Raw genomic sequence first — 71,536 nt, forward strand, 5'->3', positions numbered from 1 at the left:
CACGATACACTCACACTAAGATCTACAGGCAAGAATTTAGAGTCATGAATCAATCAAACGGCAAATGAGCATGCAGAGACAAGAACATGATCCACACAGATAGTTCCTGTTCCTGGCTGGGGATTCAAACCAGGAACCTTTTGCTGGAAGGTGCCAGTGCTGAACACTGCAGCAGCAACGTGCAGCTCCTATTGCTTTCTGTTTCTTTGAGCTAAAAGGAGAATGAGGAAATTTAAGAAAGTGAAATACACAGCTGAGTATCTAAGGGTAGATTATGATTTAAATTTGACTCCCTAAAATAAGTTGTATGTTTTTCTTTCCTCTGAGTCTTAAATGTGACATGTTTGTTTCTCTCCCTGCCCCTGATACGTCCCCTCTATGACTTTATTATGTCTGCCTGGATTTCTCTCAAATGTTACACAGTCCCCTCCTGAGTAGACGAGAGCAGCCCCGCACCGCAGAGCTCCCCTTCTACAGTTACACTATAGCGCCAGCTGGACCAAAAATATTTGCAGGAGTAAACCATTACATGGCTAAATATGAGTAAGGGAAAACATGAAACCATGTAATTATGGTCTAATACAGCCTGAGGGGGCTGGGAGTTAATTCAGCTGACTTTAAACGTTAACAGTCGCACGAGTGCAGGTCTCCTCTCCATTCACACTACACACTTCCTCGGCGCCTGTGAATGGGATCAGCTTTTTTCAGTTTTAACACTCAGACGTATCATTATTTCTAGTAACAGTAGCAGCGTGAGTCAGGAAAAGAAACCCCTGCAGTGAGATTTTCCAGTGTTCAATGTGAGATATTACATGATATGCATGATTCTGCTCACAGATTAAACTCCCAGTCAGAGTGTAACTCTGCACCTTTGCCTCCCACAGGAGGTCAGGAGTTCATATCTCACTTCTTCCTCTTCTTCTTAAAGACGCCTCTGTTTCCATATTCACATATGCACAAACTGAGGAGACAATAATAACTTCTGGTCTGGAGTGGTGTTCACTCGAACTACAGAGGGACATGTGTGAACACATTCAGGCTGCTGAGCAGTGATGAACTCAAACCACAGAGATAAACAGAAACACAGATCAAACAGATCCTCTGATATAAGAAACACACAGCATTTTACTGAAATGTGCTGAAGAAGGCATCAAGTGTTTCCTTAAGCAGCCTCTGACTTTTAACACGTAGTTTGGAGACATTTAATAGGGTTTCAAGAAAAACTTCAACATTGTAAAACTCATTTTCGCCTCCTTAGTGAAGGTTAAACGAGGTTATCAAAACTCCTCTTGTATGCATTTAAAACTAAAACCAGGAACCAGTTAGCTTAGGTCAGCAAAACGACTCGACACGGTGTAAACAGCTTGCCTCACTTTTATGCTTTTTGGGCCTTTTTTGTCACTAATGGCCCTTTTCCACAGTTTGTGCTGCGTTATCATGGGCGCAGGACCTCGTGTCAGATACCAGTTTTTCGTACTTGCTCTGCTCTGGTTCCAAGCGAGCTGAGCAGATGTAACCAAGCTAGGGCTGGAAAGGAATTTCTGGGTTTAGAAGATAAAATACCAACAACGCCACCTTGGGACTTTCACCCAAAGAGTTTTAACAATATACTTATTTTTTAGTTACCGACCCTTTAACAGAGGGTTTCCCCTTTAACGATAAACAGGTGAGTTCACAAATGAATACAAAGGCATGGTTTAGAAAAATATATACACCATCTTTATTTAATTGGCAGATAAATAGTTTTAAAACACAATAATAGTTATTACTTCAACCTTCAACAGACATACTAGAAATCAGTGTTAGGACACCGCTAACTGCAGCCAGGTTATCTGAATCAGGCCTATAAACACGGCACACTCACGCCAATAACACACATCTAGTTAATAAATTAGAAGAATGCAAAGAACATGAAAAAGCCTGACAGTAAACTGTAGCTACAGCCACGGCTGCTTACACAGCCTGGACGGGGATACTTCAACACTGTTACTGAGCAGAGTCTTGAACTCACACTGTTACTGAGCAGAGTCTTTAACTCACACTGTTACTGAGCAGAGTCTTTAACTCACACTGTTACTGAACAGAATCTGTAACTCAAGACAAAACAAAGACAAGCTTAATAGAAAGTCAAAAAGAGACAAAAAGACAAGGCAAAAGTGGCAATCTGTAACAAAATACATGAACGTTAACCACTTACATACAACAATAAACACACGGCACATTAAGATAAACAAAAAAAAAACAGTTGAGGTTTACCTCGGCCGTCCGCGACCCTATCACGTCACTACCCCGCGCTCGTACCGCGCACTATATGCGTTGCCGGCACACAACGATCCGCCAACCCGAAAGGAACACCGTCCTGCTCTCAACTCGGAGCTCTGCAGAGACTGAAGGGAGCTCCGTCACTCAATGCTTTCCCCGCCAGCAACCAGGTAACTGCAGGTGATTGGTTCCCACCCAGCTGTGGGGCATGAGCGCTAATCAGCCGGTTACACAGATACTAAAAGGTGACGTCGATGGACTGCCGGCCACTGATTGGTCAGAGAATGTCGTCATCAAAGAGTCAAGGCCAAATTCCACCAGATCCGTGTCCGGTCTGTCTCCGATCCGTCACGGCACCGCATCTGATAGGTTTCTATTCTAGTCAATGTGTTAACTTCCACTGGATCCGCTCCGTTGCGTTCCAGCTGTGTATCTGATCCGGCAGGTCGGAACGCAACGGGTCAGATACACAAGACTTCTGTTTTTGCTGGATGCCGGAGCACGACGCATCAATCTCAACAGAGCAGATGGAGCGGGACAGGAAGTCAGGTTTCACCAAAACAAAATAAAAACATGGTTAATTTTCAGAATAAAACACTGTGTTATCGTTAGATCGTTTTTAACTTAACTATGACGACAAAATGTAATTTAGAGTGGAGGCAGGCCTGGAGTCAACAGGTCAGAGGTTTTCAGAGGACCAGAAAGACAACATGGATGAGGAGAGGAGGAGGAGGAGAATCATTGATTCAGAGATTGCCGTGGGAAAACCTTGGTCACCGCTGTCCGGCAGTCCTGCTCCGGAGCACAGTGCCAGACCGCAGCGGATCGGAGACGGACCGGACACAGATCTGGTGGAAGTCCCTTGTCATGAGTGTGATGCCCAACACAGGAATCAACCCTGCCATTTTTAAAAAAACAGCATCAGTACTCTTTTTCTCTTCTTTTGCTTTCCTCTCTCGCTCGGCCTGAGACAAAAAAGCCACAGACCGAGCAGCAAGCAACACCATTGCCTCCATGTCCTCCATTGTTTGTGATTGTCGTGTTTGTGTCACGTTCAAAATGATGCAAACGCAGTTTCGCGCAGCTGTGTTATCACGACCCGGCCCACCGTGAGACGGTACTCGGGCTGGTGGAAAAGAAACCCAAACTGAGTAGAGCCGAGTCGAGTCAAGTAGGGCTGGAACTGTGTAGTGGAAAAGGGCCATAAAAGGAAGCCAACAGGTCAATTCGTCTATATGATTCCTGTCACTTTTAAAGTGTTTCAGTTTGCACAGCAAAAGGTGTGATAATCATGACTCAAACACATATCTATTTCATCTTTATACTTGCACATATATTGTTCTTTTGTGGCTGAAGAGTGAAGTTGAATCCTTGTGTCAAACTATCTTGGACATAATAGAGTAGTTAATGATAAAGGTAAAAGTATCTCTCTCCTCAACCCCAGCTCTTGTTCTGCTCTAAGTTTCTGTTAAAGGAAGTTTTCCCTCACCACTGTAACTTGCTAAAAGCTGCAAAGTGCTCTGCTCAAGGTGGATTAAGATGAGATAAGATAAATCTTAAAATAAGATGGGATTGGATCTTTTCTTAACTTGATGTTGGGTTTTTGTAAATAATATAAACAGAGTTGGGTCTAGACCTGCTCTTTCTGTATGGCGTCTTGAGATAACAGTGTTGTGGAAAAACTGACGCGACATAAATAAAGATTGATTGAAATATTAATGAACAAATAAAAGATGCAGAGGAGTTCTGTGGTTTCCACAGTCTCCCATCATATTTTTTTAATTATAATCCTCCATCTTATTATCTGTAATGACTCTCTCCCAGAACAATAGAGAGACACACACAGTCAGCAGAAACAACTCAGCGTCTTATGAAACACGGATCTGTTTGTCTGTTGTTTTTTTAGCCTCCGTCGACATCTCCTCCTCCTACCTCTGATCAACAGCAATAAGTTTTGTGACCTGCATCCCCAGGTGTGGAGGTCAGGGGTCAGAGCTTTACGGCGGAGCGGGTGGGGGTCGGGACCTGCACTCACATGGAATTTGGGTGTCACCATGGCAATCACAATGGAGCGGTGAGAATGACAGGTAGCCCCTGGGGGCTGTAAATAACAGATATGCTCTCATACTTATGGGAAGGGGGCAAAGGGGGGGCTAAAAGCCTGGTGTAGCTCAAAACAGGAAATGAGTGTAAGAGGGACGGATGGGGAAAACAAAAACAGACAAATGGGAAAAGATAATTGCATTTTAGGAGCGAAGGAATGCCACCAGCTGAAGGGCAGGATCTCATATCCCGCTCATAAAACCTCACAAAACCCAAGAATAAATACATCAGTTTATAGGGACTCTAAAGCAGCACTGTCTGAAACATTCAGATTAGTCTGCTCGACTCATCTGCATCACATAAATAATAAATAAGCACAGGTGACTTTTACAGCAGGTGTGTTCTTTTTATCCTCGGCTATAAAACATGAAAGTAAAGATGGCAAAAACATGTCATGAGAAGAAATAATGACAATTACAGAGAGGACAGAAGATTTAACACTGTTGCAATTTTAACAGAAAAGAGGAAAGGAAAGGGAAAAAACGAACGTAGAGTCAAGCCAAGTCAAGTCAACTTTATTTATATAGCACATTTAAAACAACCAGTGTTGGCCAAAGTGCTTTACAAGGTAAAAAGTAAAAATTACATGAAGACAACAATAAACAACATAACAGGATATTAATGTCCTCTTCACGAGTAGAAGGCCAAAGAGAAGAGATGGGTCTTCAACAAAGATTTAAAACATTCAACAGTTGGGGCCGATCTTAATTGGAGTGGCAAGCCATTCCAGAGCTTGGGGGCCGCTGCTGCAAAGGCTCGGTCTCCCCGGGTTTTAAGGCGACTTTTAGGCACATCCAGGAGCAGCTGGTTTGTTGACCTCAGTGCTCGGGTTGGGTTGTGAGCATGGAGAAGATCAGCCAAGTAGGATGGTGCCAATCCATTTAGGGCCTTGTACGTTAAAAGTGCAACTTTAAAATCAATCCTGTGACAGACTGGGAGCCAGTGGAGAGCACGCAGCACAGGTGTGATGTGCTCCCTCTTTTTCCTGCCAGTCAGGAGGCGAGCTGCCACATTCTGTACAAGCTGCAGGCGCTGAATAGACGCCATGTCTAAGCCGACATACAAAGAATTACAATAATCAAGCCTAGCCGTAATAAAGGCATGTACAACTCTCTCTAGATCCTTAGGAGGGAGATATGCCTTCACCTTTGCTATGAGTCTCAGCTGGAAGAAGCTGGACTGAACCACAGAAGAGATTTGTTTCCTAAATTTGAAGGTAGAGGAAATACAGATGAAAATATCGAGCTGACGTACTTGAAATTTGGACGTAAAAACAAGCTGCAGGCACATTTTACTTCTTGGGAACGTAGCAGGAGTTTATTTATTAAATTGTCCAGATAACTGGAGGCACTTTGAGGGAGACACAAGCTTGAGACGAGGCCAGCGTCATCTCAAACACTTTGCTTGTCTGGCTTGTCAAAATGTGGAATGAAGCAGCAAGCTGTTTTAACGTGTTCGAGAGGCACAAGCAGAGACAAGGCCAGCAACACTTTGCTACGGCCCGAGAGAGCCGGAGACTCTGGTGTGTAATGCAACTCGTTTCTCCTGCAGGCTCCAGAAAATTCCTCTAAGCCAACACACATGCAGGACCGATGCCAAGGACAGGCAGGGGGTAAGGGAGGAGGGTGGAGGGAGGAGGGAGGGAGGGTGGTCAACATTAAAACACATGGACGTATGAGTCATGGGGCAGCAGTCACACACTGTCTGTTGTTACTTCTTAGACATAACTTCATCTGAAATTATTTCCCCTCCACCAGGTAATGACAGAAAGACCTTTCGGAAGAAATTCACATCGTCAGGATGATGGAAAGCTAAAAAGATTACTACTGGGGGGATGTAATTTTGGAAAACATAACCACATGAATAGGCATTACTGAGTCTTACACAGACTGCCATTGTATCTCTTACATTTGTTGCTGTACTTCAGGATTTGTAAACTGATTTAAGATGCAGAATCAGAACTTTAAGTTAAGCCTCAAGTTTTTTCTGTCTCCTTCTGCACTCACAATGACTCCTTACAACCTGCTGTGGAGCACGTATCGATCAGAACAGTCCTAAAAGAGAGGTGGAAACTGGATCCAGCAGCTCTCTCCGCGCCCTGTCAGATGATCCAAGAGAGAATAAGGGACTCAGGTGTATACAAAATAAAGAGATGGGAAGAAACAGCTCATCTCTCAGGGAGGGGAGGGGAAAGGGAAGGGAAGGGAGGGGGAGAGACCTTCACCCACCCCAAGGGTAGGTCACAGTCCCTGGCCTCTGACCTCTCTCTGAAAGAAGGGAATTTAGGGGAGGGAGAGAGAAACATGTCTGAGCAGAGCGAGTCGCAGAGGAGCAGAGGGAACAAAGGGCTCGACACAAGCAGCACGCCACATAACATATCTACGTTTAAAGAAAGACTGTACAGTTCACAATCCTCTGCAGAAAGAATGAAGTTAAGCAACCTGAGTCAGAGTGAAGCTCCATGTTTTCAGTTTGATTAAATATTCATATAGTTTAATAAAAGTCCTTCCAAGTCTTACATTCTCTGCAGCCTCTGTGCCGTCTTTTTCGTGCAATCAGCCGGCTCGTCGCCTCATGCATGTCTGAGTGATGCCGGTCAGATCTCACTCTGCGCTTGTCCGGCCTTGGAGCCACTTCAGAGGTTTGTTCATCTCTGTTGTTCTTCACTTTTCTTCTTTAATCTGCATTAAAGGGCCCCGGGTGACCCCTGACCCCCTCGTACATCTGTCTCAGAAGGCATGTGCCTTCCAGATGTGGACATACCTGACCTCAGACTGTCAGTTCAGAGAGGCATCAGTAGAGGGCAGCACACAGAAATAACCTGCAGAGAGCAAAACAGAGTTAGGAAAGTTGCAATGATAGCAAGTCAGTGTTAGGAAACAAATGTGTCTGAAGCTTCCTTTTGAGAGTTTGAGTGTCTTTTCTTCATTAATGAGAGAGAGAGCTTTAGGAAGTGTGTGTCAGCATGATGTACTTTGTACTTTGCACTTTGCAGGTACACAGGGGACTCCTTTAATAACCATGAAGATACTGATAAAGGTTATCATACACACGAGCTAAACAGTGACCTCATTCCCCTGAAAAAATAAAAGTCAGAGAGAATAAGTGACTTGTAACTTCTCCTCTTTACAGTTCTTCCTCCATACATCACAGCCTTTCCTGCTCCAGATGTTCAGTGTCTATAAAAAACGTGTTGAGAAAGCGTGGGGTGAAGTTGTTTTTGTGTGTGTGTGTGTTTGAGTGTATGTTTGAGTGTGTGTCCCTCTCCAAAACCTGGCAGACACCCAGCGAGCAGCTGTTCAAGAAAATATTACATTCATTATGTTTTTCTTTTAACGTGCTAAAATAAATCTGCTCCACATGGGAAATGAGGGACGGTATTTAATGATTACCCCAGCGGACGTTAGGAAAGTAGTGACGAAAGGGTTGATGGAAAAGGAGACTCAGACTGGAGCGTGTGTGTGTGTTGGGGGGGGGGGGGGGGGGGGGGGGGGGGGGGATGGGGACTAGAGGAAAGATTTACCTACAAAACTAAGGCCGGCTTTTTGTACATGTTTAAAGAGTGAAAAGTGAATCTAAGAGGATTTTCAAGCTTGATGCAAGTGTGCACAAAGATGAAAATTTCTTCAGTGTGGTGGGGAGGAATAGTTGAAAATATTTACCACATGCAAGTAATGTAATGTTTAACAGGGATCACAGGGAAGCAAAGAGACTGGATGATAATACAGAAACCACAGACAGGCCCCTTAAACACTGTTAACGTACAGCTCATGATCCAGTAGTCACATTTAATGTGCTTTAAAGCCGCTATAAGGAGTTTTTACTGGCTAAGAAACATTGATTTTAACACTGATGCCTCTTTATGACTCAAAAAAGCAACCTGGACCGTCTGCAGAGAGTCTGATGATTCCTATATTGTTGTTTTAAAGACCTGTTTCTGCTGCTGTGACAGGTTAGGTGTTAGAGATGGAGACTGACAGCAGGCTTAAGGAACAGGTTTGTCTTTCTCTGCAGCAAATATTCAAAGTGTTCACTGCCTTTATGTCAAATACAACTTCATACAAGTCTGTGAAGGTTCTCAGTTATCCAGGTCATGGTAATTCAAAGCTTGATCCGTAAGGCAACTGGACTGGTAGAACTGAAGAAGCCTTTTGGAGGAGAGGTGACACGTCTTCAAGAACTTCTACAAGTCCTTACGGTTTAAGCTTTGAACTTCATGCAACCTTGGAGGAAGATCTTCAAATAAAACATCTTCATGCTAGTGATCTTTGCTCATGAAGCTTCACTGGAGTTGAATTCTGTTTGCAGAGATCTGTGGCTTGAACTTTCTCTAAACCCGAGATGGACCTGCCTCAAAGAATGTAAAAAGCAGTCCTGGTCTCTGCTGACCACATCAACAGGACCCCAGTTAACCTCCTAAAAATGCGAGGCCTGAATAAAGCATCCAACTGTCTCCCATGCTTTCTTTTCTCAGTAACCCTGCTCGCCCTTCAGCTCCGTGTCAGTCCATCCTGTCAGTCTGAGCGCTGTTCTCTCTCACAGTTGAGGAATTTCAACCCATCCTGATCTGTAAATTCTCCATATATGTTAGACTTTTCTCTCCCTCTAACTCCTCCTCACAACATCTCCTCTCGTCACTCTTCATTAGAGAAGCGGGTGCACATTTTCTCAGTCTCCAAAGCTTTCAGCGCTACAACACACTCTTCCCCTGTCCGATTAAGCACACTAACAAGCTTAGCTGGTCTGTGAAAGCCAGATTTACCACCGTTCCTCTATGCTGGTAATTATTGGCAGAGCACACTGTAACAATTCTGGTTATAAAACCGCTTACTGCTCTGTCACGGTCCACCTCTCGACTGACCTCCCAACCTCCATCCCTCCTTCACACCCTCTCTCTCTCTCCACTCGTCTGTCTCGAACGCCTGCTCCCTCTCTTCCAGTTTAACTCTGGCTCCAGGATTCTCAGCCGAGCCAAAGAGCTAAGAGAGCCGCAGAGAGAGCCCTCTCTTCATGGAGGGGGGAAAATGCTGAGAACAAGTCAGAGTGAGAAAGGAGGCCATTGTAGGGGGCTGGCCTGGGGACAAGTCACCCATTCAGATGCGGCCAGCCGTGTACAATGGCTAAACTAACATCATTGACATTTGGAGTTGCCCAAGCTTTAGAGTGAGAGGAAAGGGGAGGAGTGGGGGGGGGGGGGGGGGGGGGGAGGGGTTGCCGTCAGGGGCAGAGAGGCTGGTGAGAGGAGCCGTGTTGGAAAAGGTCCTTCAGAGGCACCAGCCATTGATCAAAAATTCATGTCAGCGGCTGGGATCAGACCAGCGTGCCCTCTGTTCGCTTTCATGTGCTGGAGAAACAAGGGTGATGGGGAGGGGGCTCAAAGGATGGTGTGGAGGAGGGGAGGACATCTGAGATAGCCACCTACTCTAAACCTTGTCCCCATGGACCAGAAGGGCCTGCAACACAAGGCCACCCAGAGCCACCTGAGGCCATCAGGGTGATGGAGAACAGGCTGATGCTCCATCAAAGCACTCAGATAGCTCTCCTTGTTACACCCTGTTGGTTGCTTTTAAGCGACACAGTGCTTTGATTAATGATAAAGTGAGCAGTCAAGTGGCCTTCATGGCAGCTACTAATGAGTCATCCAAGTGCCTTTGACTGATATGGATGTGGCCTGGTATCAGTGACACTGGTGCACCATAAGGAGAGTTTCTGTGGTTAAAATTCCTCACTGCAACAGAGCTGATAGCAGAGTCCTGTTTTCTGGAGATTAAGTCCATGTCATGTGGTTTTTGCTGATAAGACTGCTCATACCAGTGCATTTAAGCACTTTGAAAGAAGGGTGAGAGCATTGGTTTGCATGTTTTATTCAATTTTATTAGAAATTAATGTTAAATCAAGGCTCACTTATGTTTTCTCAAGGGATGAAATATTCTAAAACATCCCCGGATCATCTAACAAAGACATTTCACTCCAGGCCCGACCACCTCCCATAACACCTTCACAGGTTTCTACATATATTCTGCTCCATAAGACGTCTTCTCATGATCATGAGCTTTTGATTTTTTAGATTATAAAGCCCAGTCCTCATCCTGGGGGAGGAAGTGGAGAGGGTGGACCCTCCACCAACACTGAAGCCATCTACAGGAAAGGACAGAGCAGACTGTTCTTCCCGAGGAGACTCAGGTCCTTCAGTGTCTGCAGCAGGCTTCTGAAGACATTCTATCAGTCTGTGGTGGCCAGTGCTCTCTTCTTTGCTGTGGCGTGCTGGGGTGGAGGTGTCAAGACGGGTGAGGCCAGCAAGCTCAACAAGCTGGTAAAGAAGGCCCGCTCTGTGGTTGGCCTAGAACTGGACAGTCTGGAGTCAGTGGTTGAGAGGAGGTTGATGGACAAACTTCAAGCCATCCTGGAAAACCCCTCTCACCCTCTCCATGATGACATATTATATTTTGATATATTACATTATTATTGTTTCCTACTTCTTCTTGATTGCACTTATGTCTGGGTTGCTGTAACAACTGAATATCTTATCTTATCTTATTTTATGTTACAGCTCTCTCAAATTGTCAATAATTACCTAAACTGAATGGTATTTGAATCTGTTGTTTATTTTCCAGTATTAAAGCTTTCCAAAAATCAGCATCATCATGCTCGACATCCTCCCGTGAGTCGTTCTTATGCTCGCTGTATCTCAAGCACATTCAGTGAGGATCACCTGTAGGAAGCAGGCGACAGGTGATGGCATGAGCACTGATCACAGAAAGATCTGGCAGTACTCTGGAGGGGAAGAATGTTGAATCGTTGGCTGCATGGTCGGACTTTAAGAGCCAAATGTTAATCAGGCCTTCCAGAGAGCCAAGAATCCGATGCCGTTCCTTCTTGGCTCGCAGTTATCTGGTCAAACAACTGGGATGGAGGGTGCTGTGGTTTCGAGTCCTGCAGCTGGCAGTATCTCACTCTCTGGAGCACACAGCCCAGGGTGCTCCTGGGAAAGGCCACATCAACACTTGCCTGCCCCGATGACGTCCATGGGCTGAGGCGAAGCTTATGAAGGCACTCACTTTGTTTGAACAAGACTGCGTGTGCGGCTGATGGGGTAAACAAGGCCAGACCACCTAGCGTGTGCCTGCCAGCCTGGAGTCAGCGTGGCATAAAGTGGTGTTACCATATCGATGCATGGAGCAGGGCTACCATGCCATCGTACTTTAACGTCATCATGAAGTACTGCCTCCAACCCCTACTCTCTCAGGCCTGTGATTCAGCAGGAGGAGCTCAGTCACTTGAATGCAATAACAGCTGCTAAAAGCAACAAACTGAGAACCTGATATATACTCTGAAGCACTGACCCCGGCTCATGAATCAGCCCCTGGACAGGAGGTACTTCAGCGTGGGTCATGAGCAGAGTTCTCTGCAGTGCCCCACAGACTTCCTCGCCCAACAACACAGTTATTCCTGGGTCTCCCTCCACGCATCAAAAGGCCTCCACACGTCTTTCTGCGAGGGGAGAATGTTTCGGGGGTTGATTTAAAGCAGATGATGCTTTGTGGTTTTCTTTGGTTCTGAAATTAAACTGTTTCATGTTGCTGTGTTTATTTTTGAATCCAGACACTTAATGTGATTATGCATTTGTTCGAAAGATTTATCACCGCAACACTCAGAGCGTCTTGACGCACAGACAGAGGCTTTAAGATCCTTAAACTGAACAGCTTGAAGCTGCTGTCATGCTGCCATAGCTGTGTGTGTGTTTGGACAACAAATGAGGCGTCCACCCATATTCCTCTCAAGATGAATAGACGTACCCATGCTGTGTGTGTGTGTACAGACATTAACACGTACTGCAAACCCCCACAACGAGAGCCAGCGGTTCCTTCGTCATGCATTCCCAGGGTGCATCGCTCTCTGACAGCTGTGGGGGCCTGTTAACACCCTGATCACCGATGTGATTATGACTCTCTTAAGATACTGAACCACACGCAGCTTCTGTTGGACAAAGACAGGCCTGTCCCCGCAGCCCGGGAGATCCTGACACGACCCCAGCTGGAACGGACGTGAGGTTTATCTGGGACACTGTCCAGCTCACCTTCTGTGTCCTGGGAGGGCGAGGGGGTACCGGGAGCTGTGTAACCCCTTGGCGAACAGAGGAGGAGGAGCTACAATTGATACTCACACTGTACTCAATCAACACTCACAACATGCCATGGTGGGCCACCCCCTGAGCAAAGGCCACCCAAAAGACTTCTGGATACAGAGATTCATGCGGTTGAATGTTTTTTCCATTTGTTGATGTTTTTAAATTTTTGCAATCCGTGTGTGTCCCCCGATTTCAATGTGCATTTTCAATTTAATATCAGGAAGTCCACATGGTTTATGGGAAATGGGTAAAACATCCCTGTCCTTCAAAACCAAGGGACATCCTGCCAACACCTTGATGCATCTGGCATTGACATTTCTGCAGCAGTGATTAAAACACGATTCGATAGGAAACCTGGAGAAGGCAGCCGCGGTCTCGGAAGCACATGAGCATCTCTTGTGGCTTATTTCACCTGAGACCTGTCTGGAGTAAATCTCCAGTTTATGGCAGAATTCTTTGTCTGTTTTCCACAAAGTTGAAGTGTTACTGCGCTGATAGCAGCATGATGTCACTGAGGGGAAGTTTGTACAACATCCAAGGAACAATTTGACTCCTTGGCAACCTATGTTTGAATTTTCTGACCTGCCGGCATTCTTGCTACATTAGAGAAGCTTTAGCTGCATATGTGTTGGACATCCTACAGACGTGATGTCCATTAAATGAGAAGCTCATGTGCAAAGTGTTTGCAGAGGATGCATGGCATGGCTGAACGCAGGCCTTTTTATGGAGCCAAATATTTTAAGGATGCATTTATGCAGAAGTTAAGAGTTGTATATACACTACCAGTTCAAAGTATGGACACATCTTCTCATTCAATGTTTTTTATTTAGTTTAATTATTTTCAACATTGTAGATTAATACTGAAGACATCAAAACTATGAAATAATCTGGTTTTGCCATAATCTGGATTACAACAGTAGTCAAATAGGGCTATCCATTGTGTGCTAACCCTACCTCTGAACAACACAACTGATGGTCTCAAACACATTAAGAAGGCAAGTCATTCTACAAGTTAACTCTTGACAATGCTCATGTTAATTAGAAACCATTCCAGGAGACCACTTCATGAAGCAGACTGAGAGAATACCAAGAGTGTGCAAAGCTGTAATGAAGGAAAAAGGGGGCTACTTTACAGAATCTAAAATATTAAACATTCTGCTTTGTTTAACACTTTTTTGTTAATTAAATAATTCCATATATGTTCTTTCATAGTTTGAATGTCTTCAGTATTAATCTACAGTGTTTACAATAGTTAAAATAAATACAAACCCTTGAATGAGAAGGTGTTTCCAAACTTTTGACTGGTAGTGTTTGTTGTAGTATTATTTTGGGTACCAGTTATTAACAGAAGTAGAAAGTTGGCTCTGCAAAGTCTAAAGTCTGTAACTTTATCTGCATCTTTCAGCTTGAAAAACTATTATTTAGAGACATTGCTATATGGTCCAAATCCTGGCTTAAACCATATGAAGAGCCTTTTAATTATGCTCCCAACCATTGCCATTAAACCTCTATATCCTATCCTGTGTCTCCTCAAAGAGGGGGTAAAACTGCAGCACAGAATTAGTCTGTTTTGCTTTGTCAAAAAACGATCAGTGTTCAACTACAATAACACTCAAAAGTTGCAAATTCATTCAAGTATCAAAAAGAAAGGAGTGGCATCTCATCTCAGGCTGAAACTACTCAAACCCCGATCTCACCTTTGACCATGAGTTAATGCTGACAGCACTCCCATCTCTGTTCTTCAGACACATAAAACTGATCAGATAGACAGAGAGTCGCCTGGAGCAATCAGAAGGATCAGACGTCTCTCTGTATCTGTCTTTCTCTCTTGTCTCTCCATCTCAGCTCACAAAGATCGTACGTCCTGAACCGCTCTGGCCCAGCCTTGGCTGCTCGGAAAAAAAACATAATTCAATTGTCTTTTTATCCACAGGCGATGAATAACCTCTGAATAGTAAATCAGCACAGTGGCGTCTCATCTCTGGACGAGAGCGCAGCTCTGATGGGTCCATAGGGGCTCAGATGGAGAGAGACCAAGCAGGCTCCTTTCCATCCCCTGCTGGTGCAAATCAAAATAGAAGCCCTTCTGAAAGGCTCAGCATGTGCTCAAGTCATCTGAAGCTCGCTCCACAAAAAAAAACACAGAGAGAAAACACATCCCTGAATCCTATCAGCATATTGACAGAGAAATCAAAAATGTCTCCCAGTCTCAAGAATGCCCCTTCAACCTCAACATCATGACTGGGACAAAGTTTGATGAAACAGAGCAGAGCAGCAGGATGCAAGACTAGGATGTGAAATAACTTGTATGTGATATACAAAGATCCAGCCTTCTGTTAATGCATGAGAAACAAATAATAATAATAATAATAATAATAATAACTGATATTTATATAGCGCCTTTCAAGAAACCCAAGGTTGCTTGACAGGGTCAGGTAGGGGGTCTGGGGGGTGGGTAGGGATATCTAATGGGGAAAGGCCTTGAGGAAAAGGTGCGTTTTGACTGCTTTCTTAAAACTGTCCAAGGTTGTCCAAGTTCCACCGAGTGGGGGCTGCCACACTGAAGGCTCTGTCCCCAAAGGTCCGCAGCTTAGTCCAGGGGATGGAGAGGAGACCCAGGTCCGAAGACCTTAGGTTCCGGGATGGAGTGTGTTGGTGGAGGAGGTCAGCCAGGTATTGGGGGACAAGGGCATGCAGTGATTTGTAGGTGAGGAGGAGCTTATAGGTGATGCAGTACTTTACAGGGAGCCAGTGGAGGTGAATGAGAGTGGGGGTGATGGGCTGCCAGGGCTTGGTGTGCGTGAGTATTGGAGCCTGTCCAGGGCATTGCTGGGTACCCCGAACAGGACTCCATTGAAGTAATCCAGCCGGGAGGTAATGAAAGCATGGATGAGGGTCTGGACAACTGAATCGGAGAGAGATGGACGCAGAAGGGAGATGTTCTTGAGGTGATAGAAGGCAGACTTTGTGACTGATTTGATGTGTGACCGGAAGGAGAGGGTGGAGTCAAGAATGACACAGAGAAAGCTTGATGCTTTGGAGGCACATAAAGCAAAAATACTTAACACAAAGTCCAGTGAATGCACCTCAACATGCATTACTTCCATGTTTGTTTAGTTTCCTGAAAAAAGTGTTGCTGCTTTGATCGACGTGCTGCATGTCATCAAAGTGGAGAACCATCTTCTCATATCCGTTTCATTAAGTCAAGCATGTGAGCGTTAATAACTTCAAACAGAGCTGACCTTCTACATATGTAAATGAGTGTGTTTGCATGTGTATATTCATACGTGTGTGTGTAATGACAGGGTGTATCCAGGCAGCAGATGTTGGTGTTTTGTCAGAATAATTTGGTGGGAATTTTCATGAGCTGTGTAAGGCCACAGCTGGGTTACAGGTGGGAGGGGGTGTGGGGGGTGGATGGGTGGTTGTGGGGAGGGTTAAGTAAGAGCGGAACCCCCCGGACCCCTGGAGGACAAAAACCTTGTTCTGAGCCAAAAACATCCAGAGAGTTTGACATACAGACGCAGGGAGGAGGTTTTTTGGATGAGCACAGCAATTATCCAAATTATTATGTTCCTCATCATGCACTGTATTTCCTGTGTAACAAATGACATTACAGGTCTGGCTCTGTTCTGCGCTCTGCACCGGCTGACTTTCTGTTTTTCCAATATTTTCAATTTCCAGCATAGACGCACCCGTTGACCGCATTTATCGCACGTTAAGATATATATATTTCTTTTGCAAGCATGGGTTCCATTCAACTTTGTATTAAAGTATACGAAGCAACAAAAGAGAAAAGATATTTAAAAAGAAAGTGGCAATTACCTCAGCTCTTGGCAGGGGCTCTAATTAAAACCAAACTTGTTTCCTTCAGTGAACAAACATGACAGGCGCTGAGCAGAGGAGCTTTTTTTCCACTCCTGCCAAAATATTAAGTGAGTGCAGGTGCTCCAGGAATGTCTACAAGGGTGGGGGCAAAGGCAAAGCTGACCTTTTTCTCTCTCCTTTGTGTATGCGGGACTCCATATGTGTGTTTATTTATGTATTTGTGCAAGTGTTTCCTCAAACCCTGACTGTTTTCATGCATGCTTTGGTTGCACGGCAGACGAGCACACCCAGCAGTTTGTCTTAGCACCCCTCTGTAACATCACTGTGGTAGAAAACTGGAGCAAAAGCAAATGATTGTTATGTTATTCAGGAGAGGCTGGCTGGGGGCAGCCCTAAGCAGGACCAGATGCAAGGGGTCCTGGTGGCTCCTGGGCCTGATTGAGGGAGACTCGGTAGCCCCAGTGGAGCCTCTGACGGGATTCACAGAGGCTTGGCAGACGGGACAATTTCCTCTCTGCACCCCTCACAGCACAATGAATAAAACAGCACCTGATCGCTACCCTGACGGAGGATTCTTTGGGAAGGTTATACCTCTGAGAAAGCAATAAAGGGACATATGAGTAACACTCTAATACTTTTGTTATACTCTAAAAGAAGAAGAATCTCGTCATTTTACTGACCTCACCACCATGAGCCCATCAAATTGCCACATCAGCTACAAAACGGCACCCCGAGGGGATCTCCCTGTCAAATGTGATTGCCTTCAGATCCTTCTTGTTTTTCAGACTGGCTCTCTAATCACTATGCAGCCACACCGCCCTAATAACAGTTCATAGTTCATTATTAATGTCCATCCAGAGCAATAACTCACTCTCATTAGTGCAGTTGTGCATTAAAACAGTTCCGTTCCTGGAACTTTGCAGTCACTGTAGCGTATCTTTCCAGCCGTCAGCAGCGGAGGGGATGGAGGCTGGATGAAATGCAGGCCTCCAGTGCAGGTGGGGTAGGATATTTTGGCAACTTCCTGAAGGTCAGACATGCCGCACCAAAAAGGGTGATTGGTAGAAAAGGACACCTGGTCCAGATTGACACCTCGAGGCCAGGCAACCAGGTGAAGTGCCTCAGGCCAGGTGCAGTGAGGGAGAGATGTTTGGAGGTTTTGAGCTGTTTGAAATAGCAGACGAAAAAAAAGTGTTTTTGCAGAAAGTTTGCAAACCACAGCACGCTAAGTAACGCACAAATACAGCAAAGCAGGGACAGCACTGTGTCTGAATGTGGTACTGAATTCAAAACACCAAACACCTTCATTTACCTTCTTCATGGCTTCAGCTCTTTTCTTTTTTTAATATCTGACTTTAATGGCTCATTTGTTGGCCATAGACACCAAACTGGCTACGTTTGCAGTGGTGTTTTTGCTATTTTTGTTCCTGTTTGTCTTGAGATCCTGCGTGTAACCATGGTAACATTGTTTACATGCAAGATCAGCTGTTAGCAGCCCGTAGCATGTCAATGCTAAACGATGCCAGGCCCGATGTTCCCTGCGAGCTGAGGAGAAGGAGGCAAGGACGACGTGCTGGTATTGAGGTGCAAGCTAAGAAAAGACGACATCAACCTGTCCTTCCACCCACCGTTAAGAAACGTATGAAACATACTTTTATTAATCCCCAGGGGGGACATTCAATTTTTTTCACTCGTGTTGTTTTTTGTTTTTTTGTCATGCTACACACAGTTTTTTGGTATATATACATACAATCATGCACACACATGCAGTGAACATGCACTTTGGGAGAGATGTCAGATTGAGGATGCTGCCATCAACCAGCACAACCCAAGCAGTTGGGGGTTCGGTGCCTTGCCCAAGGGCACCTCTGCAGTGCCCAGGCAAGTGAACCAGCACCTCTCCAGCCACCAGTCCACTTGTAAAACTTTGTCCATACTGGGACTCAAACCCGCGACCCTTCAGTCCCCAAGTCAAGTCCCTATGGACTGAGCTACTGCCGCCCCCTGAGCTCCTGCCGTCCCCAATGGGGGTATGTTATATCTATCTACGATAAGGTGGATGAGCTAACCCAGCACCAGAGGGAATACTGGCAGAATAGCATCATGCTAACAGAGCTAACACCGGACACGAACGCCACATTGGAAGGACTTCACCTGCTGTGGGCGGACAGGATACAGGAGAGCAAGAGTGAAATAACTGGTGAAGAAGGCCAGCTCAGTCCTGGACCCTGTGGAGGTGGTGGCTGACAGGAGAATTATGGCCAAGCTGTTGTCTCTGATGGACATTTCTTTTCTATATATATATTCTTGTTGAAATTCTTGTACTGTACAGCTTCTTGTTTGCTGCTGTAACTCCATGAATTTCCCCGTTGTGGGACGAATAAAGGAGTATCTGATCTTATCTTATCTCTTATCTTAATTGTGGTCACAAACCTCTAACTGACATCAGCTCAAAATCAAGGAGAGAAGATCCACCAACTCTGATCCAGCATCCAGATTGTTTCAGCGCTACAGGGGATTAAATCTAACTTGTATTGTTAAAGTTCAGACAATTGAAATGTGTTCCAGCAATCAATCACTGGATTTCAATTGAGCCCCCCTTTCAGGACGTGCTCCTCTCATATTCTGGCATTGGTTACTTGCTGGCGCTCCTGGTCACGTCCGCCTCAAACATTCCTCCTGAGCTCTTGCCTCGTAAGGCCAAGCATCTTGGCACAGCGCTGACGGGGAATTTTCCACAGGTCGACATTGGAAGAGGGCACACAGGCCTACCTTTGTCTGCACCCACGCTCTGCCTCCTTCTCTGCAGACCCTGCTCTCGCACAGGCACAAACACACACTGTATCTACCAGTACACACATAAACACATACACGCACACACACGCAGCAAACAGTGACATTTAGTCAGGTCCAGATGTTGGCATTTTACGTCTTTCCTGTATTTTCTCATTCTGCCTGCGTCCAGTTTGGCCTGGAGCTAGATTCTGAAAAACACTGTCATAAATTTGCTCTTATTTGATTACACCTCTGCGTTGTCTGAATCATAAAAGAGCGAAGCCTTTAAAGTTTCTTTGTAGTATTATACAAAAAAAGCCTGGAGTCAAATATATAAAATGCCTGACATCATGTTGTCTGCTCCAACTAAATCTTCTCTCTGCTCATATAAAGTCCGGCTATCATTAGCAGGTGTGTCATGTCTGGCTTGGACGTTGCAGGAGGATGTGTTTTCACAGGGACAAAAGATGCCACTCATTGGTCAGTTCAAGACACTTGGGTCAGTTTGCGTGTACAAAGATGCACTGCCTGTTGTCAACATGCTAGCACAGTTTAACGCCATTAATCTAAGCTACGAATGAGATTGCAGAGAGGTCAACTTCTGCATCCTTCACATTTTCTGCCTTTATTTGCAGGAATGTTAGAAGATAAAACAATAAAGTTACTAAGTACATGATGCATTGCTTTAGCATCTAATTTCCCTGATCACCCTCAGAACTTTTAAGAAGTTTTATACACAGTTAAACCTCTGCAAATGATCCAGAACGCAGCAGCACATCTTGTCTTCAACCAGCCTAAGACAGCTCATGTCACTCCCCTGCTCATTTCACTGCACTGGCTTCCAGTTGCAGCTCGCATCAGATACAAAACTCTAATCATCACTGACAAAGCAGTCACCAAAACCACTCCAGTTTACCTGGAACCCCTCATCCAGGTCTACTGTCCTTCTCGCCCGCTACGCTCAGCCTCTTAAAAGCGCCTAGTGCTTCCAGCACACAAGGCCTCAAAATCACTAGCTGGACTCTTCTCTTCTGTTGCCCCTAAATGGTGGAATGAATTGGCCAACTCCATTCAATCTGCAGAGTCCCTCTCTACTTTCAAAAGACAGCTAAATACCCTGCACTATGGAAACACTATGCACTTAGCTAGACTGTTCTCCACTGTCCCCAGTGGCAGATCATGTCTTCCAGCTACAGTTGACTCGCACTGTCCTGCTCTACTCTGGGACTCTGTGTTCAGGTCTGGAGTGACCCAGCACTTGGTACTTTGGTCTTTATTGTGGTGATGTTAATTGTTGATGATGATAATGGAAGGTCTTAAATTGTTTGGTTGCTTCATTGTAGATGTTCCTTATTTACTTTTGTGCATTGCCTTTACACTGCTTGGCAGTGCCTGCACCCAAATGGACTTGAAGCACTTTGTTACTCTTACTGATCTTGTTTCCTCTTGTCTAGATCTTTGCTTGTGTTGTTCTTGTTCTCGTATGTACGTCGCTTTGGATAAAAGCATCTGCTAAATGACATTGTAACATTGTACTGGGGCGCTGGTGGCCTAGCAGTCTAAGCGTCCCACATATAGAGGCTACAGTCCTCGTCCCAGAGGTCGCCAGGTGGACTCCCAGCCGGTCGACTCCCAGCCGGTCGACCCTTCGCTGCATGTCTTCCCCCGCTCTCTGCTCCCCACGTTTCCTGTCTCTCTTCAGCTGTCCTATCCAATAACAGGCGAAAAAAACAAAAATCTAACTTAAAAAAAAAGTTAAGTTTTATATATCACGTGAGGTCGTCACTAAAGCCCCGCAGTCCGGGTTAAAAATGATTGTCACTGCCTGGTACAACTTGACCTGATGACAGGCGCTCAGGGATTATTCCCATGTAAAGACAGAAGCTTTTCCCCCGCTCCACGCTTGTTACCCGCCGGGCCGTTCTGAGGCCCCCTGGTGGCAGGGTAATTAAAGTACCATAGCTCAGCCAAGCTGCAGTAACACTCCCAAATCCACAGAGAAAGACCGGAGCCATGGGTGCTCCTAATCCTGTTTGCGGCCATCGGGAACTACTCCAGTCCCAGCCGGAAGACAGGGAGGTCGAGGACATTGGACAATAGGCCAGTGGAGGGAGAGGGAGTAAGGGGAGGGTGGGAAGGAGTGAGAGGGGACAGCAAACCTGTATTCACCCTCGCTCCACGTCTCCCTCTGTCTCTCGGCTTTTGTTGGAGGAAAAAAAAAATCTGCAGAACCTCCCCTCCTCTCTCTTTCCTATTGTTGTGGCATATCTTTGGAGCTCAACCTACATTTTTTTCATTCAGTTGCTTTATTGAACAGGAAAAGGTCATGGCAATAAACAGCTTAGCAAATGAACTCACCGAGTAGAGTTCATTTTCATGTACAGTACGCTTAAGTCATACTCACAAGTGTTTCATAAATGTAATGTCATAAAAAGCTCATTTGCTGAAATCATGAGTGCTTCTTGGAGTTGAAAACACACCCGGGAGAATCATTTTGGCCGAGGTTACGGTTGTTGTGGTTTGGATGGTAACAGCTGACCTATACAGGATTATCCGTTTAACATTCAGGTTCAAAGCAGAATTTGTGTAGTCTCGCATGACCTGCCCTTTATCCTAACAAGCTGAACTCATAAAATGCTCTCTCACCAGCCTCCCCGCGCATGCAGACAATAATCCCCCACCTTGGGAAGACAGAGAAGGAGAGAAAAGAGCACAGTGGTAATCCAGCTGCAGGTTTTTCTCCTCACCTCCCTCTCTTCAGGGGGTTTGGGCCTGCCCCGCCCTCGAGTGAACAACCCACACCAACCCCAAAAAATCCAATTACACCCCTTCATTAACAAACTCAGCAGGAGAGGCACAAACCCAGGCTCTGTGCACAGCCACGTAGCATGCACGCTGACTGTGATCTGCACCTGTGCGCTCTCCCACACTGCGAGGTGCAGACAGGACCGAGGGTGCGACAAACGCTTACGGGAGTGAGTTGACTCATTTCCGACACGGCTGCTGAAAACTTTATGCAATGTCCAACTCGGCACAGTCTGGGCTCTGTGCTCTATTTTTCCATGATGCGATGTCCCCAACGGACAGACACAACTTTATGTCTCACTGTGACACCCTATTACAGCATGAGACTACCTCACTGCTCAGGAACCCATTGCTCAGACTCCCAACACCCCCTGAATGTCAGACTGACTGGGCTGTGGGTAACCATGGTGGTGAGAGCAACACTGCCGGCTCAAAATATTCCCACAGATGCAGCATCCATCCATCCATCCCTCCATATACTGATATCCTGATAGGGGTCATGAGAGGCTGGAGTCTATCACAGCTGTCAATGGGTGAGTGGCTGGGTACACCCTGGACAAGTCATCACACTAACACAGAGCTAATGTCAAGACAGACTCACAGACACTATTTCACCATTAACATGTTGACCATATGATATTTTACAAGTTATATGAGTTTCAATGCTGTAACTACTGAGCTGGAGAAAATTGACCCAGTCTTATCTGATGTGTTTGAATCAGAGGAGAGATTTAAACTAAAAAATACCTGCTATTAATCTGAATTATCACTGACCAAACATCTTGGACCTTTGCTGTTAGCTAGCTGCATGCAAACAGTAACAGGCCCAATCTCAATGTCCTCCCTAAACCCTGAGCCCTCAGCCCTTCTTGACTTAATTGACATCAGCTGGAAAGTGATTGAGGGCAGGAGGCTGTAAGGGCTCAAAACTGTGGAACTGGAATGGGACAGCACTTTGAGACCTTGAGATTTCCATGTTACGGTGTTCATATACCTTTTCATGCCCGCGGGGTTCCCCCTGGGAATCATGTGTTTCACGTCACAATACTATGAACTATGGGTAATTCCCTTACGCTAACTGTGCAAAAATGCCCACTTACGGAGAGGGGGCATAAAGGGCTCCAAAAGTCAGCTTGATGATTTGACAGTGGGACAGCCTTAAGCCCTCGCAGACTTAACGGGAACGCGCCTCAAAGTCAGTGAGAGCTTGAGGGTGGACATTGAGATTGGGCCACAGTCTGAGTAGTGTTAGCATCTCTCTTACTCTTCTAAGTGCATCCTGGACAGATGTCTGTAATAGGTTTTTCCTGTCTTCTCCTTGATGTTTCTTGCACATATTAAACATATTAAACAACACACTCTTGCTTGCATTTGCCGTAAAATCTTGGAAAGCAAAACTCATGATTGGTAGCACCTGTTCGAGCAACCTAGCAGGATGTGTTGCTGCACAAGACGGCACATGAACATGCATGCAGATGAACACACGTGCAAGCCTACACTCAAAACTGAATACATTATTAGGGCCATATATTAAAAAAAACTAACAAGAACAACAAATCAAAGCTTGAGCTAGAGTCCAAGTGTGAGTCATCAGTGTTTGAATCCAAGTTAAGCACTGATGACCACTTAAAATCAGGACTCGAGTCAGACTCAGGTCTCTGAGTCCTGCCAGAATAACACAGCTGAACTATGACAGTTCCCCCAAAGTTTGCTCAGGTTTAGTCACATAACTTGCTTTGTTAAGTTCTGGAGAATACCAAACTGGAGCAGCACAGCATGAAGAGAGTTGGTGTTTACCTGTCCTCCATCCTTGATGGCAAGAAGGTTAGCTAAGCTTCAATTTGAAGCATGCTTCTGACAAACATTGCTGCTCTTTAAAAAGCTTTAAGAAACTTTGTCCATGTTGTTTGAATATCATTCAACAACAGCTTTCATTATGTAGGCTGCAAAACCCTGACATCAGTTTTGGGACATCATTACAGGCTCAGTCTGTTTATCTTTGATTATTAGTGATGAAAAGGAGCTGCTGGTAAAAGGAAAATCATGCCAGTAAATTCAACCAAAAGCTCCCTTCACTCTTCCTCCACGCTCTGGTTCCTCTGCTCGGGACAAATAATTGCTAAGGTTATTGACTCAAACACGGCTGTGCTTTAACGGGAAACCCTGTGTAATTAAGAATAACTCTAAGTGTCTTAATTGCTTCCACTGAACCGTGATAAACTTTTTCTTATTAAACTGTTTTGATGTTTTGTTTTCTCCTCATGCTGAAAACATAATTGGTCATTTCTACAGCAAATAAACCCTCACCTCGGAGCCTGTACACTTATAATAAGGAGTTCACTTGGCCAGCGTCTCTGCTGCTGGTCTGGTCCAAGAAATCCTGCATGTGTGTCCAACCTTGGCCTGAGAGAGCGAGGAGGGCGGGGGGGAGTAACGCGGGGTGGGATACTGCTGGTGAGACAGCAGGTTGGCAGTTGGCTAACAGGCTGGTGTTCACAACTGGTGCTGGCCAGAGTAAACAGTGCCTGGCAGCACATCTCCACACAAACGCCTTGCCCGCGCACCCTGCTCTCCCCTGTGTCACACATTCACTGACACTCCAAACAGAAATGGAAAACATGTGCTAACATATGGAGTCAGGAGGGAAAGAGGCGTACATAGACTCTGTTTGTTCCCACAGTGAGGACACGTTAAACTTCCACAGTTTTTCAGACTTGGTCCTTTAATCTGAACTGACACATCCCTGCAGAAACACCAGGGACTATTTATCTAACAACCTCTGATTATCTGTCCTTTGATTCGTTCACCTCTTTCAATGAAACTCGGGCACATTTGATCACAGGTGCTAATAGTTGGCTGCAAAATGCTGCAGCATGCTCAGGTTTAAGCAGATTTAGACTTCATCTCATTGCACTCAATTTGCTTACAAATGATTGCATTTCATAACATCTCTTACAGAAGAGTCATTCAATTTAAAACAGATATTGTGCAAGTTTTGCAAGCCTTAAAGTATTACCCAAGCAACGTCTTAATATTAAAAACAAACCTCTAAAGACCTTTTAGTGCATTTCAGGACACATAAAGACAAGTAAAGCACATCTTCTGCATAATGGGTCTTTGTTTACACACCTCTCTTCCTCAGCCTACCATCACTCTACCTTAGTGTCAGACCTAAGTTAGTCTAAGGAGCCCCCCCTCCCCTCTCTCTCTTTCTGCCTCTGCAGAGAAGCCTCTACATTCCAGGAGAAATCGCAGAATCAACAGGCATGAAATTCATTTCTCACATGGCCGCATCTGCGCCTCCTAATCATAACCTGGTCTGACAATTCATTCCCGCAGTCCATCGCCTGCTCCCTCCTTCCATTCTGGCTTCCCCCACCCACCCACTGTCTCACCCAGTCCTCCCTTACCTCCCACCGCTTCCTTCAGACTCCCTAATTGCACAGAGCGAGCCCCCCCACGTCATTAGGCCCAACAAAAAACAATTAACAAACGCCAACTTTAATTAAAGTAATGGCCATAAGGGAGCTAGTGACCTGGTTCCTCATCACAACTTCATCCAGCTAACCTCCACCCACCTTCTGACCTGCGTGCTGGGGGAGCCAGGTGGGGCGGGGTTGGGGTACCGGATGTGTTGTCAGGGTGTCTGAACTGACTGACTAATGGCTGGTCAGAGCTGGTGATTACGCTGTAAGAAGCTGGAGGGGGGGGGTCCACTTTGGTCCCCTGAGGAGACATGTTTTTCTGGGCTGTTACAGCGTGTGGGGAGGGGGGGCACAAACACTCCGATTCATCATCTGTATGTCTAGGATTATATGAAAGTGATGAATGTGTAAAGTCAGGTAAATGACTGAATTAGAGTAATGGATGATTACAGCAATTTGCCCTGAGCGCTGCCAGGAATATACATTCCAGGCCGCAGCACACGATGCTGGCTAATCCCAGATGCTGGAGCATACATGTGAGGGAGGGTTGAGAGTGGTGACGGTTCTGGTCTATGTGAGACGTTCACTGAGGCTGTGTGCACAACCAACCTTAAACCTCTTCTTAAAACTCCAAAACAGATCAGAAGGGTTAGGGTTAGGGTTAGGGTTAGGGTTAGGATTAGGGTTAGGGTTAGGGTTAGGGTTAGGGTTAGGGTTAGGGTTAAGGTTAGGGTTAGGGTTAGGGTTAGGGTTAGGGTTAAGGTTAGGGTTAAGGTTAGGGTTAGGGTTAGGATTAGGGTTAGGGTTAGGGTTAGGGTTAAGGTTAGGGTTAGGGTTAGGGTTAGGGTTAAGGTTAGGGTTAAGGTTAGGGTTAGGGTTAGGGTTAGGGTTAGGGTTAAGGTTAGGGTTAGGGTTAGGATTATGGTTAGGGTTAGGATTAGGGTTAGGGTTAGGGTTAGGGTTAGGATTAGGGTTAGGGTTAGGGTTAGGGTTAGGATTAGGATTAGGGTTAGGGTTAGGGTTAGGATTAGGATTAGGGTTAGGGTTAGGATTAGGGTTAGGATTAGGGTTAGGATTAGGGTTAGGGTTAGGATTAGGGTTAGGATTAGGGTTAGGATTAGGGTTAGGGTTAGGATTAGGGTTAGGGTTAGGGTAAGGGTTAGGATTAGGGTTAGGATTAGGGTTAGGGTTAGGGTTAGGGTTATGATTAGGGTTAGGGTTAGGGTTTGGATTAGGGTTAGGGTTAGGATTAGGGTTAGGGTTAGGGTTAGGGTTAGGGTTAGGATTAGGGTTAGGGTTAGGGTTAGGATTAGGGTTAGGGTTAGGATTAGGGTTAGGGTTAGGGTTAGGATTAGGATTAGGGTTAGGGTTAGGGTTAGGATTAGGATTAGGGTTAGGGTTAGGATTAGGGTTAGGGTTAGGGTTAGGATTAGGGTTAGGGTTAGGATTAGGGTTAGGATTAGGGTTAGGATTAGGGTTAGGGTTAGGGTTAGGGTTAGGATTAGGGTTAGGGTTAGGGTTAGGGTTGGGATTAGGGTTAGGGTTAGGGTTAGGATTAGGGTTAGGGTTAGGGTTAGGATTAGGGTTAGGGTTAGGATTAGGGTTAGGGTTAGGGTTAGGATTAGGATTAGGGTTAGGGTTAGGGTTAGGATTAGGATTAGGGTTAGGGTTAGGATTAGGGTTAGGGTTAGGGTTAGGATTAGGGTTAGGGTTAGGATTAGGGTTAGGATTAGGGTTAGGATTAGGGTTAGGGTTAGGGTTAGGGTTAGGATTAGGGTTAGGGTTAGGGTTAGGGTTGGGATTAGGATTAGGGTTAGGGTTAGGGTTAGGATTAGGATTAGGGTTAGGGTTAGGATTAGGGTTAGGATTAGGGTTAGGGTTAGGATTAGGGTTAGGATTAGGGTTAGGGTTAGGGTTAGGATTAGGATTAGGGTTAGGGTTAGGGTTACGATTAGGTTTAGGGTTAGAACCAGTACACCTAAGCTAACAGAAACAGAACCAAACTCAAGCAAACTGAACAAGGAACCGAACTAGAACCGTACCAGAACCGAATTTGAACCGAACCAGAAACGAATCAGAACCGAACTAGAACCGAACCAGAACCGAATCAGAACCGAACTAGAACCGAACCAGAACCGTACCAGAACCGAACTAAAACCGAACCAGAACCGTACCAGAACCGAATCAGAACCGTGCCAGAACCAGAACCGAACTAGAACCGAACCAGAACCGAATCAGAACCGAACTAGAACCGAACCAGAACCGAACCAGAACCGAACTAGAACCGAACCAGAACCGTACCAGAACCGAATCAGAACCGTGCCAGAACCGAACCAGAACCGAACTAGAACCGAACCAGAACCGAATCAGAACCGAACTAGAACCGAACCAGAACCGAACCAGAACCGAATCAGAACCGAACTAGAACCGAACCAGAACCGAACCAGAACCGAACTAGAACCGAACCAGAACCGTATCAGAACCGAATCAGAACCGTGCCAGAACCGAACCAGAACCGAACTAGAACCGAACCAGAACCGTATCAGAACCGAATCAGAACCGTGCCAGAACCGAACCAGAACCGAACCAGAACCGAACCAGAACCGAACTAGAACCGTACTAGAACCGAATCAGAACCGTACCAGAACTGAATCAGAGCCGAACCAGAACCGTACCAGAACCAAACTCAAGCAAACAGAACCAGAACCAACTCATGCAAACAGAACCAGAACCAAACTGGAGCAAACATTATTAATGTCCTCAGGTTGGCATTGAGAAAAATCAGATGCCTTAGCTTGGATGGGCTGAATTTGCCCGGTCTTTGAGAAGAACCCTAACCCTAACCCTCTCAGAAGGAACAGATGTAGCCACGATACACAGCTTCCCCTCCATCACCTGTATCCTATATCCTCACATGTGATTGGCCGCATGGCTGCCATGCTGACCAATCAAAACAAAGTTCTGCTGTGAGCAGAGCTGGGGCTGAGCACTGTGAGAGCTAAGCAGGGAAACTAAAAAACTGTGAGCCGTCTCTCTCTTGATGTGAGCCGGCTCTTCTGATTCACTATAAAGCATCGACTCTCAGAGCTGCAGCTTTTGATCATGACACATCACTAATGTGCTCAATCTGTGTTACAACTATGAGGGGGTCCTTGGACAATTTTCTTACCTATAGGCTAAGGGGTCCCTGGCTCCAAAAAGTTTGAGAACCCCTGTCTTAGAGCACTGTGGGTAATGATTATATTGCACAGCCCTCTCTGAAGTCTGAGGTGTGGGAACACTGCCAGCAAAGTCAGACAGGATAAGAGGCCTGAGCAGATGGATGATTGGACAGCTGGTAAAAGATAGTCGAGATTTAAGTTGCATTATTTTTAGATAAAAGTGAAATATGCAGAAGGAACTTGAGACATTGAGCTAGCTAGATGTGTTTAGAATATGAATCAACAAATATGTAATCCAGCATCTTGAGGCTGATTGATAGCTGCCAGCTCAGCTGTGAAAAAGTCAATATATCTCTTCAAGCAGGGTGCTGAGAAATCAACCTTTTAAATAAAGTTAGAGGCTCATTATAACAGCTTGTACTATTGGGGAATTAGACACACTCTTGAAGTGAGCATAGATATGAATGCTGATGCTCTTTCTTACTGTAGATGGGCTAAAGTGTACATGAATAGGGATGCTAGAGTAGACTACATAAACAGGGACTCAGGATCTTCAAACTAAACTCAATTAAGGGATTTGCATGTCTCCTTTGGAGATTTGCATCTTCACTAGTCTTGATTTACCTGCAGCTTTAATCTGAAAAGCTACACAGACACAGCTCTGCAAAGGTACAAACTGCCTCCTCATAACTAAACCTGATGCGCCTATAATGGTTTGCTCATGTTGTTGTCAAAGTCTTCTGTATAGTATTATACATTACAACACTGCAAGCCTGGTTAAGGGCTGCATGGGTCTGTTAGTGTTCGTTTGTGTACAGTAGGTGCACTGTAGCATGCGTCAGTACAGGCCAGGGTGAGGGTGCTCTGGCAGTCTGGCAGCGCTGTGCTCCAGGCCCCTCGCTCCCTGGATTAATGCCGATTGTTTGGGAATGACTCGGAGCTCCGGACCACACAAGGAGACCGAAGGGGAACGCCAACCTGCGTGAGGCTGCAGGAGAGGGGAGACTAGAGAGGGGTTTTAGCAAGCAGCACTCTTCTACCTCTCACTGTTCCTCCACCGCAGACAGAAAGTCTTTCTCTCTTTTATCACGCTCAATCTTTCTGCTTCCTTTTTCTTTCACCCTTTTGAAAACCAATGAGCTGCACTCGTGCCTTTGCTTTCCAAGGGTCAAGATGAAATGTCCCCGTCGGCAGCCCCTACCTGCACCGCTGAGTGTGTATTAATGTGTGTGACTGAATGTACATTTCTAGAGTTGTGTGGGAGGTCTAAAGCACAGTGTGGGGGGGACGCTTGGGGAGGGATATGAAGAGGACAACTATTCTTCAAAAACACTACGCTGGCTTCAATTAGCTGAACTCTCACTTTGTGCTTCGCTGGGTTTTTGGAGTGAGTTATTAAAGATAGCCGGGGTTTTGCAGCGGCAGTAAACACGAGGGAGCATCCTAAATATATTTCTTTGCTATGCAATCAGTTCAGTCAGCAACTTAAGACTCTCCCACGTCAACTAAAAACAGAGGAGGATGCTGACAGGAAGCTCTCTGCCTGCTCAGCCCTAATGTTCAAAATATGTGAAGGAGAGAGTAAAACTCATGAGCTGGCAACGACAGGAGACACGAGACTGACAGCTGTGTTTATGGAGCAGGGTGTGGGAGGCTGGAGCCCCGCCGATCCACTCCATCCAGAAAATGGCTCCCATGACCTGCCCAGATGCTCCTGTGACTCGATAGCGTTTATGTGGGAGCGCCTTATAAATCAAAAAGGAGCTTGATATCAATGCTTTATATTCACTGTCTGGAATGGCTGAACTCACCGTCTGGGATGGTCGGTTTTGAGTTCCCAAAGGACGGACCAAATACAGAGAGAGTGTGTGTGTGTGAGCATGCGGTGTGTGTGTGTGTGTGTGTGTGTGTGGGTGTGATGACGATGGTGGAGGGTAATCTGGGGTCGAGCTTCTGATCTTATTTTAACTACAAGATGAACACATGACAGGAAACAGGGGTGTGAGACAGTGGTGTTGGGGATGTGGGGTTTACAGACAGGGCAGGGCAGGCTGTGGTGTGTGTTTGTGTGTGTGTGTGTACCTTGACTTCACCCTGTAAGGATAATGAGACTGGCTGTGCTCACACTGCAGCTGTGTATGGCTGAGATTTCTGCAGAAGTAATAAAGTAGAAGGTGAAGTAAAGAACTCTGTCATAATTTCAACACGTGTTGTAGCTTCATTAAGCTGCTGTAGTGGCAACTTATAACTAAAATCTTCTTTTTTCTTTCTTTACTTTATTCTTCTTCATGTCCTTGTCTCCTTCATTCCCTGCTTTTTTTTACATAGGCTAGATGATTCTAACTATTCTGGGCCTTCTGTATATACTTTAGTATTATTTTATTTTATTCTATTTTGTTTTATTTAAAAGGTGACATATCACGCTTTTTTCATCAACATATATTGGTCTAAGAGGTCCCCAAAACATGTCTTTAAAGTTTATGCTCAAAAAAACACTTTGAAATCAGATTTTGGTCTGCCTGAAAAGCCCTCTTCTTCAGTCCTCCTCAGAACAGTCTGTTTTCTCTCTGACCACGCCCCCTCAGGAAGTGGATGTTCCTCGGCTGTCCAGCACGTTGATCTAATGTTTACATGTTGGCTGAATATACACGGCTGCTCAGAGATCACGTTACTTCAACCCTCTGAATCTGATCCAGAATCTGATCCTGACGGAGAGGCGCCTGTAGCAGGACCTTTCTGAAGGATTGGTCACAGATTTAGTGTTTCATGTTGTTTTATTTATCAGTATGTCGACGTGTGTCTTGGTACACAGCTACGAACATGTAGCTATGTGGCTATGCTAACTAGCGCTAGCACTTATCCATGATGAATAAAAATCCTCCACTAGATCTTCAAATCTGCAGACGTGGGGAGTAAAACCGACCTCTACCAGAAAGGCAGCGGGACCTTTTCTGAAGGATTGGTCACAGATTTAGTGTTTCTTGTTGTTTTATTTGTCAGTATGTCGACGTGTGTCTTGCTACACAGCTACAGCTATGACATGTAGCTATGTAGCTATGCTAACTAGCACTAGCACTTATCCATGACAAATAAAAATCATCCACTAGATCTTCAAATCTGCAGACGTGGGGAGTAAAACCGACCTTTGTGTTTATTAAGACAGCCTACAACTAGCATGCCTCCCTCCTAAGCTCCTTGTTAGCACACGTGTGCAGAGAATGAAAAACGGAGGGGGGATTCAGTATTATTTTATACAGTCTATGGCCTGAACAAGCTCCAAGCTCTGACTCCGTGACAGACCGGATATCGTTGTTACGTAACAAAAACACGGAAGTCTGAAACGGCTCATTTCACACACATTTACAGAAAGGTGGAGAAATCAAAACAGGGGCAGAATGGATTTTTTCATTCTCGGGAGGTTTGTAGACAGGGACACATATTTCAGGTAGAGAACCATTAAAAAGTCCATTTTGCATGATATGTCACCTTTAATCTTATTCATATTTATATCTTATTTACTCCTTCTTCTATTAATATTTTTAGTTTTTTTCTTACTGTTTATAAGAGCTCTGTAATGACCGAATTTCCCTCCCCAGGATAAATAAAGTATTTCTGATTCTGATTCTGCAGGACGTGAGGTCTTTGACTCATGCTGTCCGAAAAAAAGTAACTTTCATGAAATCCATAAATGAAAAATGAGGCTGATATAAAATGAAACAAGATGAGAATGTATTCAAAACATCGACAGCTTTCAAACAAAGAGCACATCTCTGGTCACTTAACTTGTTTACTAAATAAAAATAATTCTACTTGCCTGAAAGTACAAAAGCTGGCGTCAGAAAACTGTTGCTCCTCGCCTTGCTCGGATCAAAGCTACAAAAAGTCAGTGGGAAGCGAGCACAAAAGTATCCAGAAGCAAAACAGCCAAACAGAAGACAGCTGAAAGAATGGAAGAAAGAAATAGGTAAGACAAGACTAAATTGAATACACTGGTGGTAATTAGAGACAGGTGAGGCAATTAGTGCACAGGTGAAATCAATTAGGACCGGGCACACAATCAAACACACAGAGGCAGGAAGTGTAGCAACAAGATAGGTAAGTGTAAATAACAAGGAAATGATTACTGTCATGAGTTTATGTTTAGTTCAGTTTTTCCTTGTGTTTAATGCCTTGGTTCCTCCCGTGTTTATTCTGTATGAGTTATTCTTTGTGTCCATTGTGTGTCTTGTGTTCTCTGTTTTGTAGTTCTGATCCCTGTGTTTCCAGTTGAGTTACTTTCTGCCCTTGTGTGTTTCCTTTTTGATTACCCTGATTAGTTTCACCTGTGTTCTGTGTTCACACCTGTGTTGATTACTCAGTGTATTTATTTCCTCTGTTTCCCCTGTCCCTTGTTGGATCATTGTACATCTTCCTTGTGTTTCTTCCATCCATCCATCCATCCATCCATCCATCTTCTTCCGCTTATCCGGGTCCGGGTCGCGGGGGCAGCAGTCTCAGCAGGGAAGCCCAGACACTCCTCTCCCCAGCCACTTCCACCAGCTCTTCTGGGAGGATACCGAGGCGCTCCCAGGCCAGCTGAGAGACATAGTCTCGCCAGCGTGTCCTGGGCCTTCCCCGTGGCCTCCTCCCAGTCGGACCTGCCCGAAACACCTCCCCAGGGAGACGCCTGGGAGGCATCCTAACCAGATGCCCGAACCACCTCATCTGGCTCCTCTCGATCCGGAGGAGCAGCGGCTCTACTTTGAGCCTCTCCCGGATGTCTGAGCTCCTGACCCTATCTCTAAAGCTGAGCCCAGCCACCCTGCAGAGAAAGCTCATTTCAGCCGCTTGTATTCACGGTCTCGTTCTTTCGGTCACTACCCACAGCTCGTGGCCATAGGTGAGGGTCGGAACGTAGATTGACCGGTAAATTGAGAGCTTTGCCTTCTGACTCAGCTCTCTCTTCACCACGACAGACCGGTACAGCGCCCGCATCACTGCAGACGCCGCCCCGATCCGTCTGTCAATCTCCCGCTCCCTTTTCCCCTCACGCGTGAACAAGACCCCTTGTGTTTCTTGTGTTCCCTTATCTCAGTGTCTCTCATGTTTTCTTTTGAATTCAGTTTATTAGACATTGTTAGTACTTTTTGTTCTTTAATTATCTTCTAAATCTTTATTCTCTGCACATGGATCCTCCACCTCAGTTTTTCCCTGTAGTGACAGATTACTGAGCTAAGAAAAACTACAAACTGAAACTGAAGCAGCAAAATTCAGGCATTGTCATTTTTTTTTAATTACACCTGGGATTTTATTTTCTACTTCTACCTGTTAAAACATTTTCTTGCTTCTTGCAAGCTATCTCACATTTTCCTCATGTGTGCTCTCCTGCATGTTCCACAAACTCTCCTTCAGCTCAGATAATGTTAGCATCACTTCCTTTGCCATGGTTTCAGTGTGCATTGCATCATGGACAAACACATGTCAATAATGTCAACATATGCACACACACGTGTTACAGAGCCATCCTCAGTGTCATTTTATAACACCTGTCCTCTCTTGCTTTGACTGCTCCTTCACAGGTATGTTAAAAAATATGGCTGAAATGAGAGAGCATAGACTTTGTACATGTCAGTAATAAAAACATACCATAATATTTAATGCAGCCTCAGAAAGATTAGATATCAGAGGGATTTGGAGGTTGCTGTAGCTCAGAGTCAGTCGTCTCTCAGTCACAAGGTTAGGAGTTCAGTCCCAGCTCCTGCAGTCCTCAAGTGTCCTCAGACAAGACACTGTGCACCAAGTTGCTCCAGATGGCAAAGCCAGAGGTGTCACCAGTGTGTGAATGGGTGAATGTGACATAGTGTTAGTGCGTTGAGAGCTCAGAAGGCATATTGTATAAGTACAGTGAATTCCCAGTTGTGTGATTTTCCATATTTGAGCTGAATCATTGAGGTCTGTGGGGTTCTACAGCAGGAGTTTTGTTCAGACTAACACTGACACACTGCCTCACTTTCACACTCTGACTCACACAGGCAGATTTACCAACTCTCATCGAAACCACAAAGAGAATTAGTCAGGGGACAACGCAACACAACGTTTTCTTCTGCTGCTGGGAGTGATTTTCAGCACACAGTTTTCCCTTTGACCACATCCCTCTTCTCTCTCTCCTTCCAACTTTCCTATCCATCCTCCCTCCTCCTCCTCCTCCTCTTGAGGTGACTCCCCCTTGCACACAACCCCCCCACACACACACACACCCACACACCCCATAGGCTGCCTCTCTCCTCTGCAGCTGCCAAGAATAAGACAGGCTGATGTGGGGGCCCCATGGGGGAGGCCCTGAGCTGGTGAAGTAGTCCTCCAGCCTGAGCACTCACTCCTCTGAATTCATCCACTTGGCTGTGTTTATTTAATATTCAGTCAGCTGTGGGGAGTGGGGTTAGCCACAGCTTATAAAACTCAGTCAGCATGACCAAGATATAACCCCCCCTCCCCCCTTGACACACACACACGCACACGCACACATGACCACACTCCTGTAACATGCTAATACACCTTCCCTCATATTTTACCTTTCAAGTGCACAAAGCATGACGACATGATTGGATACATGCAACTTTTATGTACAATGTGATGCATTTCTAGGCAATAATAAATAACAAATAATATTTTTATGGATAGAAAACTTCAAAATATGGGAATTGAATGTTCACACGAAGTACATACATAAAAAATAAGTTGTTAAAAAGGCTGGGGTTTATGTATAAAAATGCAAAATGAAAAGATCACATTCAACAGGTTAAGTTTGGAGCAAAAGATTTGTGAGTAAATCCATTGTCTGTAAAATGCAAAGTAAAGTTGTGCAGCTGAAACATAATGTAGTAAATCAAAAACCAAACATGGCCTCTTTTTGTGAGCACATGGAAAAGTTTCAGGTTCTCTTTTCATGTCGGCGTTATGTAAACTATCACACTTTTTCCTCCCTGCACATCAAAGGTGAACTCAGGGATGTAATGAGCTTAACTGTTTGACTCGCATTAAGACGACTGAACAGAAATGAAGCAGGAAGCTGGAGAGAGAGAGAGAGCAGCACCATGAGCTCCTGCACGACTTCAAGAGGTGAGATCAGAGGAGCATGAAGTGGACCAATATGGATTTGTGTATGAGGCGGGCGGGGGTGAGCGTCTTAATAATCTTCCCAGCAGCCCATACTCACTCCACCCTGCTGGGAGCAATCCCAGCGTGCTCCATCCATGCCTCGACTCCAAGGCTCCATGGCAACCTCCGGGGTCAGAGGTCGCAGAGAAAGGTTGCTTTTATCTGCTAATGAGGTCGGTACCTGGGGCTCTGTGTCTCTTCGCCCTCTGTCTCTCTGCATCTCCCCTGTGCAGACCACGGTGGGGGGAGCAGCCGCTATGAATGCCTGCCAAGTGACACCAATGCCATCTTCACTCATCTTCGCCCCACGCCTCTTTGAGTGAGGGCCGGGATGCAGGGATGCCAGGAAGGAGGGGTTACTCTTATTAGGTCGTGCCCTGTGGGGATGATAACAAACGGCTCCGAAATTGCTGTCCCCCAGTCTGGCTCCTCATTGTGGAATAAGTGTTCACATGCAAATCAACAATTACCCCACAGGCCCCGAGGATGGTGCTCCCCGCACCTTCGCTTTCGGAGTTTGATGGATTGCCTATACACTCCAACATGGTTTGTGCAGCGTTGTACTTACTGTTAAAGTGGCCTCTGATTGATGTTGCGTTGTTTTGCTTCTTACACACAAATTAGTCGTGCTGAAAGAGTCGTGACAGAACATCCAAACAATCCGTGTGATTAACATTCACCTTCTTGAAACGGAGAGAAAGCTCTGAATCTGTTTCTCCTCTGAAATATGGACGGCTCAACTAAATAAGTGTTGAATGAGACACGGGGCTTTGCATTAGGCGAGCTGTTAATGCCCCTTGAAAACACACTTCCCCTCGCCAATCTGCTCTCGCTATATCACACAAGGCTCATTGGCCCATGTGCCCCTTCAATGGGGCAAACAGGCACCCTCACCAGCCCCCGTCCCTCTCCCACACCCCCTCACTCTCACACACACGCCCCCTGTCATGTTCGCAGGACTGAGAAAGGAGTCCATTAACTCTGATTTAGTGGCAGTGTCATGCGGTCTCCTTTGTGAGGTGGTGACATTCAGTGAATAGGAATCAGAATTTGCTCCCCCTCCTCCTCCATCTTTCCTTCTCTTGGCTCCGGGGCTCAGGATATGTAGAGGGTTTGTGTGGCTCCAGTAGGAGTGTGAGGGGTTCACAGTTGTGGCTGTGGATGGGGGGGGTGGGGACGTAGATTGAGAGGGTTTTGCTGCCACATGTCTCTGAGTGGCGGACTCTTTGTGCATGGGCCAGCCTGTTTGTTTAGCCTTTCCTCAGAGAGCTGCTTCACACATCGGTGCCTCATGCAGGATTGAGGAGACAAGCTGAGGAGGCCAGAAAACAGTGTTCAGAAGCTGCAGGAGGATCCTGACGGTTGTGTTGCTGTTGTGTGATTTCATGTTATAACCTTCAGCCTTCTCACTGAGATGAGATCTCACTGAAAGTAAAGTTAAGTTTTGAACTCCTGAAATCCATCTTTAAGTCCTAAAAGGAAAGAAGCAGTCAAGAAATGAGACAAACAAACACACCTCGACATCAACAGAACACATTTTGAAGAGAAAACAAAGACTGACTGTTCTAAACATCCATCAGTGTTTACAGACCCGCTTCAGTGTTTGAGATTAACCCACTGTAGGCTAACTTGCTGTTGTTGTGCAAGCACAGTTTTCCTCCGGCGTGCAGGAATACAACTGACTTTTAAAGGACATGTTTGTTGTAAAAATGTGTGTTTACAAAACTGTGAATCCAAATATATCAAATTTGAGCTAAGCATGCCCAAAGCTCATTTTCCAATACAGAAATATTCAAAATGTCACTTTGGACCTCAACAACAATTAAGGGTTTGGAGTATTTCCCTTAAATTGGGATACTGTCTGCGTCATGCTGCATCTATCACAGGTTTTCTGTCTTGTTCATTGTGGGAGGAAGATTTATGTTCAAATAAACTATACTGCTGGAACAGGCTGCTCGTGTCATGAGCTGATTAATTTTGTTTTTGCCTCGTGTTTCCTCCCTGTCTGTTGTCTGTGTTATAAGTTATCCTCTGTCTTCCTTGTGTTTAGAGATCCATGTCTCTTGTTGTAGTCTTTGTGTATTTGCTTGTGTTTTAATCTGGTCTGTTGTGTTTCCTGTTTTATTTTGTAGTTCTTGATCCCTGTGTTTCCATCCATCCATCCATCCATTCATCCATCCATTTTCTTCCGCTTATCCGGGGTCGGGTTGCGGGGGTAGCAGTCCAAGCAAATTGACCCAGACATCCCTCTCCCCGGCGACACTTTCCAGCTCCTACTGGGGAATCCCGAGGCGTTCCCAGACCAGGCGGGAGATATAATCCCTCCACTGCGTACTGGGTCTACCCCGGGGCCTTCTCCCAGTTGGACGTGCCCGGAACACCTCTAAAGGGAGGCATCCTTATCAGATGCCCGAACCACCTCAGCTGACTCCTTTCGACGCGGAGGAGCAGCGGCTCTACTCCGAGCTCCCTCCGGATGTCCGAGCTCCTGACCCTATCTCTAAGGCCGAGCCCAGACACCCTTCAAAGGAAACTCACTTCAGCCGCTTGTATCCGCGATCTTATCCTTTCAGTCATGACCCACAGCTCATGACCATAGGTGAGGGTTGGATCGTAGACCGACTGGTAAATCGAAAGCTTTACCTTCCGGCTCAGCTCCCTCTTCACCACAATGGTCCGATACAACGTCCGCATCACTGCTGACGCCGCACCAATCCGCCTGTGGATCTCACGCTCCATTTTACCCTCACTCGCGAACAAGACCCCGAGATACTTAAACTCCCCCACTTGGAGCAAAGTCTCACTCCCCACCGAGAGAGAGCAATCCACCGTTTTCCGGCAGAGAACCATGGCCTCAGACTTGGAGGTGCTAACTCTCCTGTGTTTCCAGTTTAGTTTTATTTCCTGCCCTTGTGTGTTTCCCTCCTTGTTGATTACCCTCATTAGTTTCACCTGTGTTCACACCTGTGTCAATTAGTCTGTGTAATTAGTTCCTATGTTTCCGCTCTCCTGTGTTGGATTTGTACATATCTCCTGCTCTCTGTGTGTTTCTTTTTCGTCTTGTTTTCCCAGTGTTTTCAGTTTGATTTAGTTTTTGGAAATTTTAAGTAAGTTTTTTTAATCTGCACTCGGATCCTCCTTCCACAGTTTTTCCACACCTTGACAACAGAGGAGCGGAGCAGCATATTTCCATTTGTTATAACCTCAAAATGTGACTTTGGACAAACACCTGTTGAGTTTGAGTCATGATTGAATTCATGTTTGAAGATTTACATGTTGCCTCTCTGCTATACAACTTCTCAAAATAAAATTTAAACAACATACACTGAACAAAAATATAAACGCAACACTTTTGTTTTTGCTCCCATTTTTCATGAGCTGAACTCAAAGATCTAAGAGGCCTATTTCTCTCAAATATTGTTCACAAATTTGTCTAAATCTGTGTCAGTGAGCACTTCTCCTTCGCCGAGATAATCCATCCACCTCACAGGTGTGTCATATCAAGATGCTGATTAGACAGCATGATTATTGCACAGGTGTGCCAACAGGTGTTTGTCCGAAGCCACATTTTAAAGTTGTAATAAATGGAAATATGCTGCTCTGCAAGCAACTAGCTGTCACTGTGGGGAAAATGGTGGAAGGAGGACCCAAGTGCAGATTGAAAATAAAAGGTTTTAATAAACAAAATGTACAACAACTAAATCCAACTGGAAACAAAATGAAAAACAAACACACAGAGAACACAGGAGAGACGTACAAATCTAACACAGGACAGGGGAAACTGAGGAACTAAACACACAGAGTAATTAACACAGGTGTGAACACAGGACACAGGTGAAACTGATGAGGGTAATCAAAAAGGAGGGAAGCACACAAAGTAGGAAATAAAACCCAAGAAAATACACAAAGGACGACAACAAGAGACATGGATCTCTATACACAAGGAAGACAGAGGATAACTTATAACACAGACAACAGACAGGGAGGAAACATGAGGCAAAAACAAAACTAATCATCAACTCATGACACGAGCAGCCTCTTCCAGCAATAGTTTATTTGAACATAAATCTTTCCTCTCACAATGAACAGGAAAATATCCCAATTTAAGGGAAATACTCCAAACCAAGATTCAAGTTCTCACATTGTTGTTAATGTCCAAAGTGACATTTTGAATATATCTGTATTGGAAAATGAGCTTTGGGCATTTTTTCACTTGTTGAATTTTTGTCTTTTTTTTTTGAATACGTTCTTTTAACCCAGTGATATTTGTTACATACTCAGTGATATATCTAAATCAGGGGTGTCAAACATGCGGCCCGTGGGCCAAAACCGGCCCGCCAGAGGTTCCAATCCGGCCCGTGGAACAACTTTGTAAAGTGAAAAAATTAAAGAGAAGACATTAGCTGCAATTTTTCAAAAAAGTAAGTACTATTTCAAATTTGTCCTCTGGGGGTCGCATAAAATCATAGTGCTGACGGAGCGCACCTGAACGGCACTTTCTTTCTCAAAGTGAGAAAATAGATGACTTGCTGTTTGCATTATCTGGTTGAGATCATTAAGACTTTTTAGAGCCCTATAAGAGGATCAACTAACTACTAACACTAGCACTACAACAATGTCCAGCAAGCAAACTGTTCATGTCCGAGCTGAGGGGTCCAAAATAATCAACTTTACCTTGTTCATTATTATAATCTCTCTGTTCTTTTGCAGTAAACATTACACTCTGTGTATCAGGTGAATGGGTAACCTGTGTGTTTGGTGTGTTCGCAGCAAGTTTCAGGGCTTAAAGAGTAAAATATTCAGCCCACTATGAGACTCATCATGGCAAAAAATACAACAGCTGTTTTTGTAGAAAGAGAGTTCATTGAATGTAAACATTTTCAGAATGTACTTGTACTCTTTGCACTAAAACAAAGTGGAAAATTTAGAGTTGTTGTTATTTATAGGTTATTATGTTATTATTTTACTGGTCCGGCCCACTTCAGATCAACTTGGGATGTATGTGGCCCCTGAACTGACATGAGTTTGACGCCCCTGATCTAAATGGTCAACAGGGTGTTGCGTTAATATTTTTCTTCAGTGTAGAAATATAACATCTATAGATATTATTATGGATACGTCGTGTCACCTCTGCACAAATCAACACCCCTGTCACAGAAGTCTGCACACGCCCCTGTTTGCATGACATACTGTAGGTTTGGTACATAATAGAAAAGGACATTTATTAGAATCAGGATGAAATCAGTAACACACCCAAAGTGTATTTAACCAGTTTTATCTTTCAGAGTACTGAAGCTAGTGCAGGAATATGATGACACATCACGGACACAGAGTTCAGACCACAGCATCTTGGTCACAGATGGCCCTAAACATTTCCAAAAGAACATTACTTCTTGGAGAGGGATGCTAAGAAATCAAGCTGTCAGCACAAAACATTCATAAAAGATGAAAGACAGGTGATAGCTGCAATGGATACGGATATTTTAAGGGTATCGGTCCCAAAAATCTAAGAAAAATACAGGGCTGAAGATTTATCATGTCATATTTCAAAGTTTCAGACAGCCTCATCTGGAAAATCCCCACAAGTTTATGAGATTTCCACTTCACAAATAAGTTACGATAAGTTTTATTCCCTGAAATGTAGTACAACCCGCTTTTAAGATTTACTATGAATCTGAGGCTTAATAATCTATGCAATGAATCTTACTCCGGTGATATCACCTCCTACACTAATCTCTGTAAGAATGTTGGAGGTATTTTTGTCTTTGCATCGAGTTTAAAAGTCGACCATGCCCACTGGCCTAACAGCTGTTACCCATTGGTATCAATGGCTGTTGCTCATGACCTTTGGAGAATCCATCCATTCCTGACAAACCTCTCCCACCAGCCACTGACAGGTCACGACAGGCTGCTACCTCTGGTCTCAGCAGTGTCGACGCAGAAGGTGAGGCGCGTCCACGTGATGAGCAGGAAACAGGAGGGCAGGGAGGTCAGGAGTGATTATTCTAACCCGCTCTCTTTGAAAACAAAATAAGACAATATTTACACAAACAGGAAGCTAAGTGTTTCCTAATGATTGGACACATGTTGAGCCTATTTGTGACGCTCTTTCACTTTCATTCCCCTAACATACACACATATACACTTACACTGTAAACAAATGCACACGTGCATGTTCATGGTAAGGTTTTCATTAGCATAGAAAACTCATATTAAAGATCTAAGAAATCTTTTGTAGCAGCAGTTTGTTGACGTTGATTTTTGGACGTAGGAATGTTCCAGCCCAAACTTAAAGCCCATTAATGTTGTTGAGTTTCGGCTCCCCTCCAGCCATGTTAGATCAACCATAATACGTTGCGAGTTTATGGACCTTTGCTCCCCAAATGTCTACCATGTTGCTAATTGCGTACATCTGTGGCCGGCGTTTTGATGTTTTGTCTCAATGTGCAGCTGTCCATCGTGTTTCCAAAAGCCTCTGGTTAAAACTGGCGTTGCCCTCCGTTATCTGTGTCCAGCTCTTAAATAGAAGTCATGCGTGTGGATTGTTTTTCATTAAGAGAGCTTTTCTTTTTGTGAAACGCCTTAAACTGGACTCTGAGGCCAGCACACCTGCAATGAGGGTTTCCAAAATGTAGCAGAAATACACCTGAAAGATCCAGCCATGCAGGCACATGCAGAAGTGTTGTTTAGGTCTGCTGCAAACATGTTGAATAAAGGAAATTACATTTTTAAAAAGGGGAGGGAAGTCATGTAAATGCACATCATTTAAATGGACATGCATCTTTTATGTTTAAAAAGTGTCTGTTAAATTCTACATGGGTTGGAAAAATACTGTTCCTGTAATCAGAGTTAAGTAATTGGGGCGGCAGTAGCTCAGTCCATAGGGACTTGGCTTGGGAACCGAAGGGTCGCTGGTCGAGTCCCAGTATGGACGAAATTTAGCAAGTGGACTGGTGGCTGGAGAGGTGCTGGTTCACCTGCCTGGGCATTGCCGAGATGCCCTTGAGCAAGGCACCGAACCCCCAACTGCTCGGGGTGCGCTGGTTGACGGCAGTATCCTCACTCTGACATCTCTCCCTAAGCATGTTCACTGCATGTGTGTGCATTTGTATGTATATACCAAAAAACTGTATGTATAGCATGAGTGAAAAAATTGAATCAATAAAGTACCTTTCTTTCTAATGCCTTCTATTATCAAGTGCACATGAAATCATGACATTACTTAAAAAAATACTGTATTTGTACAAATAACTAAATGTTAAATACAAGATCAATAGGGTTCTTTATTATTATTTATTAATGATGCTGTATAAAACTGTAAACTGCTTTGACCACAGCAAGTGAGAAAGAGTCTGCTGCACGACACGAAATCTATGGCCTGACAGTTTTTTACAGTTTTGAATCTTAAAAATCTTCAACTACAGCCAATGGGAAAGATTCGTATCCCTTATCACTTAGCTTTCTTTCTAATCACCTTCTGTGTTAAATCCTTGATTCTGATTGGTCAAAACCTCATAACAACAATTTGGAATAGCTGGAGTGATGCAAAGGACAACATAAACACCCGGGATGTTAAATCAAACCAGGAAAAGGTTGCAAAAGCATCAAGGACAATATAAAGAATATTTCACTGTTTCAACACAATTAAATTGGAGAGCACAAACTGTAGATTGGTGGTTAATGGCTGCACTCTAAAACCATTATACACCCTCTACAAACAGTCACTGAAAACTCTAGATAAAAAACCAAGGAAGTACCACCACTGTAAAATCATTACGAAATATAACTTAATGACCCTTGACAGTTTTTTTTGTTATGTAGATATGTGTCTGATGTATAAATTAATTAATGATCAGGCCCCACCACCACTTAAACAATGTGTTACTCTGCAGGAACAATCTTAGGGAGACCAGGGCATCAACAAGAGGAGACTGTTCAGCTAAACGTAGGAAGACTGCATTTGGACAGTCTGCATTTTCAGTCAGAGCAGCAGGAAAATGGAACTCAATCCCGACCCACATTAGAGACTGTACAATTCTCAGTGTTTTTAAAAGTAAACTGAAATTATGGCTCAAGGAAAAACAATCATGTGATCATCTGAATGCATCAAATTAGAGACAATGAAATGTAATTTTAAATGTGTTGTTATTAGTGATGGACTGTGTTGAGTAGTCTATGTATTGTTTTAAATGCTAGTATGTTTTTGGTTTTTTTTTCGTTTGTATTGTACATTTGTTAACATCTTCCTGCCCAGGGACCACAGATGAAAATTAGTTTATAGCTAACTCTGGCTTGACAGTTTTTGTTTTGCATGGCCCCTGTCAAATAAACTAATAAATAAATAAGGGGAAAGAAGACAAGAGGAGAAAGGCAGCACAGGAACTAATGAGGGATGTTAAAACACACAAGATGATGAATGAAAGAAACATCGACCAAATTGAAGAAAACAGACAAGAAGCAAACACAGCCTGGAACACTGTATGAGCTTTGGCAGAGATACAGGACTAATTGAGTGAGAAGAAAATGCGCCTGAACAAAGCTAATGTTAAGTTTTTAGTTTAATGTTAATTTGACCCACAAGTAGGCTGATAAGGGTAGGCTACTGATGCAAACTGTCAAATCTGAGGGACTATTTTTTTCTAGCTGTAAAGATAAATCCTTTTTAAATCAATACTTGGTGTCAACTTGTTTGTATCCTCTGTAAGTAGTCAAGAAGTGAGCAGGTTGTTGTGCAAAATTGTCATGAATCGATGTTTAGTTTAGTTTTTTCCTTGTGTGTTTCATGCCTTGGTTCTCCTGTGTTTATTATGTATTAGTTATCCTTTATCTCCATTGTGTGTTTAGTGATCCATGTCTATTGTTGTACTCTCTTGTGTATCTTGTGTTCTCTGTTTTGTAGCTCTGGATCCCTGTGTTTCCAGTTTAGTTTTACTTCCTGTCCTTGTGTGTTTCCCTCCTTTTTGAGTACCCTCATTAGTTACACCTGTGTCTTGTGTTCCACACCTGTGTTGATTACTCTGTGTGTTTAGTTCCTCTGTTTCTCCTGTCCCATGTTGGATCATTGTACATCTTTCATGTGTTTAGTTTGTAAGTCTTGTGTTCCCTTATCTCAGTGTTTCTAGTGTTTTCTTTTGAATTCAGTTTATTTGACATTTAAGTAAATTTGTTTGTACTTTTTGTTCTTTTATTATTAAATCTTTATTTTCTGCACATGGATCCTCCACCTCAGTTTTTCCCCAAGCGTGCCACAAAATAAAATCTTTCCAGGATGAGATAAGATCCCTCAGCGGCTCAGTTTCCCTTCCATGAGCAATCTTTGAATCCAAACCATTAATCACAAATCAATATCAGGTTGCACTAGAAAATCTCAGGAATAACCTGGTCCCTGTGTGAGATGTTAGAAATGAAGGTGATAATGTCAGCAGCATTACGTTTAACAGCTGTGTGAGTTATGATCAGAGGACATGATTGTCACACTCTTCAGATCAGTGGATGGAGACACACGGCCTTTTTGATGAGGCTGTTACCATTTATCAATCTGGGAAATGTCACAGCCATTAAGTTAAAGGTTAACAGAGCCCCACCATCAACACACACACTCACACACATACTCACACGTCCATGATTCTTCCCAGCATGTTTAGATGGTCTCACCTTTTCTTGGTGTCCCTCTTCATGTTCCTTCAGTCTGGATATTCGCCCACATACTAACTTTTTTCAGTCTAAGTATTTTCTTAAAGTCTCCCCGGACTACAAATTGAGAGTCTTAGTTAAAGGTTGTTTATTTAATCGTGCTCCCAGGAGAGCTTTGTAACAGGGTCTCTGGTTTGTTTATATCAGATAGCAGCTGTCAGTACTACTGTATGGTGTCTCGCAGTGCCATCAGAGGAGGGATCAGCACAAATGTGTGCTATGTGTACGCCAATGAAACCCGATCCTGAGTAATTGTCAGGATAAGGCGAGGGATTGACCTCTGCCATGAACCATATTTTCTGAAACAACACACACTTGAGCTAGCTTTGAAATAGCCTCTCCTCCAGGACCGGAGTGGCCTGTGAGGAAGCTAGTCATCAACTTTTTAGTGTAACTAAACAAAGCCTGTGGTAATTTCATTAGCTCACTCTTACATTCTCAGCCAGCAGATAGCCGCTGCCCTCTGCTCCAACGGACGCCGTCCCTCTGCTGGCTATGACATCACATGCCAGTAATGTGAGGCATGAGTGGATGTGGACAGGGAAGGGAAGGGTCCTATCAGTTTGGAAAGCAGGGTTTGTTTTCTATTTGAAGCCATGTGTTTCATTCACATCTAACAGAATCAAGTCTTCCCCTTCCTTCCAGCCTTTTATTAAAGCGCTTCATAAATCAATTTCAAAACTTCTGTTGTTGTCTTTTGGCTCTTAGACCTCAAAGAAAATGTGGTCATTGTTATTGTAAGAAAGCATCCAAGACTGTAACGTTCTGTGTACTCAGGACGGATTCCTGGAAAATGTTACATATTCATGCGGCCTGTCATAACATTTTCTTTCAACCAGAGCTCTTGTCCCCAACTTCAAATAACCAAACACACAACATGTCCCCTCCCCCCAGCCGTCACGTCCCTCCATCCGTCCAGACATGGAGTGTTTGTGTCTTTGGTGTTGTGACAGCTCGGATCCTGCGGCGTTCAGCTTACATTCCTTTCATCCCAGATCCCCCCGGGGGTCGGCCCCACCTCTCCCAATCACTGACCCCGTGTGAGGGAATCGGACAGATGCAGGAACTGGCAGATGGTAGGCAAGTCCATGGTCAAATGTCACTCATGTCATGCATACTGTACAAACTCCACACAATTACCAAGGCCATGAATTAATCATGTCCTATCAGAAATCCTGTTTGCTCTGGCCAGAGGAGTCATAAATCTGCAGGAGGAAAAACTGTGTCCACCTCTGTGCCGTCAGTGCTGAGGCTGTGGGGTAATTGAATTTGGATCAAAGACATTCATGTCTTTCACAAAGGTCTAGAGGGCTGCTCAGTTTTTAGTAATAACAGAAACGCTTCCGGCGTTGACCTCCACTGCCCCCTTCTACCTTCCTCTCCCCCCCTCTGCCCCCAGCCTGAAAATCCCTGCTTTGAAGCGCTCAAGCCATCACCGCAACTCAGTCTGATAGAGAGAGACACAAGAGAAGAAACCTGTGACCTATTCCTGCACATTCAAACATGAATAAATGATGTTTTTATGCTTTCACAATACTGGATGAAAGTGTTGGAACAGAATAAAGCTGCAGTTCGGATAGTATCAGGATCAGAGATTGCCATCAAGTCGAATTTGACATTCATCGCTCTGAGAGGAATGATGCTCCGTGCAATATATCTGAAATTGATTCATCTATCTGAAATAAATGCCTGCGTCTCTATCACCCGGCACATTACGAGATTCCTCTGACACATGTTGAGGTCCCCTGTTCTGATCTTCTTTACGGGCCACATGTTTGAGGAGACTGTCCAACACTTTCCTCCTATAAAGATGATTGAAAGGAAAAAAGTCCAGGTCTGATTGCAGAGAGGGATCTGAGGTGACAAAGTGAGCTTTAGTCTGAGAGCTGAACACAGTATGTGGAGTGGGAGCTGTGAGCTGTCAGTGGGATGTTTGTAATAACTGGAGAAAGTGTGCCCTCTTGTGTTTGAAATATCATTTTAATGAAGCTGCAGCAACCGTGCAGTCTGTGAGATACAAGTGAAAGCAAAATACAAAAACAGAAAGCAGTGTATGAAGAGCGATAAATAATGAATGTTCCAGCAAATGATCAACATTTGAAATATATTCTTCACATATTCAGTCCATCAACGATCACTTGTGGCTTAGCGGTCTAAGCGCCCCACATGCAGAGGCCATAGTCCTCATCGCAGAGGTCACTGGTTCGACTCCCGGCCTCGACCATTTCCTGCATGTCTTCCCCCGCTCTCCACTCCCCACATTTCCTGTCTCTCTACAGCTGTCCTACAGAGACAAAAAGCCCCAAAATATAATTAAAAAAATAATTTAAAAAATGACTCAAATGCCTCACAGCTAGAAGGTTCCTGGTCAAATCCCTGGCCGGGCAGGTGCCTTTCTGTGTGGAGTTTGCATGTTCTCTCCGGGTACTCCAGCTTCCTCCAACAGTCCAAAAACATGCTCACCAGGTTGATTGATCACTCTAAATTGCCCGTAGGTGTGAGTGTGTGCATGAATGGCTGTCTGTGTTAGCCCTGTGATAGGTTGGCGACCTGTCCAGGGTGTACCCTGCCTTCCACCCGAAGTCAGCTGGGATAGGCTCCAGCCCCCCCGTGACCACTAACAGGATAAGCGGTCAAGATAATGGATGGATGGATCCCTTCTTCTTCAAAGATCTACGCAGGCGTCCGACAGTGGAGGAGAACTGCAGAGCTGACCTCTCACACAGAGCAAGGAGACGGTTTGTTTCTGTGTTTTTATCTGTTGAAGGGACTGAGGATGAGGATGAGGATGCAGTGGGGGGGCTATGGTTCTCAGGTGACACCGCACTAAAGTGTTCACTGTGGAGTTGAAGAGAAGTCTGTGAAGATACCGAGCCTGATCGGGAACCATCAGCACGAGCATGTCCTTCCTCACTTTCCTTTTTGAGTCCCTCCAGGTGGGCCTGGAAGGTAGAGGTCTGTTGTTCCATGGAGAGGAAATTCTCCTGCACCTTGTCAAACTGTGGAGACAGACGGTTGTTTTAGTCCTGCTGGGTTTCTAGACCTGTCAACAACAGTCTGCTGTGTGTCTAGTTTACCTGCTCGATGTTGGCCTGAAGCAGCAGCTCTGGCCACAGTGACTCACCGCTGCTGCTCACTCTGTTGCTCATGTGAGTGTGACTCCAAGTCAACTCCTGTGGAAAAATAACGGTGGTGAGGATTTGCGACCGAAAAACAGATGACAAATCAGAAGTGTGTTTTTATTGCATGAGGAAAGTTCACCTGCAGAAGTTGTGTGCTGTCTTTGAGATGAGTCTGGCAGCACTGAAGTCTGTTCCTGTAGCGGCCCAGGACTGCAAACAAAGTCTTTGCCAAACACATAAGAGTATTACAAACAACACTCAGAGGAGATGACAGGGGAAATGTTAATGTAATCAAGAGGATTTATGGCTCCTAAAAGAAACTAATACTGAGAAGAAAAACACAAGTAAAAAGAGTGCACTGTAAGTTTTCACTGAATCTGCTGGAAGTCAAATACATGAAGAAAATACACTCTGCTACTGCTGTCCTACACATCTGCAAACGGACCTTCACATCTGCTTACCTCTGCATCTGTCAGAGCGGAGGCCAGGTCTCTGTGGCCTTGACTCCCCTCTTTGGTGAGCGTGACTCCAGTATGGAGCTCCTCCAGCTGAGACCAGAGGCCGTCCAGACCCTCCAGCATGTCCTTCACTCTGGCCTCAAAGTTCTGCTGCACACTGATGAGTCTGCACAGTGAGTTCATCCTATCAGAGAGGAATGCATGATGTTAATCCAACTGAATCAAGTTTGCCAAAGAGAAGACATCATGTTGGACATATTTTAAAGCTCACCTTTGCTGCAGGTAGGTTTGGATGAGCTTCACTTTGTCTGTCAGTTTAGGGTCATAGTCCACCTCCACCACTGTGTTGTCAATATCAGCCTTCTGGATTGTGTGAAACACTGACTACAGGGAAAAGGAGACAGAGTTAATTTAACCCTCCTGTTATGATGCGGGTCAAATTGACCCTTTTCAAAGTTCATAAATCCCCCAAAAAATGTTAAAAGTATTTTTTAGGTATGAAACTTCTTCTGCTTGGCGTAATAGGCGAAACCAACATATAGAATGAAAATGGTTGATTTCACACATTTGCAACCCCCCTGAATGTTTATAGATATGCTGTTTGTGGGTCAATTTGACCCGGCAGTCAAAGTGGAGGCTAAAAGGAGTCATAAGTGTCAAATACTAGTTGTTTCTTTGCAACTGTGTGACATATTTCACCCCAAATAACACACACACGCACACACAGGGGCGCTGCCAGGGATTTTGGGCCCCTTGAAAAAATGTCACATTGGGCCCCATCACCAAAGGCCTCAAGAACCCTGTGCAACTGCTGTCAGCCAGCATCAAAATACCTGATTTTAAGGTTTTATTTGAGTAATCTGTGACATTAAAACAGACTAAATCACTCAATGCTTCAACCTGCCCAGCATCCAAAACAGACTATAGGTTGTAGCTTGTGTAGCTTAGCTATAGCTTTGTTTTTATAGGCTTTTGTAATAGTACAGATAGAGAGAGAGAGAAAAAAGAGATTCCCACAGACCCCCTTCAATAATGCTAATTGACATGCTATGTGTCTCACCTTCTTGTTCACTGGGTTGGGGGGAGTTGTGGAGAGACAGTGCACCTGCTGACATATCAGCTGCTGAGTCTGGTAGGGAGGGCGGGAAACCCATTTAGTATAATTAGCTAAAAAAGTTCATCTCATTGTGGACATTAAAATAGATTTTAACCACTCAAAGACTATACCAACCTTTCCTGGGTGACATACTATAGCCCTTTCTTCTCTCTCCTCTCTCTTGAATTACCTTATTCTGAATAAAATATTAAGATTTTATATTTTTGGGCCCCCTGTCAGTCATGGGCCCTTAGAATCTTCCTAACTTTTCCCCCCTTACACCCTTTTAACATGAATTTTCCTTAAAAAAAAAGTGAGATATCCTCATTAAACCATGATCTGTTAGAATTAAAGAACACCAATGCACTAAATATTGATTTAAGTGGTTAGTAATGGAGTTAATAATGAGATTAAAAAAATGTTTATTGGGATTTTTTGGGGTTCTGACACTTTTGGATAATTAAATATGCCCTGCGTTGAATTGACCCAGGAACGTTACTGCTGTTCCTGAGAAACGAACACACCAGGAGGGTTAAGTTACCTCTGCAAAACCTACGCACCATGTGGCTGTGCAGCATTTGGGATACACACATCAAAAAGTCAGATATCATTTTATGTGTGCGTAATGCTGTCATGTAAAAAGCTAATGAGCTGAAGGAAGTTTGCAGGAATCTGCTTGTTGTATTTTATAACCATCTCCCACTGACACATCTGCTCTACACATGCAATCTGCACAGATTTGTTTCATACAGTTAAAAAAATGTGACACTCATATATCTGGAGCATTCTCAAACAGACAGAAAACAAAGGAATGGTAAAAACTCAACATGGGGCGCTGATAAAGTGAAACACAGAGAGAGGAATATGATTTCAAACAGACAAAGAGTTCATAGCTTTGCTTGTGGGCCTTTGAGGCTGCAGTGCTCATGGCAGAGAAGTTGAAGTTAAGCCTGAGGCTGGTGTCAGAAGGAAAAGTTTCTTGTCTCAGAGAGTCAGCGCATTTGTAATGATTAAACTCACATCAAGTTAGAGCTGTAGCATTAAGAGTTTAGATCTGATGGTGAAGCTGGAGTTAAGTAACAAACAAAGAGGATCTAGACTTTAGGATTCATGCCTCCAACAGTGCCTCTTTCATAGTGTGTGTTAAAGCACAGACAGGGAACACATTAGTAGACAAGACACTGAAATGTCTCCCTCCTGTCAATCTGCTTCATTCAGAGAGCAGACGACAGCAGCTCAGTGAGGGGGAGTGTGTGTGTTGCCCCGAGCGAGAATATCTGTGTATGCCTGAGTGCGAGGTCTGATCTCTGTAATATCCCCGACAAAGACTTCAAACTGATCTACATGCAAAGAGTGACTGGAAACACAGGAGATGACAGGTACTGCTGGAGGCTGTGGAGTGTGTGTCTGTGTGTTTGGGGGTAGTGTGTTTAGGAGGTGGTTCCCCTCCCTCTTACCTCCAGCCTGCAGAGGAGAGTCTTTATGTGGGGAACTGAGAGGTCCGGGAGGGGCTCCTGAAGCACACACAGCAGCAGGCTGTCGGCCAGGGCAAGGGCCAGGGGGACACTGGGGCCTGGGCTCCTAGACCGGGGCGCCCTGGAGAGAGACAACAAAGAGCATGAGTGTGGATCTGTTCGAAGTTAAGAGTTTCATTACTCAAATCTCTCAGTTTTACTCTGAAAGTATATCAATTCATCATCTTGGTATGGTTGATTCATGGCAATGAAGACTATAATAAATGTGGTTATCCCCAGAGAGGTCTTGATACTTAAAAAACAGTGATGAAAAAAATATTGATGGCTAGGAGGAGATTAAAAAATGCAAAATAAACATGACATCTGTAGAAGCTTTTTATGCTGAGTTGTTGGTGATGCTTTGGTTCATTTCGGGGAAGTCTCTCCCAGATAGATGCAGACTTTGAGGGATCTTTTTGTTGGTTTTCAGTGCTTGTATATTTTATTTACCAGGAGAGAGAATGCAGAAATAAAATTGTGAAGCCTCACCATGTATACTCGATAATCTCTTCCTCCATCCTCTGTGGAGGCTCTGCCTTGAATCAAAGCAAAGTCACAAAATAAACACAACAACCTTTCAAAAAACATTCAAATGCTGAAGTGAGATTCATTTCATGCAGGTGTGCTCACTCGGTTCTGTCCTAGCCCCAGGCTTCTCTTCCAGGCATGGAAACAAACTCCCAGGACCATCCACACCACACACACCAACACCAGCTTCCAGCACATACCCACAGAGGGGAACAGCGGTGCCTCCACCTGGCAGACCGACCACACTGCGACTACGAGAGCGAAACTGAACCAGCCTCTGAAATGAAGCTTTGAGTGAGGTAGTTTCTTTAGAGTATGTGACCAGGATGCTTTCTGTGGCTGATAACAAGCTGGAGTCTGGTTCAAACTGAGGGAGTAATGAGGGGGAAAGGAGAGAGAGAGAAAAGGGAGAGTTAAAAAGCAACATGAATATATACAGAGGACAGACACACAACACATTCTGCACAGTCTCAGGAAGTATCATTTAAGGCAGGGGTTCCCAAAGTGTGGGTCAGGACCCCCTGGGGGGTCGTGAGATGACTTCCAGGATGATTTTTTTTAAAGTTATCCAAAAATATTTATTATTATTATTTATTTACCTTTTTTCTTATGTTTATCTTCCTTTTTGTTTGTACTTTTATTTATTATTATTTGTTTATTATTGATTTTATTTTATGTTTTATAATTTTTTTCTTCTCTTTGTTGGTTTTGTATTACTTGTATATAATTTCCTACATCCTGGTGAAGAAAGAAATACAGAAAAAATGCCATAAAAAAGTTGAATGACAAAAGTTATCTAATAATATTTATTATTATTATTTATTTACCTTGTTTTCTTATGTTTATCTTCCTTTTTGATTTTACTGTTAATAATTATTATTTGTTTATTATTATTATTATTGATTTTTTTTTGTATTTATTTTTTTTTTCTTTCTTTGTTTGTTTTGTATTACATGTATATAATTTCCTACCTCGTGGGGAACAAAGAGAAACAGAAAAAATGCAATAAAAAAAAGTTGAATGACAAAAGTTATCTAAAAATAGTACATTTTACACATTATAGTAAAAAAATATTGTCAAAAATTGTTGCTAAAGTTGAAATAAAACCTTGAAAATACAAAATGTAATGAGTTTTCTGCCTTTCTTTTTGCCAGGTGTATCCTAAAAACAGTTAATTATCAAAAGCATCAGTAGCTGTAGGTTAATTCATACTGGCACAGGAAACACAAACACATGCTCATTTAGGTAGGCTAGTTTTCTGCAGACCAGCTAAATGAATCCACATTAAATCACTTTTAGGGACAGTTGGGGTCGTGAAAATGTTGGGAACCCCTGATTTAAGGGACTATAACTAAAGCTAAAAATCCCATTGGTGTATAATTGCCCCAGAATTTCTTCAGTAGGCATCACATTTACTCAAAAGGAGATGGAAACTTACTGCTTTCATGTTCTCTACCTTTCTAATAATCTACTATCTTTTGAAATCTCTTTCAGACTAAAACTGAAAGTAAGATCTTGAGATTCTGAATGAGACTTTGCCTCACATCCCAGCTTTCCACCCTCAGAATCACAGAGGATCACTCCTGAAGCAGCACTCTCCACTGAAACTAACAGCACATGCAGCTTCAAGAGTTTGATGGGAACCAAAAGGTGTGACACACTGACAGGTATCTGCCTTAAAGGAGCAGAAATAACTTTGCTGTCAACACATTCTAAGCAGAGAGGCACCCGGCCCATCATTTCCCACAGACCTCTCCTCTCTGTAGCAGCAGGTAATCAGAGATCTGTCTCTCAAACGCTGATTCAAATCCAAAGGCCAGTTGTTTGAGTGACACTCAGGTCTCTACCTACCTCTCTTGTTTCCTGCTCTTCTCAGCGGGTCGTCCCTCCCCGTCCTTCTTCTTTACCTCCTCCATCCATTTACAGGCCCAACCCGTGCTCCCTCTCCCTCCCTGTCCTGTAGCCCCCTGACCTCTGGAGTAAACAGCCGTCAACTGAGGCATGAGAGCAGCACTGGCGCGGACACAGACATGCTGATTGAAGTGTAGTGAGTTGAGTAACATTCACCTGGTTTATACGTGATTAGTTCTGAAGCATGAAAAGCTTGTTTGACTGGCTCTACTTGATTAAGTGTTTATTCTTGGCTGTGTCTTTCCTCTTTCCCCACATTCCATCTTTGTAGGAATGTGTTTAACATGCTATTACAATAGTGTGAAGGACAAACCCTGCTCCTCCCAGGTGTGCCAGGGTCAACAACAGCCCCTCCTCCTGAATCACTACAACACGAACAATGAGTAATATCAAATCAGATCATGTGGGCGGTCTGCTGGAGTGTATCTAACATGAAACTACCTACAAGAGACAGAAGAGAGCACATTTTAAATCATGAAGCTGCCAGAAAGGTAATCACTGTTTCTTTTGTTGATTAAATGATGAAGAACTCTGCTGCCCCCTAGCTGCAGGAAGAAGAATAACATCCAGACACACAAAAAGCTTCAACTGACTTCAACCTGGACCTCAATTAACCTCCTCTGGAATGAACACACACAAGATGTAGTCATATAAAAGGATTTAATCCCTCAGCACATGGACGAAAAAGACAAAAAAACACACCACGATGAGCACAAAACGTGATGAAACTCAAAAATACTCCCGCTCTATCTTACATTGTACAAGTCTATAATCATAGACCAATATAAATAACGGCCACATAAAATAAACAGCACTTCACAACGGCCTCAAGTCTGTGCATCAACCTGTTGATCTCACGGAGAAGCTATTATACAAGGAGTTATGAAACATTGCACATAGTTTGTTCAAGAACCAAAAGTTCATGTAACAGGAGACCTTGTTCAAGCTCATCTTTACTTCCTGATAAACGACCTTCTCGATGATATGCTTAGAGGTGATTTTGCTTTAAAGTAAAATACTGCCCTTCAAGAACAAACACATGTTAGCACTTAGAGCATTTTACAAGGTTTGCAAACAGATTAGTGAGGTTAATATAACCTTATCAACCTTTATCATCTATCAGGCTCCTTAACTTCTCAGATGCCAACTTGTGATGCTCTCCTTCAAAGTTTCTAATCGTTACAGAAAGGACTTAATGTTCCAAAGTGAGGCCATCGGCAAGAAAGGAAAGCAGATCTGAATTTGGCGTTAAGCTTCAATAAAAATGGTGCATGTTTTTCTTTAAAGGTTACTCAACTTTAAGTGGTTTAACTTCAGGACTTTGTGATATCCCTGCAAGTCTTTGAGTGCAGTTTTTCTATTCTGATTCTGCAATGATGACCCGTTAACAAATCAAACAAATCATCCTCATCCCTAAGATTTTTCTGACCATGATAACCGAGCAATTCTTCTATAAAACAAAGGCAAAGAAAAAGAGAAAGCCCTTGGTAGCATCAGTCTTAGGAGAGTTGAACTGATCATGTTTGTTTCTAGATTTTACTTTAAGACACGTGTTGTTTTACTCACAAAAAAGGACAAAGCTACATGGTTTTTGGAAGTCAGGACAATCCAGCATAAAAGAAGTAGAGACACAACAAATGTCACAATAACATGGTGGCGTACAATTCAACAGACGGTGAGTCGGGAGGGAAACAGAACTCCATTTGGAAGGCCAGCTGTAAGATTGTTTTTACAGTATTTCTACATTTTTATCTTCTGTGTGTTTTTTACAGACTTTCATTTACAAATATCGATCCTGTAAGAAAATGTCTTTAATTGTATAAATATTTAAAACGGGCTCTCAGGTCTGAATACAGACTGAGCAACAGAACTATTAACTCCTTCACTTCAACCTTAGAATGATCGCTTTCCATACTTTGCAAACATGCACATTTCTCTTAATAAACTCCTAAATGTCCTTTTTCAGTTCCCTTCTAAATGAAACCTTTTTATATTTCTCTCTGCCGTGTTTATTTTTACATCTTAACACTTTACAGACACATAAAACTGTGCTGGTTTTCACTCCATCCCCCTTTAAGCTCTGGATAAGACTGTGTGTCTCTTGATGTGCGTACAAGCTGCTGAGGTCACATGCAGGATCAGTCCTCAGGTCTGCAGAAGTCTGTGAGGTTCATCGCTGTACAGTTCAGGGTTTGGTGATGTGAACTTCGCTGGTGCCGCTGCCGTTGGTAGTTGTGGTGATGATGTATTGTGTGGTGGCTTGCTGATTGGACGACTGCTGCTCCAGCTGTTCGGTGTGCGTCTGTGTTGTGTTCTGAGAAACAGTCTGTTTGGATTCCATCTCTGTCTGACCCTCAGAGATAACGTAGTGTGTCTGCAGGACAGGGACAAGAGAGTCAAGGACAAGCTCAAAGAAGAGTTTCTGATCATAGACTTTATAAACTTTCCTCTTCTTTTTCACAGGTGGTGCCAGTGCAACTACTGATTTCACCTGTGCTTTATCCAGCTCTGTCAACATAGGAACTAAGTACAGCAGTAAGTATCCAGTTTGAATGTCATGTGACACCTCCTCAACCACATTTAAAGGCGTTTTTCAACCGCAGGAACTTTACCCTGGAACTATGCGCATTTCGACCAGTGGACCCAGGAACTAAATTTAGTTCAGGTGTAGTTAATCTCCCCCTGAAAAGCCCCTGCTTGGGGGGTAGCACTTTTCAAGGTCCCAGTACTTTCAGGGAGCAGGGCCTGCAATGCTGAACATGTCTGATTGGTAGATTACCTGCAGTGTTTTTATTCCGCCCTCCGTCCACAATAACATCACACACATCTGTGATTCACTTGATTTCTCTTTCTTTCATTAGTTTTTATTTGTTTTATCTTTTTTGTATGTGTGTGTACTTTTCAAAAGAAGAAGCTGTGATTCTCTTGATTTAGCAGCTTGTAACAGTAGTCTTCTCTGAGCCCACCGTGAATGCGTCTCTCCCGGTGTTCCGGTTTTAAAAGTGACCCTGTAAACTGGAGACCTTCAGCTGAACGTGTGAGTGTTTGTGGAGTTTAACCAGCTGTTGAAACACAGAGGGAGTTCCTGGGAATGCAAACTAGTTAAGATTTGTAATATCCTCATCAGATAATGATCGTCTAAAGAAGTTTGTGAAGCATCCGGCTGAAAGTCGGCATTTAACAGGGTCGCAGTTTAATCCAAAACACCGGCCGATCTCTGCCACAGCTTTTTGAGTTCAAAAGGATTTTAAAGCCGTGTTTAAACGTCTCTGCTACTTGCGCTTATCTCCTCTCACGTGTTGATTCAGTGAATCCATCTGTGATGAAATGTAGCACCATCTAAACCAGCACCAGCTGAGTCTCTTCATGCTAACAGGCTAACTGTTGTGTTGCTTTACTTTTGTAGTGCATTTACTTTTAATTTCTCTCCATAAGTCACTGGCCTGATTTGCACAATCTACCCGGGACTTCAGCCTGCGGTCGAACGCAGACAACAATGGGGGCACAGGAACCTTTTAGTTCTGGGTAAAGTAGTTCTGGGGGCTAAAAGACCCCACCTTAACTGCGTCTGTGTTTTTCATCCATCATGTATCAGACAACCTTCACTCACCGTTTTCACCTGGTTGCTGTTGACTCCAGATACAGGAGTGCTGGCCTCAGCTATCACGTACTGGGTATGAGGTAGAGCCATCATCTGGATCTCAGATGCTGCAACAGTAAGAAGGTAACAAATTAAAGGATGTCATGCAGCACAGAGTTAAGAACTCATGCAGGGTGTGACTGGACAGTAGGGCCGCATGTATGTGACTCACAGTAGCCTCTGTAGTTCCAGTTCCCGGGTATGTAAGCGTGCTGCACAGTCCCCTGCTGCTGGCTGCTGCTGCTGCTCTGCAGACTGTGGCTCTGTGCCAAGGTCACAGGGGTCAGCTGGGTGGGGCTCATATCCTGACCCTGCTGCTGGGAGGAGGGGCTCAGAGGCTGACCTGAAACCTGAAACACAGAGAGAGAGAGAAGATGGTGTTATGAGTCTTTCCAACATGTTATAAAATCCTCAGCTGTAACAGATCACACATGAACCCGTCTACAGAGTCAGCTCCACACAGACTTACCTGTGTGGCACCTTGACTTGAGCCTGAGGGCTCTGTGACCTGGATGTGTTGTACCTGGATAGAGTGCTGGCTGTAGCCATGAGGGTCATGCAGCTGGTTCACATCGACTGTTGGGTGCTGGGAATGTGGGGAGGACGCCTGTCAGACACAGGAGAAAAAACAGGAGACAATGCTGTAAATACCTTTAAACAAAACAAGCTTAAGTAATTCATCTGCACACTTCACTTTCCTAGTATAACAGGAAAAAGGCAATACTGTCTGAAGTGTTCAAAATAAACACACCACACTTATTTGCCAGATTTCCATGGTTGTGTTTTTCTTCTAAACCCTACATGTTCCTCTAAAGATTCCCAGCAGCCCCAAACTCAAAGACATTAAATGTTGTTTTCAGTTTTAACATTTTTAGCTGAGTGTGTTGTGTTAATAACAGGGAGTTCCCTCACTTAAGAGTGTGAAACTGGTCTGTGCAGATGGACGCTGTTGAACTACTGACTCAGCTTTACAGTATTAAAAACAAATCTAGTTCTCAGATCAGGTCTCTGATCTTACCGGAGCCACCTGCACCACCTGCAGCTGAATGTGTTGCGGCTGGGACAGGCTGCCTCCGGCCTGAGACACGGGGATGTACTGGATCCTCTGGTAGTCCCCCTGAGCTGTGCGGTAGTCTGTTGTAAGCGTTTGAGAAAGCTCCGTCATGGCCTGGGTCAGCAAATCTGTCGTCTGTGGAGAAAATCAATCAAACCGTTACAATCTGGTGTTTAAAAGTGAACATTTCTGTCTCATTTGTTCATGAATCCAGTAGTTCAGTAACATTTACATGAGTTGTAACTGTGCAGCTTTAGTTATGAGTTGTCTTTGAGTGTGAGTGCTCAGGATGAACTCTCAGGATGTTTCTTTCTTACCACTACAGCCTCAGCCGTGGTACCGTCTGCACTGATGACTGCAGGAGCACTGCTGATCACAGCTGTCGTCAGAGGAGCCTGGATGGTGTTGGCAAGCTGCGCATACTCTGGATGCTTCTTCCTGATGTGCTGAACCATCTTCGTCTGAGAGACAAGCACAGAGAAAGTTATTAGTCTGAAACAAAACTCTGACTTACTGCATCCACAGAGCTGATGTGCATCTCTACAGATTTCAAATGAGGTGAAACACTCTGACAGGACTGACCTTGCTGCTGTACTGTTTGGCACAGTGTGGGCAACAGACCGGAGCAGAGGCGATGGTGCCAGTCAGCTGTGTGTGTGTGCTTAACATGGGGTCTGGCTCACCAGGAGCAGCCGGACGCAACTTGCGAATGCTGGGAGGCAGTTCTGCCCCCGGATGGTTCTTCAGTATGTGGGCTTTCCTCTTACTGGCACTCTTATACACCTGCAGCAACATTATCCATCCATTATTTACATTAATATCATACTGAAAGCTCAGATTCAAATTTAAATTGTCTGCACATTTGATTAAAAAAGCAATGTGCACATATCATGATACTATAAACACACCTTGTCACAGTACTGGCAAAAGTAGTCCCTGTTGGGTTTGATGATCGGCAGCGTCAGCTCAGGCACGTCATCGATACGCATCTCAGGGTGACGCTTGGACAAATGGTTGACCTGTAAGCAGAAGACTTCAGTGAAGTGTTCTAACATTCAACATATGCATATAAACTCTTCCTGTGAGTTTGTGCTCACCAGCATCCCTCTGCGCCTGAACCCCATCATGCAGACTCGACATTTGAACATGAAGCTCTCAAAGTCGGTGGTGGGGACCTTCAGTTTGAGGGTTTTAGAGCGGTGGATTCGGTCCGCCTTCTTGGCCTCTCTGTCAGGGTTGTGCATTCGCTGCATGTGTTCCCGCAGCTTATCTTTCCTCTTTAAGTCAACAAAAGTATAAATATTACATAAGATTACATAAAACTAGCACTCCAAGCTGTTATTTCTGCATGCTCTGCATTTCCATCTTACCTTGAACTGTTTGCCGCATGTAGAGCACAGGAAGTCCTTACGGTCTGAGTGGCGTAACATGTGCAAACGCAGCTTGTCCGGCCGGCAGAAGGCCTTCTCACAGTCTGGGCACTGGAAGATCTTCTCTGAGTGGAAGCAGCGGATATGCTTCTTCACCTGACGAGCAGAAAATGCGGCAATGTCAGAATATATTTTATGTCCAACTAGCTAGATCACCTTTCCATTTGCTCCATCAATGTTTTTAGATGTGCTATCTCAGCTTGATATAACCCTATAGCAGACTACAAACCTGGATGAAGTCAGTGAACGTCTTCTTGCAGGACGGACAGGTAAAGCAGCCGTCCACAGCGTGAACCCCCACGTGGTCTTTGAGCAGGTCCAGCCTCTCAAAGGTTTCAGGGCATAAAAGACAAGAGTAGGAGCGGTTCTCTGTGTGCACCAGCAGATGATCTTCCAGGGCCCCGTCGCTCATGAAGCTCTTGCTGCAGATGTGGCAGGAGAAGGCGTACATGTCTCGGCTGTGGACCCGCAGGTGCTGCTCCAGCTTGTCCTTCTCCCGGAAGGCCTTGCCGCAGTGTGTGCATTTGAACGGGCGGAAACTCTTCCTGATGAAGAGGTGCTGCAGCGCTGCGTTCTGCAAAGAGAGAGGACATACTTGTAGAAACCCAAACTGTGATTTATGACATGGATCTGTTGAGGCGGGGGAGAAGGCTGAGAGATGTGATGATGGCGGGAAATCCTTGGTATCACATGAACATTTACACTATGGTCAATGAGAAGAGGAATCTTTAAACCTTAGTGTTCCAGCTTTACTCAAACTGCAACCTACCTGCCCATCCATCTTTAAGGAGAGCACGCATTGAGGAAGAGAGACACACTGATGTGAAGGCGGTTCACGGCCAAATTAACTTTCTAAAACATCTTTCCATTTTGATTAAAAGAGAGTCCCTCCTCTTACCCGTATCCTCTTTGCACGGCGCAGGTCCTGAGACGTGAGGTGGGAATCTGATTGGCTGCTCTGTGCCGGGTCCTCCTTAAGAGGAACAGGCAGCTCCATGTTGGAAGGAGGAGTTATGGACTCTGGGCCGGGGTCTCCTGCAGGAGGCATGAGCTGGTCCTCGTCCTCAGTCCCAGCCTCCGGCTCTTGCTCCATCTCCACCACCTTCAGCCCGTTCTGAGCCGCCTCCACTGGCTCCTCCAGAGGCTTCTCCGTCAGCTCCAGCATCTCCTGATTGAAATAAAAAAAGTGGTGATTTAGAAAAACTGTGGTTGCAGGCTTAAGTGATTCAGTGGCAGTTGCTCATTTAGTCTCACACTAAGATTCAATAATGTCGCCCTAATGTAACATCTGTTCCTGTATAATCGCATCGATTTAGGAAGAAATATGAATCTTTTCTCTTACTTTCGTCTTGTCCTCGCTGGCATCAACAAGCGGCTCCAAATGTATAAATTTGGGCGGGCGTCCAGGTCTTCTCCCCGTCCCAAATCTTCTCCTTCCTCTTCCCCGCCCTCGGCCTCTGGATCTGAAAGAATAAATAACATTACACAGTTCACGCAGGCTCTGATGTGGCAGAAATGTAAGGGAATAAATTACTTAAAGGTGAAAAAGGTCATACCTGGAAACAGAGTTTAACTTGTCGTCATGCATGTTGAGATGCTGCTGCAGCTGCTCAGAGCTCACGAAGCGCCGGTTACACTCATAGCAAGGCCAGTTCTTCTCTTGCTCTCGCAGCACTGAGAGAAGAAAGAAAGTGAGGAGAGGAACAAATACAACAAGAAGCTGAAACTAGCACTGTCTGAAAAGTAAGCAAGTCACTTTATGTGCAAAGACTCACCTTTTTTCTCTTCTTCTGTGACATCGTGGATCTTCTGATTGACAAACTCTGCGTATGATGCTGCGTACCACACCTGCAGAGAGAGATATCTCCTCAATTACTAGACGTTCAACTATTTGCTGAGCTGGTACTGAACAATGTGCACTCCACCAGACTGACCTTGAGCTCTTGTTTGGGCTGGATGTTCTTGATGGTTGTGTAGAAGATCTCAGAGCCATACTGATAGGCCACCAGGTTCTGCTCCAGGTGGTTCTGAGCAGGTCTCACAAACATCATCCAGTTACAGCCGTCCTCATCGGAGAGGTCTAACCACATGTCATTGGACTTCTCTCCATCTTTCTCTGCGTCCAGCATGCACAACTGAGACGACACGCAGAGTCAGACGAGTGCAAAACAAGAACGATGTTTGTAGATATAAACTTGTTGCAATGCTTCATCAACTCTGGGACAATAACTTTCCAAACTAGTCCCACTCTTCATTTTGACTTCAATTTGTCTGTTTAAAACTAGAAGGTGTGTTTAAAGTGTTGTATATCAAAAAAGCCGGAGGAGAAGAATGGAGGGTTTCGGGTACATTAGATTCTGCACTCACTAGAGGAGTTGGGAGTTCTTCACATTTCAGTCAGTGCAGCTAAACAGCAAAATAAACTTTCCATCTACCTTCAGATGGATGTAGTGGTCCTGCAGCTCACTCTGAGGAACCAGGGGTCCCTCCACAGGACCAAACTGTGTCCGCTTTGGGATGCGCCTCTTGGAGAAAACTCCACCCAGGAAGCGGTCGATGTAGAGCACCAGAGGCAGACTGGCCCGAGCCTTCGACAGCACAGGACGGTTGGGGATGGGGTGTAGAGCACCATGCTTCAGACACACGGAGGGGTTGGTGTTGTTACACTCCTCACACCCTGAGAGGAAACAAAGAGATGATCTTAATGAGACAGAAAACACTCATTACTCAACATCTCTAGTACTCAGCTGTAAACTCTAACGAGTGTAAGATGATACTCACAGAGGCTGTGAGGGTTGAATGATTGAGGCTCATGAGACTCCCATTCATCCATCTCGGAGTCTTCATCCTCGTCTTCATCAGAGTCCTCTGTGGAGTCTGTGGCCCCGAGGGGACTGGTGGGGGGGTCCCCGATGTCTGCCATGGAGGGGAGGGAGTTGGACGCAGACAGCTGCTCCTGTAGGTCATCATTTAACAGAGTTAATCATCACTCAGCTGTTCTCTTAATGCACACAAGGTAAACAACTTTACTGTGTTTGTTAAAATATCACAAAACAACAACAACAAAAAGAGAATTTAACACAAAAACAAGCATCTTTTGATTGTTTACATGACTAAACACCATTTATTAAAGGTCCACTGTGAGTGTAAAATATTCTATTGTGGTATCAAAACCAGAGAAATGTTTCTGGGAACAGATACAGACATCAAAACCTCACTATGTCATTATATATAATTTGCTGTTACACTAAACTGACACTGAAAACACCTCAAACTGAATCAAATATGAACTGCATCAAGTAAGAATGCATACCTGCTGGAATTACAAAGCATATCATGAATCAAGTATGCATGTTAACACACATTCAAGTTCTGTTCTCCTGTTTCCAAAGGTAAGCAGCACAAACGATGAGTCCTCACCTGGGAGACAGGTTCCAGGATAGCTTGAGGAGCCTCCGCTACATTACTGAGAACATGCAGGTTAGCAGCATTCTGTCCACTGGGCAGCAAAACTGTGACCTGTGAATGAGATGATATTACTCTGTGTGTTAATAAATGCACAGCTGGGTTATGACCATGATATTGCTTTTATTGTTTAACAAAAAAAACATTTCTGAACAGATTTAAGAGATTTCTATCCATCAGTAAACACAGCTGATTTTCAGGTTTTGAAAATCCAGAACAGGGTTGTTAATAGGATCAGGTTTTGATCCTCATTCCTAGTATTGGCATCTCTGTTCCTGGTGGACTCACCTGTTGAGTCGTGCCGTCCTGCTGAATGTAAGCCACCTGCGGCTGATCGGCGAACACAGCCTGAAAGAAAAGTTGGACAGTGTTTTGAGAAAATCTTACAGGGACAGAATTACAGATTAATTCATTTCTACATCGTGCATTTGAAATGATCTTAAACTCCAAAAGATTTAAGAATTTTTTTTGTAACATTTGTGGTCACTTCCTGCAAGTCCTTGAACACAACACTGAACTCTAACTCATTCTATTTGTGATGATCATGCAAGGGCATAAATTATCTTACCTGGCCTCCATCAGCAGGGTGTATGTAGACCAGTGTGTGCTCTGCAGACTCTACCGACGTGTAAGAGTTCCCATCTGCAGTGTAAACCACCTGCTGCTGACCCCGGTCTGCCTGATCTCCACTGTACACAATCTGGGCCACTGTGCCGCCCTCGAAGTGCACCTGCAACACACATGCACAGGACAGGAAGGCTGTGAAACACCTGCAGCATTATGAGACTCTCTGACTCAGGGAAAACAGGAGGCCAACAATGATAGGTGTTAAATGCATAAAGGTGAGAGTTTATGCTTTTAGTGTAGGAACTCAGACAATCATCCTTTTCTATAACAAGCTCAGCACTCAGAGAGGTTGCATGTTGGTTATGACTCTAATTGTGTAGTTTATGGACATGTCGGGAAGGATGTAGGACCTGTGTGCCGTTGCCTGAATCACTGTTGGCGGTCTGACTCCACACAGCGGAGGGTTCCTGCTTGGTCTCCATGGCAGCAAGGTGCCAGGCCTGTCTCCAACCACTTCACCTTCACTTCACTCTGGAGACAGACAGGAACACCTGTTATTAAACACAAACACACAGACAGACAGAATAAGGATTAATGCTGAGAGTGACTTTAAAGCTGCTGTTGGTAGTCGTGATATAAACATCAGTTCTGAGAGAGATTTCGAACGTTAACACTACCCCCTCCCCTCTCTGCTGACAAAGATTGTTGTGTGCGTTCTATGAGGAAGTAGTGGCTTCCCAGCCAATCAAGGTGACGTTGGGGGACCGCCACTCAACCAATCAGGACAGAGGGTTGGGGAGTAACTCTGATTCAGTGTTGCCAATTTAGCAACTTTGTCTCTATATTTAGCGAGTTTTCAGAGCCCTCTAGCAACTCGAGTTCAAAAAAAACGACAAGGGACAAATCTAGCGACTTTTTCTGGTGTTAAAAGGAGACTTTTGGAGAGTGACGTGAAAGCATGCATCGTTCTTACTCTACTCATCAAGCAGTGGATGCTATTGTGAGTCCTTCCTAGCTGCATTCAGAGCAGGAGGCGTTCACCTCTCAGCATCCAGACTGCAAATGTATCACTCATGTACCAAGACACCACTGTCTGATCCCACCTACTGTCTCTTTTAGGTCCATTTAGATTGGTAATGTATATTGTACACAATAAACATCATGAACATGTTATGGTTGAAAAATGTCATGTTTTACTTTGATTTGTTGTAGTCTCCTAAGTGTAGTTATAAACATATTTAGGGTGTTTTTTAACCTCTTTTTGTCTCTCCCTTAACGTTGCTTGTCTCTCCTACAGCGTCCATTATAATTCAGATTACGCAAATTAAGTGATGATGTCATTTAGTGACTTTTAGGGCAGCCAATAGCTACTTTCCTCACTGAGGAGTTGGCAACACTGCTCTGATTGGTCCGTGATAACGGGAACACAGATAATAACATTGCTTGATACAACGGCACAGGAAAACACAGAGATGTCGCCATAATCTCAAATTACTTCACTTACAGATGAGTACTGATTGGTATTATGACCTTTTTTCCAAACCTAGCAGAAAAAATTGACTTTTTTTTTACACCATTCCTACCAACAGCAGCTTTAATGATCATTATAATAAGAATGCAGCATCAGCATTTTTAAATGCAAATAAAATATGAGTGTGATTTTAATTTATAGCCTGAATTTATGATATTTTGAACAAGATATGTGTTATTTGTATAATAGTGTGTTTAATATGAAGAAACTCATAACAGCTAAGAATGAAAAGCTGCAATAATGATGCACTGCAGCATCCATCTCTGTGCAGAGTGCAGTGCACTACAGTTTTAAGCAGTTTTAAGCTCCTGTGCCCTCTGCAGCAGAGGTGACAGCTACCACAGGGCAACAGTTTCCCTTCTGCAGACAGGAGGACATGCAGCCAAAATAAACCCGCATGTCCCTGCGTGTTTCAGAGCATGGTTCAGAGCGGCCACACGAGAGCCTCTCTGCGGGGGTACGAGGGAAACTGCAGCCAGGGTTTGCTCCACAGGCCGCCCTGCAAACTGGGTCTAAATACACCAACATGTCGGTACTGAAGCTACCCTGAAACATCCTGACCCCAAAGACTGGTAGAAATTAACTTGGTATAATCAATAATAAATTCAATTCCCCCCTATTTTAACCCCGCAGGTTCTCAGTCCCAACTGGACCATACCACAAAAACCAGCGCTGCAGAAACCCGGGCAATTACTGCACCACGACATTAGCATTACACACATATAGTCCCCATGTATGGAGGACTAAACCGAACTAATCAGACCCCTGGAGGAAAACCACATCCTCACATTTACAACCAAGGTGGATTTTACGCACGAAGAGCGCAAAATGATTTGGGTAGATTCACCCGTCCCCCTATTCTAGTTGAGCCCAGCCCTTCAAGTCTACAGTGAACAAGGAAGACCAGGCTCCATTTTGGGTGGGACTAACAACAACAACCACGACCGAAGAGAGCCAAAGAAAAAACTAGATCCTCTCTCCGGGTACAGAAGCCCTGAAGCGATGCGCACATTTCATCCAGATCAAGAGAGAGACCACCAACATGTCGAAGTGAAGATCTGATCCAGAACCACGTCCTAGTTATCTTGTATTTAGTGGAAGGCGTACAAGTTGTTCTTACCTCAGAATGGTAGCTGCAGAGATGGCTGCATTGCATATATTAACATAATCTGCCTAGCAACACGCCAAAACGCGGCTTCTGATTGGAGGATTTTTCTTTACTGGAAGAAAAAATAATTGGATCAATTTTAAAGCATGTCCACATTACACAGTTTAATACCTCGTCAGAAATAATGCTGTATTATTTTTTGTGATCTGTATATGTTAGGATTAAGACGTTTACAGCTTTATTGATGGTTATCCCTGCAGCCAATCAGAACAAAACATAAAGAAACATTAAATTAAATTAAATATGCTGCAATAAAAACATTTATTTTCCTGTTTCCTTTCTTCTTTAAACTCTCACATGCTTCCAAAATATCTCTCCTTTCAGACAGAGACAGTGAAAGAGTTTATAAGAGATGAATATGAACTTTTAGCACCCTCTAGTGGTCATAAGAATGAACTGCAACAACATTCAGACGCTTCCGGTGGATATTTTCATAATAAAGGTCTCAACCGGAAGCAGATCGAATACAATCAGTTGTAAACAGAATAAGTAACACTTGTCTCAGTTTATGCTCAACAATTATGCAACAATCTTTGAGTGGGAATTAATACAGAATTAATGTATTATTTGTATTTGCAGTACAGGTTGCTATCAGTTTTTTTTGCATTTCAATGTAACAAATGATTTATTTATTTTTTAATTAAAGAGAAGAAAGGTACTTTCTTAATCCCCAGGGGGGACAATTCAATTTTTCCACTTGTGTTATATTTTTGGTCATGCTACATGCAGTTTTTGGTATACATTCAATTTTATGCACACACATGCAGTGAACATGCACTTAGGGAGAGATGTCAGAGTGAGGATACTGCCATCAACCAGCGCACCCAAGCAGTTGCCTTGCTCAAGGGCACCTCGGTAGTGCCCAGGCAAGTGAACCAGCACCTCTCCAGCCACCAGTCCACTTGCCAAACTTTGTCCATGCTGGGGCTCGAACCAGCGACCCTTCGGTTCCCAAGCCAAGTCCCTATAGACTGAGTTACTGCCGCCCATGTAATGTGAATCCAAGGGAATGTAACATCTATTAGATACTTTCATGTTTGTGGATAAAGTATGAAAAGTAGGGTTAAACAACCATTCAAACAAACAACTATGGGCAGTGTAGAGTGACCAGTCACCCTTATGAGCATGTTTTTGGACTGTGAGAGGAAGCCGGAGTACCCAGAGAAAACCCCTGCATGCATTGGGAGAACCTGCCCACCTGTGGATTCAAAGCATGAACATTCCTGCTGTGTGCAACAACACAAACCACTGAACATTATTTCATGTAGAAGTGGCAGACCGAACCACCACAGTACTGTGCCCCCTGTCAGTGCTGTCTTAAGGTTGTATGTATTTTGTAGTTTGTCCTGGTTTAAAATCATGAACTACACCCCAGTGGGAGAATTGTGGAACACTATGGTTAATAATAAAGGCCCAGTCTGGCTCTGAACTCTGAAACAACATTGCTAACTATTGCACCAGTGAACCAATAAGCAGATGTTTTGGTTTAGGTCTGCAATCGATCTACAGCTCTCCATCAAACCATCAAGCCATGCATTATTTACTGCTGTGAAGTGTCAGCATAAACAAAGTACACTCATGCAGACACTTGATGTTTAAAATACCTTCCTATTGATGTCACAATACTACAATAAACCTGAGGAGATACAACCTCAAATCTTAATCATGGTGATTTTGAGGTAAAATAATAACGTACAAATGTATGACACTGGGGATAACTATGGACTGTAATACAACAGTTGGCTCATTGCATTTACGCTGCGTGTTCACCGCCTTCCAGTGGTCACAGGGAGGAAGTGCAACTGACTACATCAAGTTTGCATAGATGCATAACTGACATTATCATTGGCTGATTGTAGATAATAATATACTTAAGCACACATGGTTACACTTCCAGTCAAATATTCAAAATAAAACTTATATTGAGGTTTGATCAGGCACCTGTGACAGTGTTTTAAATATCCCAGTGGTTATTGTTAGAGGCATAGGACACCAATCAGCACTTAACAGGAATAACGGAATAACAGAGAAGAGGAAATAAAATAAAACATTGATCCAGCAATGGAAAAGTTGTGTGCCTTGAATCAAATGAAAACCACAACACACACATTTATTTTGTATAACTATTTTAAGTAGTTTGGATTATAGTATGGACACTGAACCTACACATTTCATACACAAGAATTAGCCCTCAGAATGATGCAAGTTGCACCTCTGTTTTATTAACAGACTGAATTTATCAAAGACTTGATGCATCCAGTCAAATCCTGAAGGCCTCACCTGTCACCTCCAATATTAAATCTGCTGATACTCAAGCAAGACTCTGCTTTAATGATTAAACACATCAACATATGTCATCACTAAACTTACTTTTTAGTGCCACCATTCAACTAGAAACACTTGTGGATGAGTTTGGTGAGGCCTTAATGACTCAAGTTGTGGATATTTTGTTTCATGGTTTATTTTATCCTTTTTTTCTTTTGCACAGACCATGTTACATTACCGCCGCACCAATCAATGAATTATAATGATAAGGTCCAGTATCCTGGGGGAGGGAAGTCTTCTTGTATACCTTGTATAAAGGAAAGGAGCACCATTCTCCAGCCTATTGTTTCCTATAGACTTGATTAACACCTAAATAGATCTCAACACATCCTCTCTGTTACCCCGGGAGCTGAAACACATAAACAGTTCTTTGTTCTGTGTTTTCCTGATGGGCGTCTGCAGGCAGCCTGGGATCAAATTGACACATCCCCAGATTAGACTTCACATGTGCAAAATTGAACTTGTTCTAACTCGTCTAACGGCTGATGTTTGAAGAATTAATAACCACTGTGAGTGCTCTGCCTGAAGCAAAGCGGAAATCTGCATGATGCTTTTCTCAATAAGTCATCAGAGAGAAACACAAGTGACAGCAGAGACAGAAAAGAAATGAGTCTGGGACAACATGATCAAATTGTGTGTGTGTTTGTGTCTGTGTGTGTGAGTGTGTTCGCCATTTTCCCCATTAATCCGTCCAGTCAAACAAATAAATTAGATTTTTATCCGTCACAGTGCCTTCAAACAAACCAAAGTGCTCTGTTTTTGGATCATTAGTTCCATCTCTCCTCAAAATATCAAGAATATGTGTGTGCTTTGACAAAGACACAAATGAGACTAATATGTTCTCAGTGACGTTTATTTCTTACTGAAACTGTTTAAATGTCAAGTGCATGCCTACGTAACTGAGCACAGGAGATACGGCCTCTTGATATTCTCATTTGAGTTGAGGTCAGGTCAGGAACTGCAAAAGCTGTCAGTCATTTCACCCCCTGAGGGAAGTGCTCGTTGCTTTGCTTTGTTGTCTTTGCATTGTTTGAAGAAGCTGTAAGATTGTTTTCTTGTGTTCCATATTGTAAAATATTTAAAACTACACTTTGAGTGCATTTGACTGTTTAAAGGGAGCAGGAGCATGTATTCTTTTGTTGAAGAAATTGCATCACATGTGTGTGGAAGATAATCAGCTAAACCACTTTGTCCACAGGGGGCGCCAAAGTGGACGCAAACTGAGAGTTCCTCACAGGAGCTTTAACTGAATACCTTTGAGTTGAAGATACTTTGAATCCCCTTTCATTGTTTATTCTTACTTAACTGATGAATTGAAATCATCAACAAATAATTAAGGCATCAGTTGATATCAAAATTGAATTAATAACATTTCCTCATATTCTTTGAATTGACAGTTTGATGCTGTTTCTCTGTAATGGTGTAAAAGATCAAGTCAAGTCAAGTCAAGTCAACTTTATTTATATAGCACATTTAAAACAACCAGTGTTGGCCAAAGTGCTTTACAAGGTAAAAAGTAAAAATGACATGAAGACAACAATAAACAACATAGCAGGATATTAATGTCCTCTTCACGAGGAGAAGGCCAAAGAGAAGAGATGGGTCTTCAACAAAGATTTAAAACATTCAACAGTTGGGGCCGATCTTAATTGGAGTGGCAAGCCATTCCAGAGCTTGGGGGCCGCTGCTGCAAAGGCTCGGTCTCCCCGGGTTTTAAGGCGACTTTTAGGCACATCCAGGAGCAGCTGGTTTGTTGACCTCAGTGCTCGGGTTGGGTTGTGAGCATGGAGAAGATCAGCCAAGTAGGATGGTGCCAATCCATTTAGGGCCTTGTATGTTAAAAGTGCAACTTTAAAATCAATCCTGTGACGGACTGGGAGCCAGTGGAGAGCACGCGGCACAGGTGTGATGTGCTCCCTCTTTTTCCTGCCAGTCAGGAGGCGAGCTGCCGAATCCTGTACAAGCTGCAGGCGCTGAATAGACGCCATGTCTAAGCCGACATACAAAGAATTACAATAATCAAGCCTAGCCGTAATAAAGGCATGTACAACTCTCTCTAGATCCTTAGGAGGGAGATATGCCTTCAGATCAGTCTTTCAAACTAATGTGTCTGGAAGTAGAAAGAGGGTTTTAATGCAGCATCCAGTGGTAATACTTAAATAAACATGTTTTCTTTTGTATTTATGTAGATGTATTTTTTTTTACATTAATTTTGATTCAGCCCTCTGTTAAAAGAAAAAAACAATTAAAAGATGAAAAGGAAATACTTAATTAAAGCACAAGCAGTCCATGGCATAACTTACACTTTGTTATTTTAATCCTAATATTTCCTTAAATAGCATATGATAGATACATATATATATTATGTTTTATTTTTGTATTATTGTGTCATCCATACACAATATGCTCA

General features: G+C 44.0%; 2 protein-coding genes and 1 long non-coding RNA gene across 8 annotated transcripts; all 3 read right to left on the reverse strand.

Annotated features, from left to right (window-relative positions):
* Positions 1 to 6,829: 6,829 nt before the first annotated feature.
* LOC117825543 lies at positions 6,830 to 30,641 on the reverse strand. The gene is made up of 2 exons (XR_004633866.1): positions 30,570 to 30,641; positions 6,830 to 7,186 (listed from the first exon to the last, which is right to left on the reverse strand). It is a non-coding gene; the product is annotated as an uncharacterized LOC117825543 (long non-coding RNA).
* A 17,309-nt stretch (positions 30,642 to 47,950) lies between these two features.
* On the reverse strand, positions 47,951 to 52,237 carry si:ch211-151h10.2 (uncharacterized protein LOC567699 homolog). The gene is made up of 8 exons (XM_034701616.1): positions 52,138 to 52,237; positions 51,997 to 52,043; positions 51,451 to 51,589; positions 49,169 to 49,281; positions 48,901 to 49,081; positions 48,579 to 48,662; positions 48,395 to 48,490; positions 47,951 to 48,316 (listed from the first exon to the last, which is right to left on the reverse strand). Exons 1-8 carry the CDS (start codon positions 52,231 to 52,233, stop codon positions 47,951 to 47,953), a joined length of 1,122 nt encoding a protein of 373 aa, XP_034557507.1. The 5' UTR covers positions 52,234 to 52,237.
* A 2,350-nt stretch (positions 52,238 to 54,587) lies between these two features.
* Positions 54,588 to 66,785, reverse strand: prdm10 (PR domain containing 10). 6 transcript variants are annotated; one of them, XM_034701092.1, is made up of 23 exons: positions 66,754 to 66,785; positions 64,513 to 64,653; positions 64,104 to 64,265; positions 63,824 to 63,883; positions 63,491 to 63,589; positions 62,852 to 63,026; positions 62,506 to 62,747; positions 62,005 to 62,205; positions 61,846 to 61,918; positions 61,627 to 61,744; positions 61,413 to 61,533; positions 60,969 to 61,238; positions 60,300 to 60,644; positions 60,011 to 60,166; positions 59,738 to 59,917; positions 59,549 to 59,659; positions 59,223 to 59,423; positions 58,958 to 59,101; positions 58,605 to 58,775; positions 58,056 to 58,193; positions 57,759 to 57,936; positions 57,557 to 57,654; positions 54,588 to 56,320 (listed from the first exon to the last, which is right to left on the reverse strand). In XM_034701092.1, the coding sequence occupies exons 2-23, from the start codon at positions 64,582 to 64,584 to the stop codon at positions 56,132 to 56,134; spliced, it is 3,504 nt and encodes a 1,167-aa protein (XP_034556983.1). In that variant the 5' UTR covers positions 64,585 to 64,653; positions 66,754 to 66,785; the 3' UTR covers positions 54,588 to 56,131. The 6 variants fall into 6 exon arrangements, with proteins under 6 accessions (XP_034556983.1, XP_034556985.1, XP_034556982.1 ...); XM_034701094.1 differs by having other exon boundaries at positions 55,469 to 56,320; positions 58,110 to 58,193; positions 66,754 to 66,782; XM_034701091.1 differs by lacking the exon at positions 66,754 to 66,785 and adding an exon at positions 66,676 to 66,751 and having other exon boundaries at positions 55,469 to 56,320.
* Between the last annotated feature and the right edge of the window lie 4,751 nt (positions 66,786 to 71,536).

The sequence above is a fragment of the Notolabrus celidotus genome, chromosome 14 (assembly GCF_009762535.1).
Source record: "Notolabrus celidotus isolate fNotCel1 chromosome 14, fNotCel1.pri, whole genome shotgun sequence".
Taxonomy (NCBI): Eukaryota; Metazoa; Chordata; class Actinopteri; order Labriformes; family Labridae; genus Notolabrus; species Notolabrus celidotus.

Coding starts and splice junctions, on each gene's coding strand:
- si:ch211-151h10.2 (XM_034701616.1), bottom strand. CDS start 52,233: ATGTGCTGGAAGCTGGTGTTGGTGTGTGTGGTGTGGATGGTCCTGGGA. Junction 52,044..52,137: donor TGGGGCTAGGACAGAACCGA/GTGAGCACACCT, acceptor CTTTGATTCAAG/GCAGAGCCTCCACAGAGGAT. Junction 49,082..49,168: donor CAAACCTACCTGCAGCAAAG/GTGAGCTTTAAA, acceptor CCTCTCTGATAG/GATGAACTCACTGTGCAGAC.
- prdm10 (XM_034701092.1), bottom strand. CDS start 64,584: ATGGAGACCAAGCAGGAACCCTCCGCTGTGTGGAGTCAGACCGCCAAC. Junction 59,918..60,010: donor CATGCGGCAAACAGTTCAAG/GTAAGATGGAAA, acceptor GTTGACTTAAAG/AGGAAAGATAAGCTGCGGGA. Junction 56,321..57,556: donor ACAGCAACCAGGTGAAAACG/GTGAGTGAAGGT, acceptor CCTGTCCTGCAG/ACACACTACGTTATCTCTGA.